General features: G+C 35.7%; 1 pseudogene across 1 annotated transcript; it reads left to right on the top strand.

Moving 5' to 3' along the window:
- Window positions 1-29,143: 29,143 nt before the first annotated feature.
- LOC143540987 (eukaryotic translation initiation factor 3 subunit I-like) lies at window positions 29,144-34,131 on the top strand (annotated as a pseudogene). Its single transcript, XR_013136681.1, has 8 exons — window positions 29,144-29,327; window positions 30,269-30,484; window positions 32,024-32,151; window positions 32,573-32,692; window positions 32,788-32,877; window positions 32,971-33,058; window positions 33,171-33,251; window positions 33,942-34,131. The product of XR_013136681.1 is annotated as a eukaryotic translation initiation factor 3 subunit I-like (transcript).
- The last annotated feature ends 37,958 nt before the right edge of the window (window positions 34,132-72,089 follow it).

Genomic DNA, 72,089 nt, shown 5'->3' with positions numbered 1-72,089 from the left:
GAAAGTTAAGTATTCCAAGAAGTTGGTCGAAAAACAAGAAAAAAAATGAGAAAAGTTATGTATCGAAAAATACCAAAGAAGCAATCTATAGAAAAAAAAAAAAAAAAAAAAATAGAGGACAAAGTGCACATACTAGACGAGACTGAGAGTCTATGTGTTACCAATGGGATGGTGACTCTGAGGATACACTATTGGGGCTCGAAAGTTTTTAGTCGATAAATATTTTATTTTTAGGGAATACATAGGAAAAAGTCCAATAATATTTAGGGCATGCTCGTACGACCTCACTTGACCTATCATTCATAATTCCATCTAAGTGTATTTTCTTCTTACCATTAAGGGGTTCTTATCTTATGGTGCTAGGTTGAACCAGTCTGTTTCACCTGATTTTTAATTGTTTTTATTATGCTTGAGATGGGGTAGGTGGATCTTAACTCTAAAGGTATGAGACCCATAGGTTTTTGATATCAAATGAACTTAAATGTTTAATGTGTGTGAGGACTTGATAAACTGGTGGCTGGGATTAAGTGGACAACAATATCGGCAATCGCGTTTTTACGTTTATTTGAGTTTTAAATTAACCTATATGATTTTAAGACCAGTCTTCCGATTATGATATCATTGTAAAATATCTTTTTCAGAGACGAAAAAAGGTTTAAGTGTGGGGATATTTGATATGGTCTAAATTATATATATAATAATCTACGTATTTTCCTACAACTTATTAGTTTTTGATAAGTATTTATTTAAAATTATATCTAATTAATAATTATAGTATAAATCTGCATATTAAGATTTTTTTTTAGTAATATATTTACGTATGAGAAATTCATAAAGTGAAAATTAAAATGACAATTTAAATGAGGCACTGATCGAATTATTTCTTTTCATATGTAGGCATTGAAGATGTGAAGTTTAAATTGCAAAATCAAGATAGTATGTACTCCAAGATATCAAATGGAATATAAAACATGTCAGATGGTTGAGCTAACTTTTTGATTAACATCATGAAGAATAATATATACCAAGAATTAATAGATGTGAATATATTGGAGATAATTCAGCTTAAACCCCACGTGGGCAGGAAAGTAACATCAGCTAAGGTTTATAATGTTTGGGCTATAACCATATTTAGTTAATGGGCTCATAATAAATTAAAAATGAAACTCAAAATATAAAATATAAAAGGGAATGGCAGGCGCCAAATTAGAGGGGTGGTGGCTTATGATGCAAGATTATAGCCACCAGTTATTTTGGAGAGGGTTTTGACAAATCACGAGACGGGGGATGGCTACTATAACAAAGAGAAGAGCAAAAAGAGAAGAACACTTTGGTTCGAGCAGAGAGTGTTTGGTATGGTTGTTGGCTAAACCCCTAGACCACCTAGGCTTATGATGAATTTTTGTTGACGTTGGATTTTGGTTTGGTCTTTGTTTTTGTTATGGTTTAAGACTAAGTAAGAGGTTTATTTTTATTCATTCGATGCATATGTGTGCTTAGGATTATTTGACGAGTTTTATTGTTTTAGTTTCCTTGGTGATTGTATGTCATATAATATGATTCTGTTAGGTCATCTACTGTGTGTTTTTGACTAGTTTATTGTTTATTTGCAATAATACCATGCGAACAATATTAATAAATCAAGTAGACTTAAGTGTGCTGCTAATCTAAATAGCTGTAAGGTGATAGATTATGTTATAGGTCTTGGTTGATGAATTGCTAGATTTAGTTCTCTGTAAGAACTCTGTCTAGGTTTGGTTTATTTGTTTTGTCTATCTAGTCGAGTGAATTCTTTAAACTACCTTTGATTTCCGCGATGTAAGGTAGGATTTCTTATAAAGGTACTTGTCATAAAATAAATTAGCGACCGTAAGCGAGTCTAATTAAACCGGTATTTTTAATAGCTTAATAGGATTCCATATGTGTCTTCTTGAGACAGGTCAAGGGTCCTGTTCAGTTTCCCGTTAAGTGAATAGCTTAAGATCCCGGTTCCATAACTTAACATTTTCCGACCATTTGATAAATGATGCATTAAGGATTCTAGCATAGGTGGTTGTTCGTCATCATCTTAAATAAGTTTAGATTTAAGTCGTCTTTAGCTTTATAAATTAGTTTAATTTATAATAATAAAGAAATAGTCGTGTCAATAGTTAAGTCTAATTTAGCTAGTTTACGTAATTTAAAGACTCTGTGGGTTCGATATTCGGACTTACTTAGTTGTACTAGAGTCGACCGGTTCACTTGCCGGTTAGTAGTTTTAGTTAAGTTAAGAGTCTAAAATTATTACTTAGTGTATAGATTAGCATAATTTTAGTTAATAATATTGTAACTACTTTTAGCACATCAACGTCTCTGAGCTGGTATCACGTGCTCATCGACAATTTGAGCCTTGACAGGGACTGGCTCAGTTTCAGCAAATCTACTGAATTTAACTAGGTAATGGAGACCCTGATAAACAACTTTTTCCCCCATCCTTGATTGTTTTATCAACCCAAAGGTGTTGGGTCCCATTGACTTCATATCCAGCGTCTCGACAGATTTTGGATAGTGTGAATCGAAAATCATCTACAGAAACCTGAGATACATAAGAAACATCTCCTTCTTCTTCCCCTTCAAGTTACTCATCATTTCATCGAACACAAATTTGGAATAGTTGAAGTTCCAGTCCATGATTAGAGAAACTACCGGTGACATTTGAGTGTGGCTAATCTCATCAGATCCTCCTTTACGTCCCGACACGCAAGTGAAAAACGTGTGGATTAAAAACCTCCAGTAAGGATGAAAAAGCTTCTTTATAGCAGGAGGATAGGATCCCTCGTAACCCATCCTGGTTAGCACTTCAGTGACAGCATCGGTCGAGTATTCTGTTGGGTAATCAGGTTGATCCCCAAATAACAGCACTTCACGTACAATGGCCTCTGAGATGATGACCGACTTATTTTGAACTTTGGAGTCTATAGTAACAGCTCCATCTATTCCTCGCTGGTAGATAGAAGCATTATTCCAGAAGTCCGTGATCATTTTCTTGCATATGTCAGGAGTTTTTCGTAAAGCGTGAAAAATCCTACAAGTATTGAGACCGACGATCATGGACTTAAACTCCGTGTGTGTCAAAGGTGGATCAAACAATTATCCAGCTATATTGTGAGTATCAACAAACTTTAGTAGTGCTTGATCAGCCATAACTGCAGCAAACGAGTTAAGTTAGCAATCATTAATTTAACCTGGTCAACAAACATAAATTTAAGGATATAAATTTAATTTTTCAAAGCATCAAGGACCAAATATGAAATAAAAAGATTATATGGACCATAAATGAAAGATAATAATGTTTTTATGATAGATTTCGGTCCACATAGGTGTTCTCTGTCCACTCAGGTGGATTTCGGTCTAAGATTTGAGTTCTCAGTCAAAATATAGGTTTTCTGTCCTAATCCACAAAGAACAAGATGTTCTCGGTCAATTATAAGAGATCTCGGTAAACAAAGTCAACCGAGTACTCTTGGGTTGACCAAGAGTTTTCGATCAAACTGATTCTAGAAAGAAAAATCCTTGAGTTCTGCCTCGTAGATAGTATCATCTTCTTCAGGTCAGCCGATATCACCATGGACAAGAGACCTTCAACTAACTCTTAAGACCTCAACAATGGTCTTAATCAAATCGAACGTCCAACGCAATACGAGTTCATTATATGAATCAACAAACAAAGATCCGGACAATCATTGACATCACATCTCAATCAAACCATAAAGTATCACAACACATTATCCATAGATCCCTTACCTATTATTGGATGTAAGAATACTAAGACACGATCAGATTTGATTAGAATAGCAAGAAGTTAGGGTTTTCGGCCAGGAGGTCTTTGAGAGAAGATGCTTTTAAGAATAATATCAATAATGGAGATTGAAAACCATTTATATCCCAAAGCTAGTGGTCCGAGAACCCAGATGATCCCAACCAACAAGACAAGCCCAAATTAAGATTTTGGCCCAAAATAGGATTATCATTCAAGCTGCAAACAAACTTTTAGGCCCAACACGTTTTAACCAAAAACAGTCCTTTTATAACACTTGTTTCGATGAGAGTAATTTTGAAATGAAAAAAAAAATAAAATAAAAAATAACACGAAACACCGGTCTTCTTGTAATTTAACGAAATTTTGGGATCAAATTTCAGTTTTTGATAAAAACGCCGCCTTTATGAAAAGACCCGAACATGGAATCTTATTTATTAAGGTGCTTTCACATGGATTCATGTTCAGCGTTATTATGACATAAAGAGACAGGTTAATAGCAGGTATAACATACTTAACATGATTTTCATTGCGTCAGTGATATGGATTAGGTTCAGTTAGGCATAAATCTTAGATGGACATCACTTATGGATCTGTGATGCCTCCTATCTCTTCTCAAAGCGTATTTGGCTTTCCCCATATCACCCCAATTTGACTCCAAACCCTAGTGCTCGATCAAAAATTTTATAGAAAGCATTTAAGCTTTAAGGTTGAACGTTGGACTTAAATACCTTTCAGTCAAAGTGTTTAGGACTTACTTGAATGCCCCACTCCTGTAGTTCTAGTTTGAGCCTTTAAGCTTTTAAAATGAGTTTATTAATTAATTTATATATACATAAACACAAGGAACTCAAAACAATTTTTATAAAGGAAACACACAATGTTTTAGGTGATCAAGACACTAACGGGCTCGTGTATGACTGGGTAATTGCTTTTCTGCCTATCCTTCGAAGAGGTGTATATGGTGACATACACATTTCTTCAAAATGACTCTCCACAGTAAGTTTAGCAAATTTAGTTTATATCACTTCAACTTTTACGCATCATGGAAAGCTACCATACAAATCAATGACTGTTCTAGAGCCTGTTAAGCTTAATAACTTCACCCGTTAGGCACACAAAAACAATTTATCTATCATTTTCCAAAGGTTGGATCGATTTTCATGTGAAAATAATTTAAAGCTTCAAAAAGCTGTTAACTGAATAATCATATCACTTCCCAAAGAATCACAGAAGACAGTTTAAAACTCAGTCGCCCCGGTCACTCTTAGTTCTCAGGTGAATGGCCATCCCGTATGTCCACAAGTGGTTAACAGGACCAAACACATATGTAAATACGTGTCCCTCAAGCTTAGAATAACCGACATAGTTTTAAGCGAAAGAATAAAAAACACAACGCATCACAATCACCCCGGATGCTTTTAGTCTTTAGGTAAATGGCTATCCTGTGATTCTACGAGTAGATGACAGGACCAAACATATACAAGCCGACATAATTTTAAGCGAAAGTGAAAAATAAATTTTTATTATTATATTTTTTTTTTAAATAAGAGAAGGAAAAAAACGCACACACACTCTTTTTGACTTTTTGATTTTTATTTTTCTCCCCCTATATATGTGCAAATTTAGAAATATGTACAAATTTATTCTCAAAAAGACTCAATCCTCGAAACGAAGCATTTTAAGGAAACCCACAAGCACATTAAATCTGGATGTTCTGACCGGTTTTGTAAATTAATCCGCCACATTATTATCAGTGTGAACTTGCTCAAGATGAAGCAGTTTTCGATCGTAACAGTCGCGAATAAAATGAACTTTGATATCGATGTGCTTGGTTTTTTAGTGTTGAACCGGTTTCTTAACAAATGCAATGGCAGCATCATTATCACAAAAGATAGGGGTGTCAAGAAATTCCAAACCATAATCCAGCAATTGATGTTGCATCCAGATAACTTGTGAGCAGCAAGCTGACGCAACAACATATTCAGCCTCGGCAGTTGATGTAGATACCATTTGTTGTTTCTTGCATTGCCATGAGATGAGACGATCGCCCAAGAACTGACAACCGATAGATGTGGATTTTCTGTCAATGTCATCTCCACCATAATTGCTATCAGCAAATGCATAAAGATCAAAGTCTGAGTTTTTGGGATACCAAAGACCTAACTTCGACTGTCCCTTAAGATATCTAAAAATACGTTTAACAACAATTAAATGAGATAGGTTAGGGTTATCCTGGAAACGGGTACATTGGCAGACAGCGAACATGATGTCAGGACGGCTGGCGGTGAGATACATCAGGACCCGATCGATTGATAGTACGTTTGATCTACGGGACTCCCTTCAGGATCAGTAGACAGGAGAGGCCTTTCCACCATAGGAGTGGTAGCGCCCTTGGAATCTTGAAATTCAAATTTGGCAAGCATATCTTCAACATACTTTTCTTGATGCATAAAAATTCCCGTCGAACTCTGATAAACCTGCAACCCCAGAAACGTTGTCATTTCTCCCAACGAGCTCATTTCAAACCTCTTCTTCATCACTTCTTCAAATTCAGAACACAACTCAGCACTAGTAGACCCAAAAATAATGTCATCCACATAAATCTGAACCAAAATCAAATCTTTCCCGACGGTTTTAAGGAACAGAGTTTGATCAATGGTCCCTCTTTTATAACCATGACCCAGAAGATGTGCCGTCAATGTAGCATACCACGCCCGATGGGCTTGATGAAGACCATACAATGCCTTATCTAACTTGTAGACATGAGTGGGATTCTTTGAGTCTACAAACCCCGGTAGCTGGTCCACGTAAATCTCTTCTTTAACTTTGCCATACAGAAATGCGGTTTTAACATCCATCTGATAAACCGTAAAACCCATGAACGACGCATAAGCCAGAAAAATTCGAATGGCTTCAAGTCTAGCTATGGGAGCATAAACTTCAGTGTAATCTAAACCTACAAACTGACGAAAACCACGAACGACTAATCGTGCCTTATTTCGAACAATACCCCCAGTGTCATCTTGCTTGTTTTGGAAAACCCATCTCGTATCCAGTGCTTTCTTTCCCACTGGCAACTCAACCAACCTCCATACCATCAGTTTATCAAACTGATTTAATTCTTCAAGCATGGCATCCACCCAGCTTGGTTCCTAAAGAGCCATTTCTACCGACTTTGGTTCAATCTGAGAGATAAAAACAAGAGAACAAGCAGTTGTTTATATGTCTTGTCTGACTTCTGGTGGACACGCTTGTTTCAAGAGGACCTATGACATTCTCAATTGGATAATTTCGCGGGATTATTGATGGAATAGATTGTTCGAGAACAACACTGGCCGAAGGTAAGTTTGACAGATTTTCATCAATCTCAGTGAGGGGATCCTTCCATCCAGAGGCTGATGTACTATGTGAGTACGAGGTGTTGGCAACATATTCATTCGGAATGACATCGGGAAACAAAGTCCTTCCGAAAATTTGACGAATAGGACTCTCCCCCTCAACTATTGGAGAATTTTCTAATGAAGTTGGTGAGAACACAGTTTCAGTAACTTCTTCTTGTTGACTGACGGAAAAAGGCGGAGAGACATCGGGTGATTCTGAGAGATTGCCATCCAGAACTAGAGATATATGAGAGACAACATGTAAATATTCTTTCTCAACATCTATGGTAGCGTCACCTGAAATTTCTGTGTCGATAACCGGAAGCACATTGAAAGGTTTGAAGAGTTCATTGTAATCGAACATCCAGTCGGGACCAACGCGGGCATTGGTCTCGTTTTCTTCCAACCAACGTATATCATATGATTCTAGATTTTGCTTGGTTGACTTATTGTAGACTCTATAGGCGGTATGACTAGCGTAACTAACAAAATACCAATCATCAGCTTTGGCCCCGAATTTTGGTGTTGACTCAAGATTCAGTTGAGTACATGGGCAGCCAAACGCTCTGAAATGAGAAACTGTAGACTTATGACCATAGACAATCTCATATGGAGTTTTCATGTGATATTTTTTAATTATCACCCGATTCTGAACATAGCATGTCGTATTAATAGCTTCTGCCCAGAAGAATAATGGCAGTTTTGAATCACACAACATGGTCCTTGCTGCCTCAATAAGAGTCATGTTTCTCCTTTCAGCCACACCAATCTGTTGCGGTGTCCGAGCAGAACTGTATTGTCGAAGCACCCCCTTTTCTGAACAAAAGTGATTCAATGAGCATTCTTGAATTCCATACATTGTCACAACGAATGCCCTTTAGCTTCAAATTGAGTTGATTCTCCATAAGCACCACGAACCTCTTAATCAATTCTGCAGTTTCACTGTTATTTGACAAGTAAAACACCCAAGTAAAACTTCAGTAGTCATCAGTAATAACGAGACAATAAGAGCTGCAAGAAAGACTCTAAACATGAACCGGACCGAAAATGTCCATATGCAATAATTGAAACACTGATGAAATGGTATTAATCAACTTTGATTTATTAGTTTTTCGATTGTGTTTACCCGAGGCACAAGCCACACACTTTTCAATAGTAACAAAATCTTTGACGGGTAAACCTTGCACCAACTCATTTTTAGCAAGACAATTTAAGTTTCTCAAATTTGCATGACCAAAACGACGATGCTAAAGCATAGCATTATGTTCCGAAACTTTTGAAAACAAACAGGTTATTTCATCAGGAACATTTTTGTTCATGTCTATCACGTAAGCATTATCTTTTCTTTGTGATCGAACAAGAATCCAGTCTTCTGGTATAATGATACCAGGCTTCAAAATCAAAAACTCTTTGTTAGTAAAATGAGTTGAAAAACCTTTATCACAGATCTGTGAAACACTCAATAGACTGTGCTTCAACTCTGGGATGAAATTCATATTTTCAAATTTCAAAACACCATTACTTATTGTACCCTTCCACGTGATCTTTCTCTTTTCACCTCCCGCAAAGGAAACATTCCACCGTTAAAGATTTGAATGTCGTGTAGCTGGGAAATGTCTCCTGTCATGTGCCTGGAACAGCCACTATCAACATACCAAGGTCTGATGATATTCCTCCATAGCTATTCCTGCACGATGTGCGAGATTAGTTAGACTTTGGTACCCATTCCATAGTTACACTGGGTGACCCTGACTCATCTAAAGTTGTCACAGGTTGCCATGACATATCCTTTTGATCATCTAACGTAGAGTTCTATGTCTCTTTTACTGGAGACTTAGGCAACCATTCATGTCTACCATTGTAAGATTTGGCATTATTTTTATGAATGGATGACTTGGTCTCTGGTATTTAAGTGGGAGACACAACTGATTTTGTCTTTTCCACTTGTTTTGTTTAGAAGCCGTGTTCGTTTTTGAAATCGAAGCACTATTTCCACCACCTCTACGAAACATGTTAGGCTTGGTCTGATGAGGACTAAACTACCAGATTTGTTTCTGTTCTAATCATTGTCAGAGGGATTTGCCTTATTATACCTTAAATTTCGCTTATAGGTATTACGAGGCATATTCCTCTGATAGAATCCATAGTAAGGAACGTATGGACGATGTGGAAAATTTCTAGGAATATGACCAGGAGTGCCACAGTTAAAACAAGTTTGACGTTTTATATAGAATTAATTTTGGTCAACTCCTTGTCTTGACCGGTTGTGTGGACTAGCCTTCCTCACATGATGTTTACTGCTTGACACATGATTTGACTTACCACCTTGTTTGTCATTAGAGCATCCCCCTTTAACAAACTTAGGCAGTGAGTATTTATTAGAATTTCTTGATCTATTAAACTTATTAGAAACCACATTGTCAGAATTTAAAGTTTTAACAGAATCAACCACACAAGTATCCTTGCTCTTAAAAACAGAGCCACACAAACAGTCAGAATAACATAATTCAAGACAGGTACTTTTAAAGGAAAATCATAAATAATGTCTTTATTAATAGAAACACGAGACTCATCATCCTCATCAGTCCAATCCTCAATGATTACTTTATCTACACATGAGGCAAACACATTAGAATCGTTAACTTTTGAAGTGGACGCAGTTTCCTTCGCTGAGTCAACTTTCAAAATTTTAACAGATTTGCCATACTTCATGTCTTTCACCTTTTCTTCCTACTCTTTGTTAAGAGGAAGACTAGTGTAGTTGTCATTATATGGTGGGGGTACTTGACTATATCCTATACCCTCACCTTCATTCTCTTTCCACCATAACTGATTTCCAATCATGGAATTGACTACCTTGCTGGAACCATCAAACTTTCTAAAATCAAGTTCAGCCATTTTAAATTTATCAGTTAGATTTGAAACTTCTAACTTGGAGGCTTCCAGTTCAGCAGTTAATTCAACATTTTTCTGTTTGGCATCTCGATGGTGGCAACATTGTAGACTAAAATCAGATTTTAGCTTGGAAAAATCCCTTTTCTGTGCCTCAATTTTATCTATATAATCCTTTTCATTTTTCTTAAGTCTATGGTTTTCGGATTTAACAGTTTCCATTTATCTAAGAAAGTTACTGTTATGATATTTATAGAGATCTATTTTATCAATACAAGCTTGAGAACGTACTTGAGAACTTACCTCAGACGAGCTGGAAGAAGTAAATGCCATAAAAGCAAATTGAAGTTCCTTGACTTGTTCCTCAGTAGCATTTTCTTCTTCAGCATCTTCAACATGAGCAAAGTTGGCAGTCTGATGATTTATGTTGAGAGCAACCATCTGATCATTCCAAGAAAACTGTTGAGCAACCATACCCCGTTCACCATCACCCGAACTACCCCCAACTTCTCCTATAGCATTACGCACAGGAAACAATGCCCTTTTCCATATTTCCTTCCTTGGCTGGATTGGTGCATTCACAAGCAAAGTGACCCAGCTTGTGACAGTTGTAACACCTCAGAGTATCCTTGTTAAAGCCTACCTTCTGATTATTTGTCACATTCCAATTATTTATCCCTGTTCTCTTAGTGAATTACTTATCCCGAAACACTGATATGGCAATTTTCCAGGAGATATCCATCTCTTTTATGTCATCAGGATGAATTTGGTCAAGCTCAGCAGCAACTAAGGGTTGAACCAGATCTCTAGCAAAGAATGTGTTGTAGCAATTCATGAATCCCGCCATTAAAGCAATGTTCTATTGAGTTTCCTTTTAGATAGAGGGAGTCTGAATGGAACTCTGACTGGGAGAAACACCAGATGATTGGGGTTTAACATTAGCAGTAGTGGATTGAGCAGGTTTAGCAAAGAAGACTAGAGCTGGTTGTGGTGAGGCTTGGGAGAATTGACCCTGAGCGGATTTGAACATCGAAAAGTTATTTTGAGGTTGAACCTGCTGTTGCCCTTGGGTAGCTTTGAACAAAGAGAAGTTATCTTGTGAGATAAGTGCATTGTTTGAGGCAACACTGTAACCAACTGTGTTGTAGGAGTTTGTTTGATTTATAGCACGTTGTTTTTCATTCATGTCACATGCCTTGATGATGGTCATAACCTCAGACAGTGTCAGCCTGTTTAGATCTTTCGTCTTTTTGATAATTGCAACGTTCATATCCCAACTTTGAGGCAATGAGTTCACCAACTTATTGTTTATTTCAGCAGCTAGAAGATTTATGCTTGCATATCTCATTGTCACAAGAGCAATGAATCTATAAAGCTGAGTTTCCAACGACTTTCCCAGAATGTGATTGAACATGTTAAATTTTTGCCTCAGAAGATCTTGACGACTCCTCCTCATGTCTTCATTTCCTTCATACATTTCAATCAATGCCTCCCATAATGCCTTACAAGATTGCAGATCTCTAAAACCCAATGCAATCTCTGGTGATAGTGCCATAGTCAAGGTTGAAAGTGCACTTTCATCTTCCTCTATTTTAGCAAAATCATTATCATCATACAATTCAGCTGGCTTCACAGCAATTTCTTGAGAGTTCTCACGTTGATAAGTGATGACTTGGGGACCTCTAACAATACTTCTCCAGACCTTAGCATCTTTCATTTTGATATATTTCTCGAATTTGAATTTCCACTCGCTAAACCCCTCATGAGACAGCAGACGGGTATGCGAGTAGTGGTTCCCATTATGGAGTCTAGTTCTTCGTAAAGTGAAGCAGTGGATGATCCATTTCCATTGGTTATTTGGTCCATTTTATTTATCCTAGTTTAAATATCTAAATGTCCAAGAAACAAAGTCCAAGCAAAGTTGTCGGGCCCAAGTGTGAAGTTAATTGAGAACAGATTATATCACAGTCATCGTTGACCGAGAACCCACGTTGACCGAGAACGAAGAGTGATCGAGAACTCAAAACTTGACCGAAAACCCTTGAATTTTACCGAGAACACTTGTACTAAGCCGAGAACGATCAATTTGCCAAACACTTGGGTTTGGCCAAAAACTTTGAAATACAGCCGAGAACACCCAAGAACATGTTTGACCAGTTGTTTTTGGTAATAACTAAATCCCTATTTTGGTGGGATTTAAATTGTTTCCAAAGTTAAGGCAATCTTTGACCAAAACAGTCCTTGTCCTTCTTCTCCGATCAGTACCTTGCCGGAAAAACACCTATACCACCAAACACACCGAGATCTTGAATCTGTTGATATCAAACCGAGCCTTGAATGGTTCAAAAGGCTTTGATACCAATTGTAAGTCCCGAGCTTGGATCTTTCAATATGATATCAACAAACCTAATGTTATTGCGGAATATAACATCAAGTGATTCAAGACAAAGAATTGTAATACGTAGAGAACACGAGATTAAGCTTCAAAACACACGTTAGATTAACGTCGGGTGCTTAAGCACTAGGTTACAAACGATACTCGTTCACCACAACAATATGAACGAACAACCAATAAACCCTATACATGATATCTATATATAGGGGAAACCAACAACCTAGCCCAACATGAAGCCCAAAGCCCACCGAGATCATGAAAGGATCTCGGCTTACATACATACACCCAAACACGATACACATTAATATAACACTAAGTACAAACCACTAAATGTAGACCCAACATCGGGTCCAGAAAACTGATTATCTTCGGTTTCAGACCAGCATACCGGTGTTCTACATTTTCGGCCGTATAACGCTTCGAACAGTGCGGCTTAAATACTCGTGTGATAACTATAGTTATACGAAAATTCCATTAGGGGAAGATGGTCATCCCAACTTCCACCTAAGTCAATCACATAAGCGCAGAGAATATACTCAAGCGTTTGAATTGTTCTTTCGCTTTGCTCATCGGTTTGAGGATGATAGGCAGTGCTAAGATTGAGTTGGGTTCCTAACTCTTGTTGGAAACTTTTTCAGAAATGAGACGTAAATCGGCTGTCTCGATCAGAAATGATAGACAGAGGCACTCCATGCAAAGCAACGATGTTGTTTACATAGATTCGTACTAATTTATGCATCGAATACGTGTCGTTGATGGGTATCAAGTGAGCGGATTTTGTTAACCTATCGACAATTACCCAAATTGCATTATGCTGATGAGTGGTTTTCGGAAGTTTCGTGATGAAATCCATTGTTATCATTTCCCATTTCCAAACGGGGAGTTCGGGTTGCTAAAGCAATCATGAGGGCTTTAGATGTTCAGCCTTGACTTTCAAACACGTCAAACATTTTGTCACATGCAAAGCAATGTCCTTTTTCATTCCATTCCACCAGTAGTTTGGCTTAAGGTTTTGATACATTTTGTCACTACTGGGGTGCATCATGTATTTGGACTTGTGAGCTTCGCTCAAGATCTTGTCACTCAAGTCTCCAATGATTGGTACCCAAATCCTGTTTCCAAGTCTAAGTATACCATCGCCACCCTTGACTAGCGAATCAATGGTGTCGTTAAATTTTTCGTCGGAGCTCTTGTTTTCATATATCGCTTGAAGTTGGGAGGATTTGATTTGCTCGACTAGATTTACTTGGAGTTCTAGTCGCAGAGATCGGACTCTTTTTGGTTTTTCATGTTCTTTTCGACTTAGGGCGTCAGCCACAACGTTGGCCTTACCTTCGTGATAAATGATTTCACAGTCGTAGTCATTCAAAGTTTTCATCCAGCGTGTTTGACGCATGTTAAGTTCTTTTTGTTTGAAGATGTGCTTTAGACTTTTGTGATCGGTATACACGATAAATTTGACTCCATAGAGATAGTGCCTCCATATATTTAAGGCAAAGATTATGGCACCTAACTCTATATCGTGAGTTGTGTAGTTCATTTGTGTACCTTGAGATGACGAGAGTCATAAGCGATTACTTTCTTTCGTTGCATTAGTAAGCATCCCAAACCGGAATGGGATGCATCACTAAAGACTACAAAATCCTCGGTAATGCCAGTATAGGTGCACTGGTGAGTTTTTGTTTGAGCATATTGAATGCCTCTTGTTGTTTCGTACCCCATTAATACTTCACATTTTTACGAGTTAACGAAGTTAGAGGAACAACAATTAAGGAGAAATTTTCATTGAATCTACGACAGTAGCCGGCCAAACCTAAAAAACTTTGGATCTCGGTTGGCGACTTTGGAATCTCCCACTTTGAGATAGCTTCAATCTTTGTGGGGTCTACTTGAATTCCATTCACGTTTATGATGTGACCAAGAAATTGTGCTTCGTGAAGCCAAAATTCGCATTTTGAGAACTTGGCGTACAACTTCTCGTTTCTAAGTAATTCAAGCAAGATTTAGTGATGCGAAACATGATCTTCCTTTGACTTAGAATAAATAAGTATGTCGGCGATAAATACGATAACAAATTTATCCAAGTAAGGTTTGCAAATACAATTCATCATGTTCGTGAACGCGGCTGGGGCATTAGTGAGACCAAACGGCATGACCATGAACTCATAATGTCCATACCTTGTTCGGAATGCAGTTTTAGGGATGTCTTCGGATTGGACTTTGAGTTGGTGATAACCGGAAAAGATCTATCTTAGAAAAATAACTTGCGCCTTGGAGTTGGTCAAACAGATCGTCAATTCGAGGGCATGGGTATCGGTTCTTGATGGTTACTTTGTTTAGAGCTCGGTAGTCGAGACATATTCGCATGGATCCATATTTCTTTTTGACGAAGAGAATTGACGCTCTCCACGGTGATGAACCTGGTCGGATGAAACCTTTCTCGAGTAGCTCATCTAATTGTTTCTTGAGTTCTTTCATTTTGGTTGGAGCTAGACGGTATGGGGCTTTGCCGATTGGAGCGGTTCCAGGCATGAGATCAATTCTAAACTTGACTTCTCGATCAGGAGGAATACCAGACAACTCCTCGGCAAAGACATCAGAGAATTCGGAGATAATAGGTATGACTTTTATCGCCTTCGGTGACGTAGGCCATGAATGTTAAGCATCCTTGATTCAAACATTTATTAGCCCTAATCATTGAGATTATGCTAACTTGGCCAACGTCATTATCCCCTTCGATTCGAATGGTTCATTTGTCAGGGGCTCGAAGTTCGATGGTTTTGCTATTGCAAATGATACAGGCATGATTGTTGGATAACCAGTCCATACCAAGTACTATATCAAAATCAGAAAGAGTCATGGGTAACAATTGAATAGACAGAAGGTCACCAGCTAATAAGATTTTTCCGTTTTCTAGAGCTTCGGAGATTTTAGCAATTTCGCCATTAGCGGTCTCGATGCTTAGAGTTTTATTTAATTTTGTTAAAGGTTTGTTTAATAGACTACAAAAGCTATAATCTACAAAACTTAAGTTGGCACCTGAATCGAATAGAACCCTAGCATACGTGTCATTAACTAAGAATGTACCGATGATGGTTTAAGGTATGTCGGCCGCTTTCCTGGCGTCTAGCATGAAGACTCTTGTGTTTCCCTTCTTTGCCTCGTGCTTTTGGCCACTTCCACCCGCACCACCACCAGCGGGTTTGTTTTTAGGGTACTCAAAGCTAAGATGGCCCATTTCTTTGCAATTGTAGCAAGTCATCATCTTCTTACAACAATCGGCCGTTGCGTGGCGGGATTTGTGACAAGAGTAAACAGTTGTTGCTGTAGACGGAGCAAAGTGGCATTTACCCTTGTGGTACTTTTTACAATTTTTGCATTGAGTGTAGTTGTAATTGAATTCGGATTTGCGTTGATCTACACCTTTGCCCTTGAATCGGGCCCGTCCACTCTTCTTGTGATCGCTCGACAGCACCACCTTCTTATCTTCTTCCTTGTTGCGAATCAGACCATTCATCAAATAACCAGCCAACTCCATGGCGGAATCAACGGTCTGAGGCAAGTGAGACCTCACCATGTCGCGAAAGTCCCCATATAAATCGTGTGACTTTGCTGGATTCAGGAGTTACCAGCTGTGGCACGAGTCGGTAGTACTCGTGAAACTTGGTGTTGTACTCACGGAGATTAGTCCCTATGACTTTATGACTAAGAAATTTGGTTTGGATTTGATCAGTCTCGAGCATCGAACAGAATTTAGCCAGCACCATCTCCTTAAATTCTTCCCACATCAAGTTGTACAGCATCCGTCTTCCTTTGCTCATTATCAACGTGTTCCACCATTCCAGAGCTTCACCCTTGAACATTTGTGCAGTGTATTTTATCTTTTCTTGCTCAGAGCACTTGCTAATAATCACGATCGACTCCATCTCCTCCAGCCATCTTAGTGTCGCAATGGCGCCCTTGTCGCCATAGAATTCCTTAGGACCAAAATTTTTGAAGTCCTTGAACGAGCAACTTTTGATTTTTAATTTCTTAAAATTTTGCTTAATGTCACCATCAATGTTTGACTCGTAAACACTTTCTTCGAGATGAGACGGGTTAGGATGAGATTTAACATATTCTTGAGAATGTTCGACAGAGTATGATTGCCAAGATTGGGTTCTAATATGTGATTCGGCTCTCACAGCTTTCCTTATCATGTATTGTATTTGATTCATGTAATTTTGGGTATTTGTTCTTGTTTGTTTTGAATATGGTTGCCTTCTTTTCGTTGAGAGGCTTCCGCGTCATTTCTTTCTTGGTTTGACATGCTGAGATATTTACATTCTTTTCTTAAAACATATTTTTATTTATTCATTTACATCATTACATTACATACAAACACACACACACACACACACACACACACACACACACACATATATATATATATCTTTACTCGATATATATATTTATTCTTATCCTTACTAGAACATTTTACCATTCTTTATTCAAAACATACATTCATGATTACATAATACAACCACTTTTGTCTACACCATCAGCTCTTAATTCTTCATATATTTCTTGACCAATTTTGTCATCTTGTTGCAATTGTGAAGAAGCTTGTCTCCTATCATCTTCTTCTTTCTTCCTTCTTCAGCCACCTTCTTCCTTAACTCATCAATCTCGTGTAGTGCTCGATCGAGATGTTCTTCTTGGGACTGTGGAATGACGTTTGGATATCCGTATTTTGGAGGCGAATCTTGGTATCCCATCATCACGATGTTATAATGAGTCTTTGGATATGGCGATGAGGTAACATCAGACATATAGTTGTAAAAAGCCTCAACTGCTTCATTTTGTTGACGAATCTCTTCCGCTTGTTCCGCAATAGAGGGGTTTTTGCCTTGAAGCTTGGTGGAAACCTGTCTTGAATCCCTTGACTCATTTGCACGTATGGATCTTCCGGATCATTGTTTAAGTTCATGTGGAAGAATGGTTTCATACACCTTTAGTTGGGTGGACAATCACATTTGAAGCTTGATGGTTCACTTCTTAGAGTGGTTACTGCTTCGGTGATTTCTTCATCTGGTACCTCTTCCTCTGGGTCTTCTTCAGGGTCTTCCTCCTCAGGGTCTTCTTCAGGATCTTCCTCCTAAGGTTCTTCTTCCTCATGGTCTTCTTCTTCCATCATCTTTGCCATTTCGGCCACTAAAGGATGTAGACGGTAGCTCTCATAGGGTTGAATGACTCTCATCTTTGGCTTCCGAGAGGGACCATTGAGGGTATTGGGGTGAGAATCAACGGAATCGTATGTAGAGGTTCCAGTGTGCCATCGTCTTTGATCGGAGTGGCATTGCATCAATTCAGAAGAATCGGGCTCGGGTTCCACCTTGATTGTTTGTTGGCTAGAAATGCATAAGACGGATGAGGGTTGAATGGGTGATACATTGGTATGTCAGACGGATGATACTCCGGAATGTTCGATGGGTGGTACGTCAGAATGTCGAACGGGTGATACATCGGTATGCTTGATGGATGATAACTTGAATGTCTTGGGGGATTGTACCTTTGCATTGGTGGTCGTTGGGTAAGTTGATTGGTAATTGTTCAGTGCCGGGAAAGTAAACCGGTGTAGGTCGTTCAATTGGGTGATCTTGGTTGAAGAAGTCTTCGTAATAGTCTTCACTCATGTTGTCCTTTGGAAGGTTTTCGGGTTTCCAGCTCTCCTTGCGTCTCTCATGAAACCTTCCATTATCTTTTGGAATGACATCTATGGATTGGGTGGTTTAGATTGAGGAGGATAGAAAATTTTTACTAGCATATCTTATCCTTAATTATATAAACACATAATAAAAATTCTTATACACTTGGATCGAAGCTTAGGTATTATTTATTTAATACCTAATTCGCTCTTATACCAACCTATCACACCCCCATCTGTACCTCTTTTGTAATTAAATCAGAGTTACGGGTTTAATGCGGAAAATATATTAGCGTGGAATAAAATATTGATATTTATATAACAAAACATGGGGTTATAAAATACCCTTTTAATGTTTACAAAAATTACTTGTTTATACAAAAACCACCATTTAAGTTTAATAATTAACAAAATGATCTGAGCCATCAGATCGCCTAGATGTCACTCTGATTCTTCAAGCGGCTATCCTCCGTTACCTGTAAAACATTTAGAAAATACGTCAGCAACACATGCTGGTGAATAAGCTGACACATAAAATATTTTATTTACTTAATTACCCCTCGAGACATAACTTAGGTACGGCCCATCGTGGCTTAGGAATAATCAAGGTAAAAACAAAACACAATTATAAACTTAAGCTCTACTCGAAACCACTCAGCAAACACCGCAACATTCGAGATTACTTAGCTACAATCAGTACACACATGATTACCTTCTCTCGAACATAACTTAGGTTCGGCCCATCGTGGCAGAGGCATATAACCAGGTGTGGCGCAATGTGCCCACCGTGTTCCACATATGTAAGGATCCAAACAAACGTACACGACAGCCTGAGGGCCAGCGATTACTTTTGTTTATACTGTTATAGAGATACGTAATCTCATGTAATCATTATCTGACTCGATTAATACAAGTTTATAAAGTTGGGCATATTCACCTTTCTTTGAAAAGATCAGCTTCAATACACTGATCAGTTCTTCCTTGTTATCTCGGACCTATAGTACGAGTATAACCTTTTGTTAATACCAGATCTTTAATCTGGCTTAAGACATCTAATCTCTTTTGTGTAATCTTTACCTCGATTATATTTTCTTTTTAAACCTTTAGTTTATAATATACTTCTTTATGAACCTTTAGTTCAAAATACATTTCTTTCTTTTACAAGTTCTAAAGCTTTAGTTTAACTTGTTTTACTTTTCTAAACACTACGTTTCTTCTTCTTGAAGAAACGTATACTTTACTTTCTTTCTTATTATTCAAGTAACAAATTAAATAATAATAACATTATTAATAAAGAATTATTAATATTCATATTTCTTATTTATACCTTTCTTTATATTTTTCTTTATTTATTTATTCGAGGTATCAAGTATATTCTCAACTTAGGGTTTTAAGCCTTTTAATATTATATTAATATTTTATTCGGGCATTACTCCTACCTTATTTGGCTTAACACTTCGACACCATCACGTTTTTCGAGAATCTTGGTCAACAACGCTTTGGCACGTGAATCGAGGCACACCAATCTTCAAAACTCGTCGGCACGCTTATCGAGAAGGGACGTCGGGTTGTCTTGGTTGGCTCGTACTTCAATGTAACATCGTCGGGTTATGGAACGGAAATCAAGGAAACGTCGATTTAGGGCACAGTCTACGAGGAGACTTGGCACGATTATCGAGGTAGAGTGAGAGATATTTTTAGAGAGAGAAGCAAGCTGTGTGTTTGGTGTGAGTGAGAATGAGGGCTAGGGCCCTCAATTTATAAGCTGATCAGCAAACCCATCGCGATACGTGATGGGCCAAGAGATAGCCGTCGCGTATCGCGACATAGATATAACTAGTCACCAATAGGCTTACCACGTGGCGGACGCGGTGCCACGTGGCGAATGATGAGCCATGTGTGGACACGTGTCCGGCTATCATACCACGTCATCGCGATACACGATGACGTTGGGGTCTTTAGGTATCGCGTATCGCCCACAGGCACCAAATTCCAAATTTTAGATTCAAATCCAATAACTATTGACGAATTCTCAGTCAACGAATATCCTGTTTGTCATAAATTTTGGTTTTCTTTTAGTGAAAATATAAATTTTATTTTTCAATAGAAAAGTGAGGGGAACTTTTTGACATTGTGTGTTTTGAGATACCATACAATCAATCGAAGGGACAATCAAAAGGGGAAAAGGGGTTTCTTTTCTAATTTTGATAGGTTTAGTTAGAAAAAGGATTCAAAAGGGGTTCTAAAAGCATGCCCTTCGCGATACGCGATGGGTTTTCTTCAAATTCATCGCGTATCGCGACAGGTCAGTGAAAACGAATTTTTCATATTTAGTCTTTTTCACTTTAAAACTTGGTATTTTTGATCCGATATTTTCATGATGTTACACCTAAGGTGTCGGTCGCATGGCAGTTGTGTTCCACTTTGGCCTAGAGGAACTTGTCATACTACCTAGCCTTAAGGTGAATGAGTAAAAACAAAACAAGGGAATTCTTAAGGAATTTCCCATAAATAAAAGACAATCTACTTTGATTTAAAATATTTAAGAAAAATTATCTTTGAAGGTTGAGGCATATCCTCGGAGTTGTGTGTGTGTGTGCACAACATTATAATAATAATTAATCAGTGAATAATTATCTAAAAAAGTTGTAAATAATTAATTTTGAAGACATAAGGCAAACAGATAAGTACGTATGGGGCTCCTAAGCATGTTACTAAGGCACCACTAACGATCTATCTTAAACCTTCGGCTCTGATACCAATCAACTCACGCCCCGACATTTTCGTCTTAGGTTGGGGTGTGACACAATCTCATATGGTGTTCAATCATTATTGTTCTTGATCTCAAAGTGGTCCAATCAAACACACCGTAAGTTTGGGTGAGGACTCACACTTCACCAGTTTGAATCAACGAGGGCACCAAGATGTCTAATTGTTACATATTATGTAAGAGTACAAAATCCCATCTTGATTACATACAACTCCCACTGAACTTCAGAATATTCTCAACCAATGCCTTTATAGCCGACAGTTACGCGAAAAAGGTTTACATTTATCAAAGAGTAGCCTTTAGTAAACGAAAGTTCTAATATGTATCTCAGGTATAAGGATACTAAATGAGCATACTTATATCAAGAAATCTTATGACTAAGATCCATGAAGATGATTTGATGCGAGTTACATCCAACGTCATTCATAATGAGGTCCATGAGTTTGGAGGTTAACTCCTTGAGTCCAAAGTCAGAATAGTCTTAGTTCAGAATCGTTCCCACGAGTCTGATCGAGTATGGATAATTTAGAATACAATATTCATGGATTAAACATATTAAAATGAACACAGTCATAATATTCAACATTTGCATTTAACCATTAAATTAAAAGTGAACTCAAAAGTATAACTGTTCAAATGCTCATACATCCAAATACTATATCAAAACAAATGACTAGCTAATCTAACTTCCTTAGGATATGCTTGGCTCTGTGATGAGATCTGAGCTCTTTAGTCTGGGCAATAGCACATGTGTTATCACAGAACACCTCGATTGGTTTATGAATACTCGGAACCACATCGAGGTTAGTGATGAACTTCTTCATATAAGCAGCCTACTTAGCAGCATCTGATGCAGCTATGAATTCAAATTCAGTGGTGGAATCCACCACCACACTCTGCTTGGAGCTTTTTCAGTAAATAGCTCCTCCATTAAGAGTGAATACAAATCCTGATTGTGAGCGAGAATCATCTAACCCTAACTTCTTTTGATTGTTTAAAACTATTACAATAAACACATGTAACCCTAACTTCTTCAAAAACCGTCATAATATGTGCTCATTATATTACTCTTATCGGTCAAGTATTCACCTTCGACAAATCATGGATTAAGTATTCCTTACAACATGCAAAGTTCCTCTCAAAACTTGAAATATAGTAGTTATCAGTATCAACAAAACTATGGTGATTATCTTTAAGAAAACTATAGACTCTATACGCATCATTTTCAAGATACATAAAACGTATATTTGCTTGACATCTAGTTCTAACGGATGGTCGTCTCTTACTTTGTTTTCCTCTTGGAAATGGAAAACAACATAGCGAGAGTAATGGAAAACACCAAAGAACATATGACATAAACCAATTAATTGTAAAGAAGATGCGGCTGACTGGGGAGTTGCGAGTACTCGACCTAGGCGGGGAGTACTCGGATATGGTGATTTATAGAGGAAATTAATTTTTAGGATATTATATACAATATACATGTGAAAAATCATAAATATACCAATATTTAACAAAATGAATTCTCAAATCAATAATTGCATTGCATCCAACCATAATGAAAATTCAAAATACATCAAAGGATAGATGTTTAAATATACATTAAAAGTTCAAACTACAAATACTAGCGTATTTCAAAAAGTATTGTCACACCCCGATCAAAGGCGGCGGAACATGCCGGGGTGCAACGATTGCTCATAAGCGCATGACACTATTTAAAGCGACAATATTTAACAAACTCATTTCATTTCACAACATCGAAAATGTCACATAACCAAATATTCATAACTCAAATACAACAAAATATAACAAAATATAGCAAATCAAATATTGTTCATTTTTGCTAATATCCTAACGATATTTGTGATGTTTTCTTCACCGAACTCCATAATCAACCTAGATTGAAACCTGTAACATTTCATAAAATAAAGTTTATCAACACAAAGGTTGGTGAGCAATTCATAAGTTTGAACAATAGATATATAGTATGAAAAGCCACAAAACTAGTATACAAAACCATAAATAATAGCTATAAACTTGGATAAATAGTTATCGCTAACAAGTTAGCGACACCCAACTATAAGGGGTTGCCAAATAGTTTAGGATTTTATAGTTATCGTTAATTGCATTACGTTAACGACACCTTGCCATGAGGGGTTGCCAAATGGTCTAGGATTTATAGTTCCACCATCCAAAAGCGATAAACACATAGTCAAATAAGCATAGAACACCAAATCGAGCAATTATTCAAGTAAAGTATACAACAACGTTTGTGGTTTAAGACCCAAGTATAAAACATTTAGTTTAGATAAGTTGAAATGTCACCCCCAAAATAAAAGATAGAAAACGAGGTATGAAGTTACTCACGTTCAAGTAATAAACTTGAAAGATTGATTATTTGGAGATTTTCTGGAACGACGAGTTTAACGTATGAAGCCTAAATAAAAGAAAGTCTTGGATTAGAAGGTTGTCTTGAAGATCTTTAAATTAAATAATTGTTGCAAAAACTAATCAATTAAAGTTCAAGGTTTAAAATGTAACTATTTAAGAATTTATAATAATAACCCTTTTAAAAAATGTAAGTTTGCTCAAAACCGGGTTAAAGTATCTAACCTTAATATTTACTTAACCAATGTTAAGTAATAAGGTGGGGAAAATGCTAAAATGCAAGTTCCATTAGGCTAAAGATACTAAAACGGGTTTTTAACGAGTGTTCGGGTTGTCGGTTCGGGTCTTGACAAATGGTCGAACCCAAAGTCAACTTTCCAAAATATTAATTGTTATGAGATAACTCATTAAAACATACTAACACTTAACCAAGTACGTAGATCTATTGTTTAGAACTAACAACGCACGTTAAGCGAGTGTTCGGTTTTGTCGGTCCAAACTATGTTATGAGATCAAGTTGGATCCAACTATTCCAAGTACTTAAGAAAAATAATTAAAATCAGTTTGTAAACTATTTTTTAAAGAAATATACAAGTCTTGATAACTAAAAACACACTTGTGTGTCTTAAGCGAGTAAAAGTCGGTATAGTTCGGTCTCCATCTCACAAATAGTTCATAGATGGTTTCTACATGCCCAAATATCATAGAACTTGTATATTGGTTTATAAATAAAGAAAACTTAAATTTTACAACAAAAAAAGTTAACTACAAGTCTTTTAAGCAAAAGTTTCGGTTTAGTTCGGTTTCCATCTCCCAACGAGTTCATAGATGGATTCCATATGCTTAATATCAAAGAAGTTGTAAAAATGATTTTGAAACTCAAATCTAGCAATAAACATGTTTAAACAACTATTTTAACAAAACTAGTAAACAAAAGTTCGGTTTCCAGTTTGGACTAGTTTCGGTTAAACCGAGGTTAGTCTTATACAAACCCACACCATGGAACTTGTAAATAAGATGAACAAACTAAAGGGTTAGAAGTTAGTCATAAGTGATATGTATAATAATTTATGTGTGTGTAAATATATATCAAGAACACGAAGTCCTCCATGAAGCCTTGCCTTATGACATTCGAAACTTAACCAACCAAAGTCGGTGAAGTAACAAATAAAGGAAACAAGGGGTGTGTATTATATATATGTTGTACCACCATATTCAAGAGTTAGTAATGTTAGATGAACAAGTTAGAATGAAAGACTATAGTTAGTTTGACTTGAGAAGTCAAAACTTCAAAAATACATAAGAAATAACAACCTTGAATCTATGGAGTTTGAGAGAGTTTTTTGGAGATGTAGCAAGAGTAAAATGAAGAAGATGGGTGTGTATATATAGGGAAAGAGTGAAGGGTTGGGTATAAAGATTCTTTTATGGTTTGCATAAAAATGGGTATGTTTAAATGGTCAAACAATGCATAATATAAAAAAACAATATTTTATATATTTTAAATGACAAGATCCAATATTTTATATATTTGAAATGTTCGGGTTACAAACGGGTCGAGTTTACATAACAAAAGTGACCCGAAATTGACGAATGTCACAAGTATCATCCATTCAAAAATATATTAGACAATTAGACATATCAAACATTTAATCATTGTGTTCCAAGGTGTCTCCGTGTTGCTCATTGATGTTAGCCCCATCCGATTCATCTTCTACCTCATCATTGAATTCCTCTTCACCCTCGGACACGAAATCTTTCTCGTCAAGTACCCTCAATCTAGCCCTTCTTCGGTTTTCTAAAGATTCATCATCACCGTCGACAATCCAATCTTGAGCCTCACTTGCATCCTTCTCTAACAGTACTTCCATTTTCCTAGTCTTCCTTTTTTTACATTAGTTTCCATCAAATTTGCATTAAATTGAACAAAAACAAGACTGCTCAATTTGTTTGCCTCTAGTCTATTTCTTTTCTTTGTATGCACTTACAAATGTTAAAAATAAACAACAAATGGTTAAATAAATAATAACTAAATAAGCATACTTTAACTAATATTCACCAAATTAAAGTTACTAACCCCTTCAAATGTGCTCCAATTTCGTTCACATCCCGACGAACTAGTTGTTAAAGAAAGCATCCTCATAGCAATCTTTCTTAATTCAGGAGCCGATGCACCATAAGCTGCCCACCATTTCGCTACAATGTGAAAAGTAAACAATCATGTTATTAAATCATTAAATTCACTAAACTGAATCAATAATCGCATATGACACATCAATATTATTTAGGATATTCGAATTGCTATAAAGATAAAATGGGTTTAGAAGATATGTCGTTAAATGTAGCTTCGTGTCAAGCCTATTTTTCATTTATTTGGGATGATACCCAAAACCGGTTGGTAATCGTTTTCATTATTTCCCAAAGCATTCTTGATATCTTCTTCCACACTTTTAATCTCACCATAGATAAACCCCATGGATGGCTTCCAATCCGCATGAACCATCCTTAAAACTTTAACAAGAGGGGAAAAAACTTTTAAACATAAAGCTATACCGGTCCAAAATGGGGTATTCAACACCGTATTATAAGCACTTTTCCCTTTTGGTGTGATGGAAACTTACACTTTTCCCACTCATCGCTAGTACATATGTGTGTTAGTTGGGACTTCTTATCGGCCAAACTTTGCAAAGTGAGAAATGCATAAGCAAATCTCGTGACTCCCGGGCTCACAATATCTCACTTTTTAGTGAAGTTCCTCATCATTGCCAAAGTTTTATAATGAGCGTAGACAAACACGGTTAGTGTTTTTGCTTTAGTGAGAATTTTTTTATACCTAGGTAGCACACCAATACCTTTTTGAAAAAAAAAATAAACATGTCAATAAAGAATAATATTAATAAAAAATAAAAATAAGAAAATAAAAAACAATAATGCTAAATCAAAGAAAGCACGATTAAAATTAAGACCTCCAAGCATAAGATTGATGGTATGCGTTTCACATGATGTCAAAAATATAGTTGGCCCTTTTCGTGTAACAACTTTGCCGCTCCCATATTATTTGAAGCATTGTCGGTCACAACTTGAACAACATTTTCGGGACCAACTTCCTTGATGCAAGCTTCTACGTACTCATATATGTGTTCACTCGTGTGACCTTCGTCGGAAGATTCTTTAGAGGATAAAAAATAGTTCCTAACTTCGAATTCACACACGAATTCATGATGCTCCTTCTCTTTCTATCAAACCAAGCGTCCGTCATGATCGAGCATCCATTAGTTTTCCATTCGTCTTTGTATGGTTTCAACAAATTTTTTGTTCTTTCAACTTCTTTCTTTATGTACGTTTCTCCTATCTCATATCTAGTTGGAGGTGGAAGCCCACGACCAAATCTGCCAGCCGCCTCCAACATCAATATGAAGCTATCATCTTCAAATGCATGAAAAGGAATTGCACATTTGCATGCCCATCTACATATATACTTTTTTGCGTGAATTATATGTTCCTTACGAATTTTATCTGATAAAATATCACATTTGCTTTTTCCCTTATTCAATACATCTTCTGGATTAATAATATTATCCACAAATCAATCCATTTGACCAAAAGATCGCGGAGGCTTAGCAGCGCCAAAGGCATCTACCATTTCATCATCTTCAATAATAATGGTTTCATCATGTCCATCGTTTCCAATATTCACCCCGCTCTTAAAGATTCATCATCATGTTCCTTTCGCCTCTTTTTCAATTTGTTATCGTTAAGAGCATCTCTACATTTTATTTGGTCTTCTTTTGTGGCTTTAGAACATGGGGCGACGTTCCCCTTTACTTGTGCAATGTGTTGTTTTAGTCTATTGACTCCTCCGGACATCCCTTTGTTGCACAAAATACATTTCACTTTATCTTTCCCAACCAGGATCATTAGATTTTCGTTTAAGGTTTTCTTAAGTTGCGTCTGACTGGGTATTTGATGACATTACACCAACCAAACTGTTTTGTGTTTAACTATACAAAGTAAAAGAACATCTATTAATAAATAACAAGTCAAGAATAGCCAACTGGTAAGGAAAATGAAAGGCACATAAGGGTCATACTGTAGGCTGTAGATACTTATTTATTAATTTTACACCAGAAAAGGCATAAATCCATATGTTAATTTTGTCACCAAAATAGACTTAGTATCTAACAGACTTGACACTATAAGTTAATTTTGCAAAAAAGGAATCTGAATGATAAGTTTAAGCAACATAATTAATTTAAACCACTAAATAATATCACTATCAATCATCATAGGCATCAGTTTGATGATTTAATTTTGCTGACTTGCTATTGCTAGTTGCCACTGACCCAAAACAGAACATGAACACAAACACAAATACAATGCAAATACAAATATACAATAGATCATAACTCATACCTCAAATGCTCAAACTAGTTAAGTGTGTGAAATGATCTTCAAAAACTTGGAGATTGAAATCCTTTGGTATTGAAAGAGTAATCGTCATTTGATAATTAGGTAATAAGAATGACGGTGAAGAAGGAAATTAGGTTTAATTTTAGTAAAAAGTCAAATCTTATCATTGACCGCCTAGATCGATTTGGACCGCCTAGGCCGATTCGAACCGCCTAGGCCCGAGTTGGACCGAGTTAGACCGATTCCGACAATACTAGAGACCGCCTAGGACCGAGTTGAACCGAGTTAGACCGGTTCCGACAATACTAGGGCGAGTAGGAGAAAGGCGCTTCAGTAAATAGCCCAGGTCCGCCTAGGCGCCGAGTACTCGGCCGCCTAGGCCGACGTATACAACAGTGGGTGAGATCGATAGAAGTTCCATTAAACCTAGCACACATCAACTCAGGATTGAGCAACTAAAAAACAATTTGAGCTAGCTTGACCCAATACTTTCAATCGAGCCAAGAATTGCACTCATACTTAGCTCGCCTACAACTCGGGTCAACTCATGCCTTGGGGAGTTGACTCGTATATCTCAACTTAGTTGACTTTGTATGTTATTTTTATCAAATCCTCAAATAAAATGTTAACAACAATATTAAGACATCCAAGTCTAAAATATTGTCATTTAAACTACCTACACACGAGTAAAGAAACAAATAACGCAAGTTGATTATTTAGCAAGCGGGCTAACACCACTCAAACTCCACTCAGACATATATATGAGCTAGCAAATTTGAGCCAAAAATATATTTCTCAAAGAAACACAAAAGTCAGTTGTTGGGTCCAAACTGATTCGGTATCATTCAAAATAATTTTTTGTCTAAATCGGTTCGGTTTGAAACCAACATATGAGGGAAAAATCATCTATCCAATTTAAAATCGAGTTTTATCTACCCGATATGATTGTTGCTAGTTTCAATAACACTTTCTCAAACCCGTTACAAACCTACAATTTGGTTCAGCTTCAAACACTTTCTACATCTGTTCGGTCTTAAACCGGTTCTCTCGAACCAAGTTGGTTTTTGGGTTCGGTTTGTGAACCAGTTTCTTTCCATCTCATTTAGAGGTGGACAAATCAGATATTTTAAAATGCTGGGACTGGTTTTAGGTTTGGTCAACAAAATTCAAAAACTGGGTCAAGTAGGAATCGATTACGGGATATTGGGATAGTCAGGGTGAAAATTTTATGCCCACCAGTAGTAATCTCATTAAGAAATTCAATCCAAACATAAGCCCTCAAATAAAGGCGGCCCAAAACTAGCCCAACCCATCTCTAATTTACAACCCCCCTTAGCAAACATCATCTTCTTGTTGTTCAGAATTAGGGTTTCAAATTACATCGATCTGAAGAATAGTGTTGGATCAACAAACAGAATCAAACATGAGACGGATACTGATGAAAGGCCACGAGAGGCCGCTGACATTCTTGAAGTATAACTGAGACGGAGACCTGTTGTTCTCGTGTGCTAAAGATCACACTCCCACTGTTTGGTTTGCCGATAACGGCGAACGATTGGGCACCTACCGTGGCCACAACGGTGCCGTTTGGTGCTGTGATGTTTCAAGTTCGTTTCTTTTGCTCTTTTTCCAGTTTAGATAATATTAATTGGATGTTTTAAGTGCTAATATTGATAATTGTTGGTTTAGGGGTGGTGTGCATGGTTCGGTTTGGGATATAACTGAGTTAAAGACTGAGACTTTAGTTTTTTAAAATTTGAGAGTTGTTTGGTTTCGGTTTTTTGGTTATAGATTTAATCATTTGACTATGAAAGTTTTTAGCTGAAAAAAGGGAAAAAAATGGCCCAAATAATGAGTTTGGGATTAGATTATGTTGTTACTGATTATGATGTAGTTTAGGGGTGTCCACGGTTTGGTTTGGATCAGTTTTGGGTCTGCGAAACTTCAGTTTGTGAAATTTTGAAACCAGTTCGGTTACGGTTTTCTTGGATTTTGGTTTTGTCATTTGATGATTATGGGTCGGAAGAAGAAAAAAATTGGCCCAGAATAATAAATTTGGGTCTAAATTATATGTTACTAATTATGATATGGTTTAGGGGTGTCCATGATTTGGTTTGGGTTGGTTTTGGGCTAAAACCGAACCACGAATTGAAACTTTGGTTTGTGAAATTTTTTAAAGGCGTTTGGCTTTGGATTTTTTGTTTCAGTTATATCATTTGATAGTCTTGGGCGCAAAAAAGAAAAAAAATGTTTGGCCCAAAATAATGAATTTGGGTCTAAATTATTTTGTTAATTACTAGCTACTTTATTATTATACATTTGGTCTAAAATATTTGAGTTACATATTTGATAAACGCTTATAAATGACTTAAAATAAAAATTGAAAAGAATGAAGATTTACAAATTAAGTTTGATTTTTCGGTTATTATTACACACAAAACCATAACAGAACCATATGTTCGGTTTTACAAAAACATCAAACCAAACCATCATGCCGAGTGAATTGTGGTGTTGGTTATAAATAATTGATTGGCAATTGGTTATGCAGGAGATTCAACTAGGCTGATTACTGGGAGTGCGGATCAAACAGCTAAGCTATGGGATGTTCAAAGTGGAACACAGCTTTTCACTTTCAATTTTGACTCTCCTGCTAGAGCTGTTGACTTTTCGGTTGGTGATAAGCTTACTGTAATCACTACTGATCCCTTTATGGGTCAGACTTCTGCAATTCATGTCAAACGCATTGCCGCTGATCCCGATGACCATGAGTTTGCTCTTTCACTAATTTGACATGAATTTTCTGTTATTTCATTTTTGATGTTAAATCTGCATCGTGTTAGCTTCCCATCGTGCAACTTACTTTTTCGATTTTGCTCCAAATCTACTTTAGTTTCGTCTTAAACTTTTCTTCCCAAGTTCAATGGTGTGCATATTGTTTTTATTTTAACCAATTTTCTGTTATTCAGTTGAAGGTTTTTAATTACAAATGTCAAGTCACTGTATGTACTCTACTTAAGCATTATAAGTTAATTTTTTTTTACCTGTGACATATTTTAGGTAACCTTAAAATTACGCAAGTTAGGAACAGAAAATCAAACCTATAGTGACTTGAAAGAGACAGAAAAAGTTGAAGGACTTTAACTTAATAAATTTAAACTTGGTTACTATTCCGGAAAGTTACTCCTTCATAAATTATCATAAAGTACAAGACCAAGTAATCGGTGTAGAAAATATGAGTTGATCGGGTATATTTGTAGGGTTAATATTAATAAAGTAAAAAATTAATTATCTTTAACCTAACAATCATTAACCTGATAGGATTTATAAAGTTTCTTTTGAACTGTCGTGTTAATGGCTCAGTTCAATCGGGATAGCCGGCAAAAGTCTGTTAATAATGGTAGAATTTACTCTGTACCGAGACTACAGACTGGGATGGGGCGGTGTTCAGTCTGTATTGACTAGCCATGTCGGCTCATTCTGTTTATACTACAATACAGTCAAACTTTAGGTTAGGCTCGTTTAGGCCTTATAACTAAAGTTGAATAGAGCCTAGGGCTGCGTGGTGTGGTGGCATTTTGAACGTGATGGGTCAACGTGGCTCGTTGGTACAATGCACCCCATCCCAGTCGGTACTGACTAAAATTTATCTTGATCGACATATGTTTGCCGACTATCCTGATGTGATCGAGACGCTAATATGACCGTCTAAAAGAAAATTGAATTAACAAAATAAATTTTAACAGACTGTTGACCATTAGGTTTAAATAATAATTCGTTTAATTTATTAAATTAAGTCTATAAATATACCCATTCAGTTTATATTTTTTTCATACAAATTTACTTGTTTTTATTTAGTCTTGTACATTGTGTTTAATTTATGGAATGTTATTTAATTTAGTTAAATCAGTTATATTTATTGATATATATTGTTATTATAATCAAATCTTATCATTACTATAGTAATTTATTTGCATAATGTTGTTGTTATTGTTATTGTTATTGTTATGTAATCTTAATAGTATATATTTTAAATTATGAAAAATGGTTCCTGGATGGATGGGGTGAAAAGGATAGGTGACGTGGCACTGAGTTGGAGAAGAGAGAGTTGCAGGATGTGATGGATGTACATTATTTGTTGACGGATGTTCTTCTTTTATTTTGTTAAAGTTATCTTCACTGTTATTTTTTTTAAGTAAATTAGAGAAATCATCTATAAACTCTTCTGTTCTAGACTGCGTATTGGTTTACACTATAAAATGATTAAAGTATCATGCATTATGCTCTAATTAACACAACTTTTCAGAGGTTGCGGATTCCGTACTTGTACTAAAGGGACCTCAAGGAAGGATCAACAGAGCGGTGTGGGGACCTTTAAACAAGACAATCATTAGTGCTGGTGAAGATGCTATTATTCGAATTTGGGATACAGAGGTTTGTTTTTTCACATTCAACTAAATTGATTGTATCGTATTGAAATCATTTTCTTATGTTACATTAAAACAGTTAATCTTAATATGTGGCTTTATATTGAAGTTGCTTGAAAATAGTTGCTATCTCGATAAATAGTTGCTTATTTGTGTAGAAAATGTAACTGAAATGTTACTTCTACTTCGGTTTTATAAATGTCATGTTGGTAAGCCTGTCAAATCAGAAGGTCAAGTCGGAGCGGGTCAAAACGGGTTCTGGTCAAACTGGGTTCTGGTCCAAACATTTCATTTTAAAATTTTATCAATTGGGTTTGGGTCAAAACAGGCTTTGACTAGAATGGGCTCGGCTCGGGTTGAAACTTGAAACGGGTTTTTATTGGAATATTACATCGTCTACTTTTAATTTCCTATTTTTATACAAACAGACTGGAAAATTGCTACAAGAAAATGACAAAGAAGTTGGTCACAAGAAGACGATCACGTCACTTGCAAAAGCAGCCGATTGTTCACATTTTCTCACAGGGTCATTAGATAAGTCCGCAAAGGTATATGACTATTTTCATTTTTTCTTATGGTTTTATAGTCAGTTTAAAGTAAAAAAAAAACATTCTTATTGTCTCATTTTTGTCCAATTTGTTAGCTATGGGACAGTAGAACATTGACATTGATCAAGACATATGTTACCGAACGTCCGGTCAATGCCGTTGCAATGTCTCCACTTCTTAATCATGTAAGTTTCATAATATGCTTTTACTAATTCTTGTTTTTATATATTATTTTCTATGATATTTGTACATATATTCATTGTATTTGAACATTTCAGGTGGTGCTTGGTGGGTGGTCAGGATGCCTCTGCTGTAACCACAACTGATCATCGTGCCGGGAAGTTTGAAGCCAAATTTTATGATAAGGTGAAACAATATATTTTATTTTGATTTTATATCCATTGTTGGTCTTTTATGATTTGATTTTGTTAAAACTGCTTATGTTAACTATCTATGTGAAATCATTATTGTGTACTAGGTTTTGCAAGAAGAGATCGGAGGCGTTAAAAGGGCATTTTGGTCCAATTAATGCTTTGGCATTCAACCCTGATGGGAAAAGGTACATTCTTCATCTCTATCTATATTGAAATCAATATACGATGATGGTCACATGGATGTAAATGAGCCGAGCCACTTGTCAGCTACTCTTGACTGGCTCGCTAAAAGTTGGAATTGAGCTGAGTTTAAATGAGCTTGACTCGAAAATTAAGTTGGTTAACGAGCTTGGGCCCGATTTTATTTATCAAGTTTGAGTGGCCCTTCGGTCTAAAAGAGTCGTATTATTTGTTTATATTTTCATTTAATAAGTTAAATGTATATTCTCGTATTTTTTTTAGGCATAAAGTTATGATAAAAGCAATTTGGTAATATATATTTTGCTATATATAAACATTATAATCATAAATGTATAAATGCATATTCATAAATTAATGAAACAATCAGTAAATAATAAACGAGTCAAGCTCAAGCTTGTAAAACTACTCATGAGCTGAGCTTGAGATTTATGAATAGAGCCGAAGTTAGATGATTTCGAGGCCTTGTAAGTTAAACGAGCCGGGCTCGAGCTCTCGCAAGTCAAACTAGTCGAGCTCGAGCTTTTGCAAGTAAAATTGGCCTAGCTTTGAGCTTAGTTAGGCTCAGCTCGGCTTGTTTGCGTCTTCATGTTTATTGATCAACTTCATTTAAGGTGTTATACTTATCATTTCTTTTTTAGCGGTTTAATCACTTGTTTGCGATATTTTTGTTATAGTTTTTCAAGTGGCGGTGAAGACGGTTATGTGAGACTACATCACTTTGATCCCGATTACTTCAAGATTCCGTCGATTTGATATATGCAAAACATAGTTTAAGACAGTCAACTTGGATCGTGAACTTTGTCACTGGGTTCTGTAGTAAGATTGAGATTTTGATGTTGCTGTTTAGATGTAATTTAAATATTGTTGGATGTTTATTCAAAAAGTTGTTTCAGTTTTGGGTATACAGAATATTCAGAAAGACAAAATCATTTCGAGCATGTGTGATGGGATGCAAAAAGATAGTTTGTTGAAGTTATCTTTATTTTTTGCGAACAATGATTATTTGAATATTCAGATAGTGCCAAAATAAATGACAATAATAAGAAAGTAGGGTAAAAGAATTTATAGAAATTAATTGCAGTTTTGGCCGCTATCGTTTTGTCATATAGTTACTAGCTTTTGAATCAAACAACCGAAACTTTGGCATTCTGTCATACGTAATATAGGATTTGTTTTGAATTTATAGAACAATTTTAATATTATCATACATATTTAAATTTTACATTTCCTAAAGATTTAGAATGATGACATAAAATCAAATATTGGTGATCACCTAAACATATTATTATGTTTTATATAATTAATAGTTTAGTATAAATGTAAGTTAAATTGTGTTTTACAAATTGTAATATTATAAATATTATCACACAATTAAATATCTATTATAAAAATAGGTCGCTAATTATTGTATGATAACGACGTAAATCATTATTTTAACTAATTTAATAAATCATGGCTTGAATTTAAATTTTAATAGAGTAAAGTGTCATTTTAGTTCTTGTGGTTTGACAAATAATGCGAATTTAGTCCAAAAAGTTTATTTTTTTGCATATGGACCCTCCACGTTTCCTAGTTCTTGCCATATACATCCAAATCACTAACCCCGTTAAATTTTATCGTTAAGCCAGGGGTACACATGTCTTTTCACTCTTTCTTTATTATAATATTTATTTAAGTAAACTGTGGTTTTCGTCCCTCTGGTTTGTCAAAATCTGCAGTTTTAGTCCAGTAGTTTCAAATTTGCAATTTTCTTCATTATGGTTTCATTTCACTAGCAATTAAACCCGAATTTATTAACCTTGTTAAGTCTTGTCGTTAACCCATTTGCGTGCCCCTCATGTGACGATCAATTTTGTCTTTTTTCTCTCCAAATAAACCTCAGCCCTAATTCGCAACCCTCTCACGTGAGGGGCTGAGATGTATTTGGGAAAAAAAGGAAAAAATAAGGAACAAAATTGCCCCTCACGTGAAGGGCACACTGATGGGTTTAACAACCAAACTTAACGAGATTAGGGAATTCGAGTTTGATTGCAAGTGAAATGAAACCATAGGGAAGAAAATTGCAAACTTAAAACTATTGGACTAAAACTGCAGATTTGAACAAACCACAAGGACGAAAACCGCAGTTCACTGAAATAAGTATTATAATAAAGAAATAGTGAAAAGACATGTCTACCCCTGACTTAACGATAAAATTTAACGGGGTTAGTGATTTGGATGTAATTGGCAAGAACTGGGAAACGTGGAGGGTCCATATGCAAAAAATAAACTTTTTGGACTAAATTCGCATTATTTGTCAAACCATAAGGACTAAAATGACACTTTACTCTTAAATTTATTATAGATATTCAATGGTTTATATGTTTTTAAAAAATCATGGTCAAACTTTCATATTTAATAGTAAAACTAGTATTCAAAACCCGCGCGTTGCGGCGGAGTTGCTGAGTATATAAAAAACATATACATGAAAACATTAAACCATGAATACGTGTTTTGTGCGTTAACTTGCGCGTTAAGGCACGTTAAAATGTGAAATAAAAAAAAACTTTGACTGATTTAAAATTTTAATATATAAAAAATAACAAAAGTTGTAGTACACATCATTATTAGAACAACCTAAAAGATATGATATGCTCAAAAAAAATTAAAAAAAAAAGTATATGATAGTCTCAGCAAAAATTGAACTTGTTAAAAAAACTATTATGTAATAGTATTTAATGGACACACCTTATTTTCTTACTTTGATTGATGAGTTCTACATGGGCTTCGTATGAGCCCACTACTATAATCTAAACGAATAGTTGGGTAATGCTACTAAGATATTAGATCAAATATTGTGAACCTCTAAAAAATACAACACCCCAAAGAAAATATTAAAAACGGATAGCATTTAGTATATCACTCTTAACATATGGAACAAACCAAACGATAGTTGTCAACAATAACATCCAAAATCATTGAATGATCAAGTATCCAAACACCTTTCATTAACCATTTATGAAAAATCAAGATGTGATGATTCACACACCGTGAATGAAGTACACTTCAACTGAAACCTGTGAACACTCGAGAACAAAAACCACAATTCAATCTAAATATCACATATTTCGTTCATGATTGGCGTTCTCGCTGCATAAGATAGCATGTTCCGTTTGCCATGTGGGATGTTCGATCCTTCAGAGTATATCCTTTTTTGTGAAGGAATGAATTCCATTCTATTTCTTTTTAATTGTATAATGATACATGTAGATCAAACAAAATTCCAAAAACAATCATGTTAACCTTAATTCAAATTCCAAGCCCAGAATCATCATATATCTCATACGGTTTCAACCCATTAACCATATTAACCGATAAAAATACCCAAATTCACAACCTGTTTATTACAATAGGTATATGTAGTGGCAACATTAACCAAGATTTATGGTCTCTGTTGTGCAGTATGAATTGAAGAAGAATAGTTATTCGAATTTGCGTTAGGAAAACAAATTAAACAACACAAAAAAATATTACTAATAATAAAAGAGCATAAATTTAAGTAAAAGAAATTATAGAGGTTCCTTGAGTTTGGGTTGTCATCCACCTCTTTTTGCTTCATTTTCTAAAATCTCAGTCAAGTCACTATTTGAAAATATGTGGCTATATCTGCTTACAAATAAAATGGTATATATCTCAAATTGTTAAGTGATTGCATATAAACATGATATTAATTGATGACAAAATCAAGCACAAAACATTGTTACCAATAAAATATAATGATGACAACTAAAATCAAACATGATGGCGAGCAGTGGATCAACTTAGGCTTCCATCAAACCAAAACCAGGTGTCTGAAATTCTTCTTATCTTCATCGTTGTTGACTGCTGACATAATTTCAGGCCGGTTGATTAGCATATATAGTTTGAATCACCAACGCTGCTGCCTTTTCTTATCTTCAATTGATGCGTACCTTTCACCGGAAGTAGTCTCAATCACCGTTTTTTAAGATCAGCACTCGGAAATCGAGCAAAAGCGGTACCGATAAACTAAATACTCATTAAGGTTTGAGGGAGAGAGAGAGAGAGAGTAAAAACAAAAGGCCACAGGCAAACGTGGAATTATGACAAAGAAGAAAATATGTATAACTAGTTTTTATCGCCCCGTATTACGTAGGGGTGTCAAACGTGTCGGGTTGGTGGGTTGACGGGTTGATGAGTTTCGGGTTGGCGGGTTAGCGTGTTGAAATTCTTCAACCCTAACCCAACCCATATATTTATTCGTGTCGGGTCGGGTCGACCCATTTAGATTCGTGTCGTGTTCGGGTTGTGTTTCGGGTCAACCCATTTTACTTTCATATACGTATACAGGTAATACTTATTAACTTAGTAATAAATTAAACAATTAATTTCTCTTAATTATATAAAACTTTAATTTGTGATAAATCTAATTGTTTTTGTGTATTATCTCTCATTCTCAATTAACAAACTTAAGTTCACATATTTAGCCTAAGATAAGAACAAACAACCAAAATAACCATAGAATAGATAGTTAGACTTAATAATGTAAATATGATTGAAGTAAAAAGTAGTGTAAAAAAAGTTTTACTTTTAAAAAATTGATATATGAAAAATTAGATATCTAAGTATTTAACTTTAAAATTTAACACTTATTATCTCTATAATCAAAATATTAACTTCTCTAAAGATGTTAAACGAGTTAACAGGTCAACCCACTTTTTAACGGGTCAGGTTCGGGTTAACTGTTTTTTAAGCGTGTCGGGTTCGGGTTGACCTGTTTAAGAAAGCGGGTCGTGTCGGCCGACCCAAAACCTATATGTTTTCGTGTTGGGTTTGTGTTGGGTTTCAGGTCGTGTCAGGATTTGACACGTCTAGACTATTACGGGGTTGTTTTATATTATTTTATTCAATATCTATTTATTTTTGAATTTTTACATTTTTTATTGTTTGAAAGTTAATAATATACTTATAGTTTGATGATAAATTGTTTCACAAATAAATGAGATATTATAACCCGGTTTAAAAGCTATATGAGTTTGATGAGACCCAAGACCCGTTTATTTTTTTTACTATAAAATCAGTTTTTTAATTATAAATTATATATATCTTTTTTTAAATAAGTCATATAATATATTAATTTTTAGTATATTCCTACTTTATAGGATTTTTATATCAAATATTTGGTGGGATTAGTTTTTAATTTAATGAGATGTTATAACCTGTTTAAGAAATATTTGGGTTTGATAAGACCCATACCCGTGAATTCGGGTCAAATGCATGAGAAGCCTCAATTTAAAAATTAAGCAAATCTGGTGACTCCTAAAAAAAGGGGAGCGACCACATCGCGACACATAAGATTTTTATGCTTTCGTTTATATATATTATAGATATGCTAGCAACCATAGTAACTAAAGCTAAGTGAGTTGTACAATGCTACAGCAAATTCTATAGTAATTCTGTGAGGGAAGAAGAATCCTCCTTTTAATATATATAATAATTAGATGTAACGGGCTAGTAAAAGTTTGTGTGATTTAAATTAGATTTAATACATTTTTTTTTCATGGGTTACAATTAATGGTTCATACCAATTAAGACACAACACCCTCATATTTGTTTTTTAGTATAGGTAGATAGATTCTGCTTAAATACAAACTTATGACGAATTAGCCTTTGATGTTTAATTTCGGTTATGGTTTTGGCCACTGAGGTTATGGTTGATAAGGTTCGTTACCTTTTCTTTTCTTTCATTTTTTTAAATTATTTTTTGTACACTTTTATGAGAAAATTACTGTATGTATCCATGTGGTTTCAAGGCGGAGGCACAATGAGTCCTTAAATTTTTTTTGAACCGGTTAAGTCTTTAGAAACGAACAATTTGAGTCCCTGTTACTAAATGAACCGAACTAATTTTTTTAACAAATATCAACGAACCAAACTATTTTTTTAACAAAAATGAATGAATAAAACTTTTTTTTAACAAAAAAATTGAACTGAACTATTTTTTTAACAAAAACAAATGAACCGAACTACTTTTTAATAAAAATAAACAAACCATACTACTTTTTTAACAAAAATAAACGAATCGACTACCTTTTTAACAAAAATTAATGAACCGAACTATTTTTTTACTAAACTAAACGAATGCGACTACTTTTGAAATAAGTAATCGAATCGAACTCCATATTTGCGCAAGCAATGGTGATATTTTTGTTAAAAATAAATTCGGTTAGCTTATTTTTGTTTAAAAAAAGTTTGGTTCATTTATTTTTGTTAAAAAAAGTCACTTGATTCATTTTTTTTTTGTTAAAAATAAGTTTAGTTCGTTTAGTCTTTTTTTTAAAGTAGTTCGATACCTTTATTTTTGTTAAAGCGAATTCTTCAGTCATTTAGTTTAGTAAAAAAATTAGTTCGTTTTGTTTATTTGTATTGAAAAAAAAAGATATTTCGGTATTTTATCTTTGTCAAAAAAGTTGTTCGATTTGTTTATTTTTGTTAAAGAAAAAGTTTGATTCACTTTTTTATTTGTTAAAATGTAGTTGGATTCGTTTATTTCTGTTAAACGAAATGAACTAAACTGCTTGTTAAAAAAAGTGGTTTCGGTTGTTTAGTTTAGTAAAAAAAAGTAGTTTGTAAGGCCTCGTTACTGGTGCCTCACTTTGAACGTTGGATTTACTCATAAACGCAGTTCTAAATATCAGAGTTAATTAAAACTTTGGGTGAAAACGTTAACTTCAACGATTCGTTACAAAACATTTAATCTATTCTTTAAAACCATAACATGAAACATCATATTTAAAACATCATTTCTTCCATTTTCAAATGTCAGCCGTTCAATCCATGACATGTGTCATCCTCATTCTAGCTCTTTAGCTTGTTCACCTACGTGCATACTAAAAGTCAGCTACGCTGAGTGAGTTCTAGTTAATCAAGCAACTTACCATACAACCATTACATGCAATTATATACATGTCCAAAGACACGTGGTCCTCTGTCTAACCTGTTTACCTTATTGCTTAACCTCTTCAATGCCCCTTATGTCTTAGCCACTTGTTTACGGAAGCACATAGAGGCATGCTCGCCCACACACTCACGTTATGCCACTTAATAACGAAGGCACGCATAGGCTTACCCTACCACACACTCACGTTATGCCACTTTAATAACGAATGCACGTATAGGCTTACCCTACCACGTACTATCGTCATGCCACTAACACCCTTACTAGACCATTGCCACTTCTATCACACTCTACCTCTACTTGTCTACAACACCCTTTCTATCATTACATCATTTACATAGTACCCAAGTTACATCATAACATTTGCACACACTAATAACCACTTGGGGATCATTCCCATTGGCGGTACGCGCAATATCCGAAGATCGTTCACGCACCGACAAATATTCATTCATAACATTCATACTTACTATCACATCAATCATTATAGCATACACTTACCATTTAAGGTAAATGTATTAACGTTCACATCGAGTATGCACACAACCCCGAAAACATAACAAGGAAGTGGGGCTAGAAACTCACCTGAACTCGGTTACGTTCACCATTAATGGTTATTTCTTTCTTTAGCTGTGCGCGACTAACTGTATAACAATTACACGTATCAATTAACTATCACTACCCATATCGCGTTTCTAGTCTAATTATAACCCTCAACGAACAGAGATCCGGGGGAAGCGCCCCTGGAAGCGAAATTCTAGGGGCGGCAGCCCCTAGCAGGGTCCAAGGGGCAGAGCCCCTGGCTGGGGTCGAGCTGCCATGTCAGCTTGGAAAAATTTTATTTCCATTAACTGTCTTAACACATTTTCATTAGAAATTCAAATTAATTATTTTATTTGCTAACTCAAAAGTTCGAGGGCTTCTTTGTAATTAATCCATTTTATTATAAGTCCAGTGACCTTTCTGTCATTATTTCAAAGTCTACTTCGTTATCCAGTTCGTTAACGAAGGAGGCTCCTTCGTTATTTCTTAACGAATTGACTTCTATAACGAATTAAACCATATAACGAATTGGTCTTATTAACGAACTAGCCTCATAACGAATTGGTCTTAACGAATTGCTACTAATTCGTTATTTCCCCCTTAACGAATTACTGCTAATTCGTCATCCCCCCCTTAACGAATTACTGCTCGTTCGTCATTTTCTCGCTAACGAATTAGGGTTAGGTCGGAGAATGTCATAAACATTCTCTAACACTTAACCTTGTACCTGACTTTTCCGGCGCTACCTTTCCGGCGCCGTCATCGCCGGAAAATCGGGATCTCGCCGGAAAAGCTAGATCTCAGTTATTTTTTACTGTTTTTCACCGTTTTTCATCCCGTTCGATCCAGATCTGAGCTAGGGTGACCCCTAAGCTCATCTTTTGATCAGTTTATACCCGATTCCACTCGGATCTCTTGACTTTAACTGTATAAGGTTTTCGGCTCGTCGTTTCGCGACGTAATCTAGCGGGTTTGGGTCCATACCATATCATACTATCATTACCTCAGGTCGGGATCGATTCTTCTTCTTGGTTTTGGTTTAGAGAAAGAAGGAGAAATATGAGAGAGCTTAAGTGTGTTTTTTGGATGGTGTATGGAATGGGTGAGAATGAGGGATTAAAGGATAATTATGGTTTATATACTATGGATCATGGGTCATGGGTCTAAGCCCATACTATTTCTTACTAATCCAAGTCCATAACACACTTTTATTATTATATTATTATTTCACTAACTCAATTAATTAACCCAACGTAAATAAAACATTAAATATTATTCTAGAAATTTCGGGATGTTACATAGTTCGATTAGTTTAATTATGTTAAAAGATAAGTCTGGTTTGTTTATTTTTGTTAAAAAAATAAGTTCGGTTCGTTTATTTTCGTTAGAAATGTAGTTAGATTTGTTTATATTTGTTAAAAAATAAGTGTGGCTCGCTTATTTTTGTTAAAAAAGTAGTTCGATTCGTTTATTTTTGTTAAAATAAATGAACTACTTGTTAAAAAAAGTGATTTGGTTCGTTTAGTTTGATAAAAAAGTTAGTTTGGTCAGTTTATTTTTGTTAAAAAGTAGTTCGGTTCGTTAATTTTTGTTGAAAATGTGGTTCGGTCGGTTTATTTTTGTTAAAAGAATTAGTCTAGTTTATTTATTTTTGTTTAAAGGGAAAGGTACTTAAGGTGACCAATTATGAAAGTTCAAGGACTCAGTGGGACAATGTATATATATAGCAGTGAAATGTCGAATCTACCCCTGAAGCTAACACTGTTAAGTAACGGCAGAGACTCAAGTGGTTCATATTTGAAACAACAGGGACTCAACTACTTCAAATTTTCTCCACTTTTATTTACCCTTCGCCCACTACAGGGACGCATACAGTAATTTTCTCCACTTTAAACAGAGCATGTAAGTTAACAACCTTTATTAGCTTGCACTAATTCACACATTTTATTTAGGGGGGTAAATGCTAAATTTCATAGATGATCTTGGGGGATACATCAACACTGACAGAAGTCGTGGTTGGATCATTTGGGATCACAACATATTGGTGAGAGAACACCCGAGAACTACAAATATACAACACAACATTGAATATTGATAAAGAAAAATCTGGATTTACAGCAATAAGATAATAAACTGTATGGTGAATTATGATTATTTAAAACTATGAAAATGAAAAGGAAAAAAAAGATTTACTTGTTAAAAAAAGGCTGGTAAAACGATATTATGTTGCTATATTAGGTTAGTAGAAAGACTATATGTGTGCTTTATTTTAGTTTAATCAGATAATAGTATAATGTGAATAATTAATTTAAAAATATACATGTGAACTCCCCAAATAACTAAATACAACTACCATTTCTTATTTGAACTAGTTGGATGACCCGCTGCGATGAAGCGGGGTTCGGCTGTAGAGGACATTGACAACTTCGACAAATTCCATTTATGGTTGGGTTTTTATGACGGCTGTAGAGGACATCGACAAATTCCATTTATGGTTGGGTATTTATGACGTACTTGTATTTAATATAGGCTACATATAAAACAGTTTGGATGATGCCCACAGCCCATATTAGTTGTCTATGTCCATTTACAATATACAAAAGATAGCCTAAGTTCAAGCATTGCTACTTGCAGGTGGTGTTGGTGTTGCTTTGTAGTATCAAAGTATGCTGTGCTGTATTCCTTCACAAAAGCTTACCCCTATAGAAAGATATCCATCAAAAACCATTCACATGAATTTCAAATAGGGCTGGCAATTTATACACGAGACACGAATACACGATACGTACCTACACGACTTTAACAGGTAACAGGTAAGGCCTTAACATGTTTCGTGTACTAAACAGGTAGACACGAAATTACCAGTTAATTTTCGTGTCTAAATAGGTAGAATACCTGTTTACCTGTTAGATACCTGTTAATATCTGGTTATTTTTAAAAATATATATATATATATATATATATATATATATATATATATATATATATATATAATATAGTTATATTATATCCCAAACTCTAAATTCATCCAAATCATTCTTACAAGTTACAAACCACAACCGTCGCCTATCAATCTCTCATCATCCATCCACCGTCGCCGGCCATCCTCCCGTCACCGACCTTCCTCCAGTCGCCGACCTTCCTTCTATCGCCGGCCATATCTCTCTCCGACCATTCTTACGTGGGCCATTCTTACAAACCACAGCCGCCGCCTCTCATCATCCATCCCACCGTCGCCGGCCGTCTTCCTTTCGTCGTTGGCCACAATTATCGTGTATTATCGTGTATACCAGGTAATAACAGGTTCGTGTTCGTGTTTGGGTTACAGGTACACGATAAGTTTTCGTGTCGTGTACAGGTATACACATTTCATGTTCGTGTCTTATCGTGTACGGGTATACACGATATGCCAGCCCTAATTTCAAACATCAATCAATCATGGCAGACAATACTGTGTTCCAATGTTTATGATGATATTTAGTGGAAATCATGTATGATCTTTAGCCTAAAATTAAGACTTTACTCGATAAAGCAAACTTAATTAGAAATTATTATTGTTAAGAGATAAAATCACAAATAGGTTCAAATAAGACCGCCATAGACGGCCGAAAACCTGCTGCAAGAGCATCACAAAATCTCTCATTCAGATTTTAATTAATACATCATCATAGCCCCTACAAAGCAAATCAACCCAAAACCAACCGTAAAGCTGCGACCCAAAACCGACCGTAAAGCTGCGCAACTACAACTGCCACCACCACTCCATCACCACCAAGGGTTCCGAATTGGACCCTTCACAAAATCTCTCATTCAGATTTTAATTAATACATCATCATAGCCCCTACAAAGCAAATCAACCCAAAACCAACTGTAAAGCTGCGACCCAAAACCGACCGTAAAGCTGCGCAACTACAACTGCCACCACCACCAAGGGTTCCGAATCGGACCCTTCGTTTAGTCAACTATCGTACACTATAATACATAAAAAGTTGGTAAACATACACAAAAGCTAACATGATGCAAACAGTAAGCAACACTCACATGAGCCCAAGTTCCCCTCATCACCAACATACAAAATTAAAAACTCCAAAAGTCAAAATCTAAGATGATGGAAGGGGAAGCAGAAACAAAAATCTTGTATATAATAATCAAATTTTGAAAAAAATTATTTTATAAATTAATAATCCTAAATTTAATGATCATAGTCACGAAGATTGGCCCGCTTAAGGAAAAATAACATGCTTGGTTGTAACAAAAGAGAAGCAACGGTGTGATTATGTACAATAGGTTACATTTAAGAGTTTATCATCCATAATAGTCATATAGTAAGCTATGTTGGTAATATACTTTTATTCTAGTAGTTATGAAATACATTGATATCTTTGATAAAAACATGAAAGTTCAAATCTATATTTACAAAAGATATAAAGGATCATATTCCAAGTAAATAGTAGTGTGGTTTAACATGTAGTGCAGATACATGAATTAATGATCATGATGCCAGCCAAGTTATTTTTTAATAAATAATAATTGCATTTTGTTTGGTCAATGGCAATCTATCATATGCTTAATGTTTGCATAACACAAATATATGTGTTGTAATTTGAAGTGTAGCCATTGCTTCATAATCTATAGTAATTTAGATGTTTTAAAAAATCCCAATAAGAGACCGGGATAACAGGACATTTTTGGAAAATTAGGTGTGAATTCGGGATTGTGTTAACTCGAGACAAACCTGAGTCATTGTCATTGCTATATAACACAAACAATAATTGAACACCTCACATGCAACAAATAAGCAATGAACATGTATAAATGGGACATTTTTGGGTAATCCGTTTTGTGGCCTGGACTGACTAAAACCAACCCGAACCCGAGTAATTGTCATCCCTCTCTAACACAAACAATCAATAGAACACGTAACATGCAACAAATAAGCAATGAACATGTAAAATGGCAACAGACATTTCATCATACACCTGGCGTGCAACAAAAATAAAATAAAATAAAAACCAAAAGCATACAACCAATACAAACAACTACATAAATTGGCCAGAGATTAAAACAAAGGTCATCGACAACATGCATTTGGTCCAATAGAAAAGAATACTATGAAGAAAAATTAAGCAAACTGAAATTACCTTTAGGTGTTCAACTGGTCCGATGAAGAAAACATTATGTTGCTGTTGGCTGATCGTCAGGCGAAGAATACGGTTGCTGGTTGTTTCAATTATGCTGACAATAATGCAACTGATTATAGAAGGGAAGAAGAAGAAGAAGAATACAGAAGTGAAGGAGAACTGGACACGTGCGATGGTAAATACACGTATTTGATAAGAAAGAGTAAATATATAGTGTACAACAACCAAAGCATGAAAAACAATATTTGGAAGCCCATTGCTCCCACTTTTATAATTATATAAATAAATTATTTGAGTAAATATATAAGGGTGTACTTTGCTTCCAGATTTTAAGTCAAATGATAGTAGATCACTTGATTTTTTTTAAGTAAAGTATATGTACTCCTATGCTTATTATATAATACAATTAAGAATTAGTGACACAAAGTCTCGATTGGATCACTTTACAGCACATTATTGGTACTTTTTAGTTTGTTTTAGTTTCGATCCGTAACAAACATCACGAAAACCGATCATATGACAATTTTGTTTTTTGTTTTAGTTCCGGTAACGTAACGAACGTGACGGAAATCGATCGAATTCAAGTAGAATAACAAACGTAACGAAAACCGACTGAATGCCAATTTTGTTTTGTTTTTTATTCGGTTTAGTTTCGGTAGCGCAACGAACGTGACATAAATCAACTGAATTTGTGTAGACTCGCCGTCTCAACACCAGGTATTGACAACGGTTGGGTTTTACCAAAGCCTGAGGTTTTACCGGCCAACGCCCGTCGCCACCCTAGTGGTCCACCTCAAAATTTATTATTTTTTGTTTTTATTTTAGTTTTAGTTCCGATACAATAACACATATAACCGAAACCGAAACCGACCGAATTTATGATCGATAACTCTTGGGTTTTACCATTGTCCAGATTTTACCGCCGAGTAAATTACTAGTTGACAACAGTTATAAGTTAACTGTATCATAAATGTGCATTTAGTTGAATGAACATTGTCATCATAAAATATTGTTTTTAAGTCAAACCACAAACTAAAATAAAAACAAAAAATAATAAAATTTTAGTCGATGAATCTCTATTAATGCCCTTAAAAGATGTTGAAATAAATAAAAACTTAAAATTTATTGAAAGACCAATTCAAATAGAAGATTCGAAAATAAAGAAATTGAAAATACGAACATTGAAAATTGTCAAAGTAAAATGGGACTCGCGAAGAGGGCCCGAGTATACATGGGAACTCGAATTCGAAATGAAAAAGAAATACCTCCACTTATTCTCGTAAAGCAATCTCGAGGACGAGATTTATTTCAAGGTGAGGAGGATGTAACATAACGGAAATTTTGAGCCAAAAATGTCGAACTTCCAAAGTCAAGGGACCAATTTTGCCAAATTCCAAACTCTAAGGTTTAAAAATAAAAATTCTGTTTTCTTGTCCTATCGCGATACGCGACGGGAAAAAGGACAAGCCCATCGCGTATCGCGAAGGGCTTGTTCAAAAGGTTCTAGAAAAAGTCAACAGCGATACGCGCTCGCTGTTGAACCAACGTCATCGCGTATCGCGATGACGTGGCCTGACACAGTGTGACACGTGGCAGACGGTGGCACAGTGTGTCGCCACGTGGCAACACGTCCGCCACGTGTCAACACATAGCACAACGCCTGCCACGTGTCGCCACGTGGCAGGTCTACGTGGTGACTCAACTAGCCTACGTCGCGATACGCGACGAGCTAGCCAAGGAAGCCGTCGCGTATCGCGACGGGCTCCAAAGTTTGCCTATAAATAGAAGGCCACGGGTTCAAACCCAACTCACACCAAAACCTGCTCTCTCTCATCTCTCTAGCATCTCTCTAAACCCCGAGAACCCGACCCTCGATCCACCTCGAAAACCGTGCCATTATTCCTCGATTTCTGTGTTCGTTTCCTCGAAGTTCGTGCAACGTTCCACCGACGTATCAACCAATAAGGTGTTTTTTACTTCCTCTACATCATGATGGTTAGTCTCGTAAGGTGTGTCGACAAGTGGTGAAGGATTGGTGTTTGTTCGTGCCAAGGAAGAACAACGAAAGGAAGGGTTGATCGAGAAGGAAAAGAAAGTGAAGCGGCGTTGGAGTGCTGCTCGAGTAATTAGGGTTTCCACAAGCCAACAAAGGTAGGCGTAACGCCAATGTATTAATAATAAAATATTATAAAAGGTTTAAACCTTAAGTCGAGGTTATACTCGATACCTCGATATAAGAAAAGAAAATATAACAAAGAAATAATAAAAGATATATAGATTATGAGCATTTAGAAATATGTATATATATGTGTGTAAGTATATATATATATATATATATATATATATATATATATATTCTTTGTTATAAATCTTATTTAAGGAATAAATAACTATTCTTAAATAATAAAAGAAAAGAATACGTTTCTTAGAAAAGAAGAAACGTAGGGTTTTATAAATAAACTAAAGGTTTATAAATTACTTTTAAAACAAAAGGTTTTAAAGTAAAAGAGATTTTGAACTAAAGGTTCATCGAGGTAAAGTTTATAAAATAAGACTAAAGGTCTTAAGCCGGATTGTATATTCGACTAACAATTGGTTATACTCGTACTATAGGTGCGAGATAGCAACGGGAAAGACCCTCGGGCGGTGTTTGAAGCCGATCCAAATCAAAAGGTGAATACGCCCCAACTTTTACAAACTTGTTTTCAAACGAGTCAAAAGTGTTACACGAAAAACTTTACATGAGACTAAGTGTCTCTAAAACATTTATAAACAAGAGTATAAATACTGGCCTCAGGCTATCGTGTACCTTTGCTTGGATCCTTACATATGTGGTGGGCACATCACACCTGGTCACAATTACGCTCGCCTGCGGGGAGTATGACCTTGTGTATACGTATAGGCACTCAACTAGTCGAACGCTGCGGTGTTTGCTGGGGGAACTGAGTATAGAGACTTGAGTTTATGAATTGTGTTGTTTTAACTTGATTATTCCTAAGCCACGTTGGGCTGAGACCTACGTAGTCTCGAGGGGCGATTAAGTAAAGAAAATATTTTTAGCGTCAGCATATTCACCAGCATTCGTTGCTGACGTATTTTCTTACATTTTGCAGGTGATCAAGGTTAGCACTTGTAATGACGAAGTGCAAGAATCCGATGGCTCAGATATTTTTGTTAAATATAATATAATGTAAATGGTGGTTTGTTTTGTAAAACTTAACAAGTAATCTTTCAAACTATATACGAGAACTTTTAAATCCCGTCTTTTGTATGTAAATATTACATTTTAAATCCACAAGTTTTAAAGACTTCCGTTATTAAAATGTAACTCTGATTTAATTAAAATTGTGGTACCAACATATGTGTCATACACCTAGGCCGTGGTTTGGGGTGTGACAAGTGTTGATATCATAGCCATCGATCTTAGCGAATTGGGTATTAAAAGATAATACCCAAGCTTCGATCCAAGCATAGGAAAATATTTTACCTGGTTATTTGAATAGGGATAAGATTGGCCGGTAACCCTTTCTTGCCCTCTCCTCATTCTAAACCACCTAATTTAGATGTCTTTCGAGAAATTAATGGAGTATTATGATCATGAAGCAAAAAGAGCAGGAAAATACTACAAATTTCCAAAAGATATCATGAGTAAAGATTGTTACGAAGCATTCTTCAATTCCGATGTGGAACATGATCAATACCCGGGTACTAAACAAAGTCCAATCTACCATCTAAATAACACTGCAAATCAAGTATACCAAGCACCAAGGCACTCGAGCTACCACCCGTCAAGTTTACCCATGTACCAACCATCCGAAGTACCAACATATCATTTTTCCGAGGTTCCTACCTACCAGCCCTCCGAAGTCCCGCCATATTATCCATCTGGTGTTCCGACATACCTACCATAGAATCCTCACCCTTCATACGCTTTCCTGTCCAACCGGCCGATCAAAGAGGAACCAAGATCTCCATTATCAGATTGGATGAAATGCCACTCAGATCAGCGAAGATGGCATACCGGAACATCTACCATGGACTCTGCCGACTCACATCTCAACAAAGAGGGACCATCCCGCAAGCCCAAAATGAGGGTGAAGATGCCGTACGAGAATTTTCACATGCCTGCAATATCAAAGGAGACTGCCCAAATAATGGAAGAAGAGGACCCGGAAGAAGAAGATCCGGAAGAATAGGAGGAGACAGAAGAAGACCCAGAGGAGGAATACCCCGACAATTCGAATGAGGTAACAACAACGATGGAAGAACCATACTCTCAAACAAACCCAAGTTATGGTTCTGTTGATCCCTACATGCAATTTCTTAAAGAGCTCAAAGGCAAAGCATCATCAAGCTTCCCATCGTATCAAGGTAAGATCCCATCGATTGAAGATCAAGCGAATGAAATTCGGGAGCAGAACGAGGCTGCCGAAGCTTTCTTCAATTATCAATCCGACGTGACTGCATTACCATATCCGGACCCAAAGAACCATTTCGACGTTGTCATGATGGGGTACCGTGATCCACCACCCTGCTACGGATATCCCAATGACATTCCCCAGTCACAGGAAAAGCATCTAGATCGAGCCTTACATGAAATGGATGACCTTCGAAAGAAGATAGCCGTTGATGGGAAGAAAAAGAAGAAGATAGGAGAGACTCTTCTTCGAAAATGCAACAAGTTAACCAAGGTTGTGAAGAAATTTATGAAAGATTGAAGAATGGGTGATAAAGAGATGGAGTGTGAAGAGCTTGTGTGTAATATAGCTTGTATGTTATGTGTAATAAGTGTTGTAATAAGGATAGGTGTATATATATATCAAGTGAATGATATATATATGAATAAGTGTTGTATGATAATTATATATATATATCATGTTATGATATATATATAATGTGAAATAAATAAATATGTGTGTTTTAAGAAAAGAATTTGTTTAATTTCAGATTTAAAGAAAAGATAGAAAATAAAAAGATAATGTCTCAATCAAGCAATAATCATGAGGCTTCTCGAAAAGAAGCCGATAAAAGAAAAGAGAATGAAAAAGGGAAAGATCCTGAAAATAAACAAGATGAAATAATTCTCGAAAAATACATGAATCAAATCCAAAAGATGATAAAGATGCGGTTAGGGAAGAATCCGAGGCTAGATCACAATCTAGGCAAACGAAACATTCACAATCTGTAAACCCTTCTCGAAAATCCGTTAAGTCCCGATCAAAACCATCCCATGTTGAGGAAAGTGTGCATGAATCAAACGCCGATGGAGGAATTCGTCACGAGTTTTAGAAATTAAAGATAGGTGGGTGTTCATTTAAAGATTTCAAGTACTATGGTCCGAAGAATTCCATGGTGACAAAGGAGCCATCACAACCGTGAGATGGCTTGAAGAAATGGAGACAATTTTCATAACAAGTCAATAAACTGATAAAATCACAAAACATTCAATTACGAAAAACTGTTGAATGCATAAACAAACATAAAAGGTTAATCAACCAAATTATTGATCAAGTCTAGCTCAAATGTAAAGATTCAAATACTAAAAAGTCTTGCTTACAAACACAACCCTGCTCCCGGAGATGGTCACGAATGGTTTAGCCTTGCATCTTGATCTTGAATAGCTTCACTGATTGTTGCAAGGATGCTAACATGGATGATTATGATGATTGGAGGGTGTTATGATAGTGGAGAATGGCCCCAGAATCGTCCTTGGTGGCTAGGGTAAGAAGAATCATCGATTTAGGGTTTATACCAACTTAAATATGAAAGAAAACAGGCCCAAAACGCAATTCCCGTCAGACCTGGCCGTAGCCTACACCCAGGCCACCGTAGCCTACGCCAGGGCCGTAGGCTACGACCCTTAGGCTCTGCCTTACGGCTCCCATTATATCATTTTCATACTCTTCTTGCCGAGAAACCCATAATTCCTATATTATGGATTCCGTAACTCATTTTCAAGCACCGGATATGCCTGTTTTACTTTAGATGCGCACGAATCACTTAAGAACATCATTTTCTTTATAAAATCTTCATTCCAACTCCGTTTTCCTCCCTGTTTGCGGCCACGTTCTCGTATTTCAATTCTCTATCATATAATATATCATTAATTTCATTTCCACCGCATCATATATGCTCCAAATTAGTTCCGTTAAGCTCCGCACACCTATAAACATTAAACCACTCAAAGTATTCGCGTTCGAAACATATAAACAAATAAAACACACGAGATTACATCCTATAAACGCATACTTTCACCCATACATCACCTCTGCAGGTGAAGCATCGAAATTTGCTATTTTAAATGCCTTTGTACTCCTATCTGGTGTAGTTCACTTTAATGCACTCCATTTTCATTATTATGCCTATAAATGAATGGAACATTAAGTGACCTGTTCGACGGAAAGCTCGTCTATGTTCGTTTATTTAAATAAACTAACGAACAAGAACAATATTTTTTTGTTACATCTAATTAAATGAATGAATATAAACACCATGTTATTAATTGTATGATCGAAAACAATTTTAGTTAACTTTGCATTCTTATAACGGTTCAAAGTAGTTTGTTTGGGTCAGAAATAGAACTTAAACCAGATCGGGTGTTTTCGTTTTTAAAACATAACCCGCACCGACCAGAACATGTACATAGGCATAAACATACATAGCTCAGTTCGTGTTCGGGTTGGTTTCAGATTGTCAAGTATATGTCGGGTCGGACCCGCATACATTCGTCCATATCTATCACTCGATAGACAAAACAGAAGCTATGAACAAACTACAAAAACTTACTCGCTTCAAACAAAAACACTAACAAAACAAAAGGAATTCAGTCATTTCCTTAAAGCCAATAGCTTGGAATTGCACAATCACAACTGAAACACCCAAACACAACTCAAGTAATAAGAAATACATTCACACCGAAGGTTTAAAAATAGGTAATTAATAATGCATTACCAAAGTATGAAGAATCTTCGAGTATGTGAAAGACAATGGACACCAAATAGGGTGAGCAAAAAAGAAAACCTAATTCAAAATAGGAAAAAAAACTGGGCGTGGTTTACTCGAATTGTCTAAACTGTCTGAACCAAAAACGATGAAAGTCATACGCAGAATATTCACTGCACTGTTTAACAGGCTAATATTTGTCCTATTTCACATAATCACGTTTGAAGTTAGCTAAATTGATTTATTGCCTACTCGAGCAAGAGGTGCGTTATCCCCTGTTTAAAAGAAGTAAACTGATAAACTCTAAGGTCTTAAAGTCTGTGTGATCCTAAACTAATTATTGTTTAACCTGCACCTTTAAAACTAAAAAATTAAGTCCAAACAATCCAGCATTACTATCACATCATCTACATCAAATTCAAGGTTGAATATTTAAAGTGCATTAACATATTCAATTATTCATATAATGCAATTGATTGATCTTTCTTAACATAATTTATAAGGCCAGTAAAATATGAATACATTATTATTTGTTTGTTGGTCCATATTGAGAATTTGTATATAAAAAAGATAAACTGATCATGTAATTTTCTTTTTAACTTTTCTTAACAAAAAGTAAGAAACCTATAAACACTTATATGTTTGCTTTCACAAATGTTGATTGAAAAAAAAGTAAGGGCATTTTTGGTTTTACTAAGAAAAAAATAGGACTTAAAATATTTCATGCAATGCTGTGGCCAAAATTTTGTTATTGGAAACATAGCAATATATATCTTAGATTAAATACTATACGTAAACAACAACAAAAAAATCCAGTAACAATTAAGTTAAAATTTATGACAATTAATCATGTGAGTTAGTAAAATTTATATCGCTGGGGGCAAATGGATGAATAAAAAATTATATAAAAAAATTACTACAGATTTTGATCATGAGCAATCTACTTACCTAAAGTAAATATATAAGCAGGCAAGAATAGGATTTTAGCATCTTACCATGTTTTGAGAGACTAATGCTTTCAGCCCGACATGCTCATGCGAATTCGCACATAGTACGAATGTGAACGTAGTTTGTGGACCTAATCTAGTAGAAACAACAAAGCCCGTGCAACATTTGAATAGTATTGAAATATAAAATATTGTAAGATATCTATATGCGTCAAAATGGGTTGGAAGCCATGTTGGAAAACTTGTCAAAAGGGTAATTTTATGCGGGTTAAAAAGTTCGCTTTATGTTAGTACCAAACAAAATTGTAATCTCAACTGACCATTTCTGTATTATACACATCAAAAGTCAAACCATTCAATATTACTTCAAAAGAGAAGGATATGGCACGGTAATTTTCATTGCAAATACATCTAAGTGGGATTAAAGATACATATATCCCGTTCTTGAGCTATATATAAATTATGAGTGTTTCTAAATTGTTTGCATATATATACAATTATATTTTAAGTAAAATTATTTATGTCTAGGCCTCCGATTATTGCAACCATTAGTATGAAACTTCACAGATTCAGATCACCAACTTTTATGTCACTATGTCGGTAAAGTAATGAATTTGAGAGAAGCCAATAACAAAAAAAAACCAATAATTAGAATAGTTTCTAAGTGAAATTATATATAAATATACAATCGGTTTCACCAAGTCGGTCCGAATAACCCGCCATCACAACACCATCTTCTTTCCCATCTGTTCGGATCCTCAATCAGGAATAGTTTAAATAAAATTAACATTAAATTTAAACCAATTAACATACGGAAATACCTTGACAATCAGGAATCAAACCTTTGAATTAAGAAACGATTTTACTAAGCATAAAAGACGATGGTGAAATCATTTAACCTAGATGCAAGAAATGATCGTGTAAAATAGGAATCATAGAGTAAATGCTTACCTTTAGAGATTGATGAAGATGTACTGAACCAGATGAGATGTGGTGCCAAAGATGTGCGATTGATGAAGACACTGTTAGGATTTCACCACATGCGGCGATGGTGTAAGCTGATTACTTGCCCGTAAAACACAAAAATCGGTGGCATGTATTGAACAAAGATTGATGAAGATCAATCTACAGAGAGTAAGGAGATTATTAAGGTTTTTGAGTGTGTGAAGAGGATGGAGAACAAAGCGGGATATAAACCGTTTTGAGATATTCGGATTCACAATCTTATGGATATCCACGAAATCAAAGGAGTGAATGAGAAGGCTCCATTAAGATTTAAAGCAATTTGGTGGCTTTAGAGGAGGTGGGAAGCAACGTAAGAGCGACACGTAGTGCCTACCATAAAATCACATGTGTCGCTCTCACGTCGCTCCTCATTCCTTCCAGAGCTACCGGATTGCTTGATTTATAAATGGAATACTCTCCGTAGTGCTTACCATAAAATCCTATGTATCGCTCTCACGTCGCTCCCTACTCCTTCTCCTTCTAGAGCTACCAGATTGCTTGATTTGTAAATGGAACACTGTCATTGATTTAGCCCAGTTTTAACCCATTTCTTTACACGGGTCATAACATCTCAACTACCCAAATAACCCTTTTATCTTTCTTTTTAATTGTGAAACCCGATAGCAGCAAACATCGTTGTTCGCTTTCAACACATCTCCCCTTCTTTATTCTCAACCTCTAGATCAATAATCATGCTCCTGCGTTCTCTTCTTGGTATAACTAAAATTTTCACCTCTTTCTAAACCCTAACTTACACTGCCTTCATGCTCTAAATACTTAAAAAATCTGATTTTTGGTCGTCATGATGTTTTTCACCTTTGTCCACATGATGTCTCTAAATCCACGCATGTTGTGGAATTAAACCCAATTTTGGAGTGTGTTGAGCCCAATTTCGGTGGTATCATCTGCTCATGGTTGTTCACACAAGGTTTGATGTTTACCCGAACCCGATTTGATGTTTTATCATACATAATCTGAATCTGAAACGTGTTTCTCAGTTAGAGCCAAAAACCATAATCAATATGCTTCTCAACATTTGTAAAAACTAAAGGTGGCTCAAACAAGTCAAAAGACGACAAATGTGTTTGATTAGACGGATCATATTTTTTTGTGAAAACACGAGCATAATTAAGGTTTTCTGTTTTTTAAGACCTGCACGACATGTTCACAAATGTAAACGAACATAAATATACAAACCTAAATGAACATAATTGAAAAAACATAAACGAACACAATTGATCGAACATAAATGAAACAAACGAACATAAGTTAGCATTAATGAACACAAACGAAAAGCATTACAATTTAAAAGAGCTCCTTATGTTTATATTTTAATAAATATAATTGCATAGGCATTTATTCACGTTTATACAAACATAAACGAAAAATATAAAATAACCCCTTTAATATGGGGGCCAAAAAAATACCATTTTAGCAAATTCATCATATGCATCTCAACATTTGTAAAAACTAGCAAAAGTGCCTGCGTGCTGCTGCGGGTTCGTGCAGGTTATCTCCTTGTATAGGTTTGCAGTGTTTAGCGTGGTGTGTAATGGGTATGAGATAACAAAATGTCTCTTTTATAGAAAGGGAGTTCCACTGAAGGAAAAAACTTTGGATTTTTATTTAAAAGAAATTCAAAAGAACCCTACTCGCAGCAAGCCACATTGCAAAATACTTAGAAAAATAAAAGCTTTAAAGATTGATTTACTCTTCTAAATAGCTAACAATAGACAAAATTTCTCATTATGAGAGAGCCATTTTAAAGAGTATAAAAACAGAATTACTACAATCCCTTTTAGGAAAAGGTGGCTTAACTAACGAAAGAAAAATGGAACCAGATACATTCTTAAAGGAAAGCGCTTTGCCTTAATCAATATATAATAAAAGAGAAGAAAAATAGAAAGATGAAGGAACAAAGTTGACACAATCCCTTTCTTTCCGCTAGTCAACAACCAACAAAACAAAATCGTTTTGTTCTTCACTACTCGTACAAGAAGGCCTCTCTTTCTGTATGGGGGGAATCCTTTATTCTCAATCAAGATGCCTCAACTGGATAAGTTCACTTATTTCACACAATTCTTCTGGTAATGCCTTTTCCTCTTTACTTTCTATATTGCCATATGCAATGATGGAGATGGACTACTTGGGATCAACAGAATTCTAAAACTACGTAACCAACTGCTTTCACACCATACGAACAACATCCGGAGCAAGGACCCCAACAGTTTGGAAGATATCTTGAGAAAAGGTTTTAGCACCGGTCTCTCCTATATGCACTCCAGTTTATTCGAAGTCTCCCAATGGTGTAAGGCCATCGACTTATTGGGAAAAAGGAGGAGATCACTTTGATCTATTGTTTCGGAGAAATCAGTGGCTCATGAGGAATGGAAAGGAACATATTCTATTTGTCTCGAAGTCCTCATATAGCGCTTCTTCCAATCCTGATGGGGGATCACTTGTAGGAATGACATAATGCTAATCCATGTTCCACACGACCATGGAAGCATCGGTTTTTAATCTCATTATGACTTGGTCGTTCATAAGAGATTCTTTCTCAATCAGAATAGTGGAATGGAAGGCGCTACAAGAAAGATATACTCCTTTTCAAATCGCCCCCCGAAGATAGACGTTCAAAAGGTTCTCGAGATTCTCAATCGCTCTTTTTTTAATGGGGAGGAGTAGTACGGAAAGAAAGTGAGACCAAGCCGAGCCACTAGTAGAGTAAGCCCTTCCCACGTGTCAAAATGAATTGCAGCCTCAACCAGAGAGATCAACCTGCGCCTTTGATGTTAGGCCCGGACGGAAAGTTTTCCGAAACCGAACTGAATGGAATTGTTACATTCAAAAATGCTTTCTGATTAGAAAGAAGGTCCATTTTCCCATAGTTCGTCGGTCAAACCAAAAATCCTCTTCTCAAAGTAATAGGGAGATCCTTTTCTAGTTAGACTTCTTGCAATGAAAGAACCATCCCTTCTTTTTTGTTTGTCCTGTCAGATAGAAAGAAGGACCCCAAAGAGCTTTCTTTACCACTTTAGGAGGCAGGAGTGAAGAGGGGGGGGGGGGGGGTGGGGTTACTTGCAACCGAGGCAAAGTTGTTTATGATTGAATCTCAGAGGCACTCTTATATTTTGGTAGATCCAAGTCCATGGCCTATTTTGGGTTCACTCGGAGCTTTGGCAACCGCTGTAGGAGGTGTGATATACATGCACTCATTTAAATGAGGTGCAACACTTCTCGGTTTGGGATTAATCTTTATCCTATATACCATGTACGTATGGTTGCGAGATGTTCTACATGAATCCACGTTGGAAGGACATCATACCAAAGTCGTACAATTAGGACCTAATATGGGTTTATCTGTTTGTCGTTTCGGAGGTTATGTTCCTTTTTGCTCTTTTTCAAGCTTCTTCTCATTCTTATTTGGCACCTACGGTAGAGATCAGAGGTATTGGTCCTCCAAAAGGGATTGCGGTTTTAGATCCTCGGGAAATCCCTTTTCTTAATACTGTTATTCCCCTTTCATCTGGAGCTGCCGTAACTTGGGCTCATCATGCTATACTCGCAGGGAAGGAAAAACGAGCTGTTTACGCTTTAGTAGCTACTATTTCACTGGCTCTAGTATTCACCGCCTTTCAAGGAATGGAATATTATCAAGCACCCTCCAAATAGTATTTATGGTTCTACCTTTTTCTTAGCAACTGGCTTTCATGGTTTTCATGTGATTATAGGTACTCTTTTCTTGATCATATGTGGTATTCGCCAATATCTTGGTCATCTGACCAAAGAGCATCACGTTGGCTTTGAAGCAGTTGCATGGTAATGGCATTTTTTAGACGTGGTTGGGTTATTCCCATTTGTCTTTATCTATTGGTGGGGAGGTATATGAAGGAACAAATAAGTGGACTGAAGAATTAAAGCTCGAAGACAAAGAGAAGCGGGATTTTCCAAAGAATTACTGCAGCTTTCCCACTTCCTTTGATTATCATATACAAAAAAGTCTCTTCCACTTTCCTACCAAATCTCTCTTTATTCTGGCACATAAATGAAGGGATCGAAGAGATTATGGCAGATCATATTCACCAAGAAATGACCCGAAATCGGATCTTTGTCTTTTTGAGATTGGTCCTTTTAATCGTAATAAAAGATGTTTTCTTGTCTCTCTTTTATTTGCTGAACAAATCGAATAACCTAATGGATCGAATTCTTTATGAGATTCATAGTTGCATTACTTATAACTTCCTTGTCCGTAGACAAAGTGGACTCTACTTGACTTTCTTTCCTATCTTTTTAGAAATAAGTAAATAGTGGATTTTTGACTAGCATATCATGGAAATCATAGTTGGTATTGGACAAGAAGGAAATTGCTTCTCTTCTGTTGTCACAAGAAGGGACTAGGTTCTTAGCCAAGATAGGGAATCTACGACCGATTGTCAAAAAATCTCCCACTATGGGGTAAGAATCAAGGAAGGAGTGCCGCTTTCAAAAATGATTTTTTAGTTCAATCACCCGCCAAAGCGAATCCTTTGAAATAGCCCAGCCAGTAAGTAGAAGGGCGAGGTGACCGCAAGGAAAGGCATTACCGGAAGGAAAGTAGCCCAACTTGATGTCTTACGCATCAGTGGACTTTGAGTGAAAGCAGTAAGTCAGTGGCCAAGAATCATCGATTTTGGAGTTACCAGCTCAAGGCAGCTCATGGGAATTTCTTTAAGTAAGAATGATCCCCAGTGTCATCCTCTTCGTCTTCTCTTTAGGAAAGCAAGTCCCATCGAGTTAGCTCTTGGAGTCAAGGCATGCCTTAAGGTAGCGACTGACTTTCAGGTGAGATGGTTCAGTAGTAGATTAGATAAAGGCTCTTACTACTTCCCACGAGGAGAGGAAAGTAAATAGCGTAGAAAAGGAAGTGACTATTCTTGTTTGTTCATGATTCCACTACACTCCTATTTCAAGGAATAAGCGCCTTTTCTCTTACAGACAAAAGAAATGGTTTGATTCCGGCTAGCTCGAAGGGAAGGAAAGAGCGCTATAAGAGAAAGAGTGCCTCGATCATACTTGGGATTTTTACTGAAAGCAGAGAAGCATTCAATGCATCATATTAAAAAAGTGTAGCTGCCAGAGCCCTGTATTTACCAGCGAGGGTCCCAAGATATTCTATGATCAAAGGCTTTATGGTTGTCACGAACTGGATTCGAACCAACGCCTCCGGGAGCAGTAGGCCCAGCAAACTACCGTTCATTCTGATCGTGACTTTGTTTACCTGGTTCCCCTCGCGGCTAAAAGGTACATCCGGGCCGCTCACAAGGGCCTACTTACCTTGCTTGTAGGCCAGCTGCGGAGCTAACCCTTGCTATATTGGTTTGATGCTACCAAGACGATTGGTAGAGTTTTCACCGAGCTCGTCGCTTGAGTCTATAGGCTACCTCTTCTCTCTGCTTCTATACAAGGTTTACTTTCTTCTTCCTTCAGGACGGGCCAAGCCTTTAGGTTGTTTAAAGAGGTTTGGGCTAGGTCGTTGTGCTCCTTCCACCTCTGGGCAAAGTAGGCTACTGGGAAAGCCCCCTCCTGTTGCAATGGTTTGGGGTGTCAGAGGCTGTTGCCTCGTGGCCAACTCGAAGGGCTGAAGTTCGACGCAGAGCTTTTGGGCTGTTAAGTTATAGCAACACTCAGCAACATCCAACAGCTCCAATCCTTCTAGTTTGCACTAAAGTGACTTAAGTAGCCCTTGAGGAGTCCGTTTATTCTTTCCGTTTGAGCTTTCAAAGATATACCGACTTAGGTATCTGACAAAAAATAACGACCTTCTAACATTACCGACTTTGAAATCTTGGGGTTTCAAAATGATTCAGAGAAAAAAAGCTCTTTTCATCGTCAGAATCAACCCGCTTTCCGACCTCTTGCATTGCATTACCATAACGAAAAGAAAATAATTCAAAAATGGTTCTTGTGACTCAGAATGAACCTTTCTAGGTGGAGGAAAGAAATTGAGATGGATTCCTATGGAGCATCCAGGAACAAGCAGATTCAATCAGACGACGAATTCTTATGTCGGAAAAGGAAAGAAAAGGTCTGCTTCCACGATTTCATCTATATTGAATCTCTTAAGAAAGAGCGACACGTAGGATTTTATGGTAGACAAATATATAAATAGATAGATATATATATGGATGAGTTAACGTACAATAATCTCTTAACGTACTTTATGTACGCGAAATAAGTTCAAGCCAAATTTCCAACCCTAAAACGTTCAAGGTTAAACATTTAAACATTCAGGTTTATAATCTAAAACGTTCAGGTAAAAAAACTTAAACGTTGAGGCTTTAATCCTGATATATTCAAGGTTAAAACCATCACTCATAACTCAAAATTGATTGATTGAAGCTTCAAATTGATGATTAATTGAATCAATTTCAAGGTTAATTAATTAATTAGGTTCAACAATTTTAATTGAAAATTAATCAACTAACTTGTGAACAACGATCGATGGTCGTGAAGGAAGAGGATGGTGCTCATGACGACAGACAATGATCGCGACGATGGACGGTGGACTTTGACTGGATGGCAGAGGCGGTGGACGACTTAGTTGTGATTTTAGGGTTAGCGTGTTTATGAAATCAAGGGGTAAGGGTGTCGCGTACGTAATGTACAGTAACGGATTATTGTATTGGATCCTTTATAAATATATATATATATATATATATATATATAATATATATATAAACGAAACCTTTAAAAGCTCTCTGGTTACTCCATACATTCTCTCAAGCCACCAAATTGCTTTTTGTAAATGGAAGTTTCTCATGCATTTGGTCTGAATTCACAGGTATGGGTCTCACCAAACCCAGATAGCCCTTAAACGGGTTATAACATATCATTTAAGTAAAAATTAATCTCACCAAATATTTGATATGAAAATCTTACAAAATAATGATATACTAAAAATTAATATCCGATTAATGAAAAATATTATTTATAACTAAAAACAATTTTATAGCAAAAAAAAAATAAACGGGTCATGTGTCTCACCAAACCCTGATACGGGTTATAACATCTTGTTTATTTTTGAAAAACCCTTTCATTATCAAATCCTAAGTATATTATAACTTTCTTACAATACCTTACAATAATTGAAATTAAAAACAAAAAAATATATAAATATTAAAAACGAATAATGTAAAACAACCTCGTAATACAAGGGATAAAAATTAGTATATATATAAAAGGTCGGGCCACTGATAATGCCTCATTTGTAGTTGTTACATAATATGATGATGCCTCTTACCTAGGAAGCGGATGTTACCCCTAACTTAAATTCCTAACTTGCGCTTGCGATATATGTCTCTATCAAGCCCCAAGAGAATGTTTGGAAAATGGACTTAGATATGAGTGTTTCGTATGCCGATCAAATGAAATCATGCCTAGTTAATAATGTTCGGAATACATCCCGTCTACTATCACTTTAGATGGAAAATGCTGGGTTTATGCCTACGAACAAATTTTAATTAATTAACCAACTTATTTATTTTATAAAAATTCATATATCTATATTCATATCCATATATCTATTTATATATTATATTATTTAGTTATAAAGGATGTGTGATGGACAATGAAGTATATTGCACAATTACATGACAAGGACAAAAGAGACATTTCATAATTTGGCATGAAAAGTAATTTGTCAACACTTTGATCCGTTCTTAAAGCGTTATGTGCAACTTGATGAAACTTCACTCATTTATAAAATTACTCTTCTATCCTTTGGGATGCAAAAATGTTTCATGTTATTGTCATTATTCATTATTATGGAATTAAAATACTTCTTCATGGATAGTTATGGTCATTGAATAATTCAATTTATTTAGTTTATTAATATTGTCATGAACAATCCAACTTATCAACTTTATCTATATACTATATCTATACTATATATAATACATGAGACATGGACAAATTAAGACCCCCCATTCTTTAGTAATTTACAACTTTTAATGCATAAGGTACACTTTATATAACATGTAAGATAGGGACAAACTTGTCAATTAGAAATTATGTCTTGAAATAATTACAACATTGCCCCCTCAACTTAACTCAACTTTTGTATATTTAATAAATGGTTACTACTTTAAACCTTTATCTTTACCCATATATTCCTTTTAATTTTAATTGTAAATAACTTTTCACCAAAGATTTTCCAATAGACATAACTTTTCACACATTAATATTTTTCATAAAAAATTACACCATAAAATTTAGCATTTTACTGTCTTTAATTTGGGTATGGTATTTCTATAACTTTTCAAATAAAAAAAAGTAACATATTACTAGCAATGAGAACGGGATCATACCCGCATCTATACCCATACCTGAAAGTACACGTACCTAAAATCGGTAAATCTTGGTATCCATACCCGTACCCGAATTATATGGTACGGGTACAGGTACGAGCATGGATACATGCACTTTGGGTACAATACTCGCTTTCAAGGTTGCAAAAGTCGCTAGGCGGACCCTAGGCGGCCGACATGGTAAATATAAAGAAAATTAGTTTTTGGAAATTATATATATGTCGAATATCATAAATTTACTAATATTTGTAACAAAATAGGTAAAGATCAATACAAAAAAGAGAAATACATTTTTAAATAATAAATTATTCTAAAAATTGTTAGTCATTAAGTAAAAAATGATATTTATTCTTTAATATTAAAGAAATACGAGCTATGTTTATTTTCTTAAGCCAAAATCGGCCCAAATTTACCGACTAAATGCGATTCTGACTAAGGTTGACCACCTTTAATCAATTCTTAGTAATTAGACGGAATTAAAGCAACTCGCCACGGTGACATACCTTGTAGCGAGTACTCGGGGTGTACTCGGCCTTGGAAACCTACTTTTACAACATTGCTCGCTTTGGTACCTTTTTGTTCCTTTTTAAATAAATCTCCACTAAACTAGGTATCGGTAACAGTACGACACCGACAATCGATTATCTATAATACCAAAACCGTAATACCACAACCATAACCATAATACCACAACCAAAACATAATACCAAAACTAAAAATGAAACAAATCAACCGTAATATAAAATCGACTCAAAATCAATTAGTGAATGCCAAAACATGCAAAGTATCAAATCAAAGTGTTTAAACAAAATTAACTTATACAAAAAAGTCAACATTCATTTAATCTTCCCTAGTCATATTTTAATTTCCCCCTTTTCTTTTCTTTGTTAATTGCTTTCTCAATTTCTATAGAAAAATAAGAGAGCAAATTAATACATGTTATTCAATGATATACACAATTACACATACATGAAATAAAAATGATGCACAATTATGAATATACACATATAGATTGAGAATGAACTTATTCAACTAATATATATTATGTTTTGGAAATCCCACTTGAAAGTTAAGTTATGAGTGTTGGAAACCTAATAAAACCCCCTACATATTCTAAACGGGTACAGTACCCATGATACCCGTACTTGTGTCGTACCTGTAATCAGTAAATTTGGGTACCCATACCCGTACCCAATAGACACGTACGGGTAATGAACATGTATAGGTAGGGTATGTAGGAAAAAAACTCATCCCTACATATTACGCATGGATGTTCACAACTCGATTTTAACGGTTTCTAAGTTATACCGTGACCCAAACCGTTGGTTCGATTTTTTTGATCTTGAGAACCGAGACTAAACCGTTGATACTTTAAACTGAATCGTTACCAATGGTTTGGTTTCACGCATTGAGCTTCAGTAATAAGTTTACCGTTCGGTTTGGTTTAATATAGCCAATTTTCTATATAAACCAAAAGACCGTTTGTTATGATTTGAACATTCGGAAACCGGCTGACCAAAAGTGATGATTGGTTCAAATATTTTAAAGGTTTCAAACGAATTTTGAACATCCACAATTGTTACATGATTACTATGATTTTTGTTCCCCGCTGCATCGCGCGGAGCACCCGTCTAGTACTTATATATATATATATATGGGTGGGATATAGAGAGAACTCCTCTTAAAAATAGAACTAAAGAGCTAATAAAAATATATTTTTTATACTATTTAAAAGTATTATGTAATTGTTTTATTTCATCCTTCTAATTATAAGTTGATGGTGTTCCCAAAAATAATAAAAAAATAAAAATAAAAGAAATGTTGATGTAGTGCATATGTGCAACGGTGTATATTTCTTATATACAATAATGTGAAAACCCATTACGTAGCATGACGGGTGGGGGAATCCAAAATTTGATTTTCTTACAATATTATCCCATGCTACGATATTTGGCACAAAGTGCATGAAATTGCGTTTGTAAAATATCCCAAAAATATAGATAAACATAATTTGGTAAAATTTAACGCGAACGAACATAAATGGAAATCCAAAAATTTAAACGGGTAGGGATTTTGGAATTAAAAATATGGCGAATGTTACACTTCACGCAATCTAATTTTTAAATTTGTGCAATCGATAACTACACTTAACACAACATCGGCAAGTGTACCGGTTGTGTAATAGCAAAGTGTAGTAAATACGAATATCGAACTTAGACACGCGTTAATAGTCTAAGAAAACAAACACTAGATGAGATTATAACTTGTAGTATATATTTTGTTGTTTTAAAAATGATTATAATAAAAATGATAACGAAAAAGAAAACCAAATTGTAACTTAGACAATATCGGGAATGAAGTTTACCTAGGATGGGTAAGCTTAATGAAAACTAATGGAGTAACGGGTTCTTAGTCTCTTACGAGTGACAAACCAGTTTCTAGTAATTCACAATGTAAGTAGCAAACACAAATTCACACATCAATAAATTATAAGCACACTACAGATATTCTACGGTCCCCTTTAAGACAAGTCACACGGTTAGTCTTCCTATCTAGATACTTTAAGGTCATGGTTCGAACACTTTAGACAATGGGGTAACAATTTAACTAGGGCTTAAAAGAATGATTCACTAGACAACCTATATGGTAGTAAAGATCCAAATACCCATAAGATCAGCCGCGGGTCATCCAAGGCTTCCTCAGAACATTCCCATCACCCGCATAACTTAAGTCAGAGGAAGACTAAGGAATAACTCCAGAGACTATCCGTGGGTCGCATAGGACTCCCTCAGAGATCATCCGCAGTATGTTCCCCTCACGCGTGAGATGGCAGAAGAGTGACATCAGCAAATCAGTTGTAACCAGGGCCGACCCGTGGGCCATTTAAAACAAGGAAGGGCTTTAGGCCCCCAATTCGTTAGGGCCTCCAGCAAAAACTGGTTTAATTAAATATGGGCTTTGAAAGTTGGCAAATAGGCTTGTATTGGTTTTATGAAGTTGGGCCACTAATTGAAAAAAAAGAAAAGAAAATGGTTTTGTGAAGTTGGGCCCCCAATCTTGTCCCGTCCCAAATATGTAAACATTAAAAAAAAAAAGGAGAAACATGATTATTATTATACAGATCACATAATATGGACATATTGTTATTTCTATTTTCCAGGTCAACAGAACAGGCGCTGCTTTGCAAGGACCGAAGGGTCGATGGATGATCTTCAGCATCGCAGATTCCAAGTTTGCAGGTTACAACGGCTCTCTCTTTTGATGTATCAACTATTAAAGATGAAGATTTCAGCTGATTTCACCCACCCCCAAATCGATTGTAAGATTTAATTTGAGAAACTTGATTGTGAAATTTGAAATTCATTGATTCAAAGGCTTATAGTTCAATATTTGAAATTCATTCATGCTTATTTGAAGGCTCCGTCCTGTATTTTTGTCAATCTGAGAACGGAGAACCGAAGGGAAAAATTGACTCACCGAACAGCCGGCTATTCGGAATTTCTTAGCAGCCGGGACTTGAATTCTTCTGAAGTCTGAACCTATTTTGCAGCCTTCAAGGTACACTATTACACTAATTCTTTTTATTTTAAATTTGTTTGCAGTTTGTGAATTTTGACTATGATTTCTAAGTTTTTATACATAGATTTTATGTGGATTGTTAGAATTTTGTTACTTTGTTGATACCTAATAAGATTATTTATACTTAGGCAATTAGCTTTTTGTAGCCAGGTTAGATTATTTGTGAACTTGTTTGCAACTTTTGAATTTATAATGTCAAATAGAAATAGGAAGTATGAGTCGGGTCATGCTAAAAGGTTAAAGAAACAAAAACGAGAAGCTGAAGCGCAGTCACTAAAAGGGTCTTTACTAAAATATGTAACAAACTTAAAAGATAACAATAATGAACATATGAATAGCGATGGACCATTGAATGTAGAAGAATCTAATAGTGATGCACCTATAAATGTAGAAGATTATGAACTTAATAACGAAGAAGAACCCGTAAATGTTAATGAAAATAATTGCGATGAATTTGTGTTTGTTGATGAAAACAATAGTGATGAACCCGTAAATGCTAATGAAAATAATAGCAATAAACCTATAAATGTAGACGAAAATAATAGCAATGAACCTATAAATGTAGACGAAAATAATAGCAATGAACCTATAAATGTAGACGAAACGATAAATTTAGATGATCCAAGTCAATGGACTAGTATTGATACTAAGGTAAGAGATTTACTTGTAGAAAAAGGACCAATAAAGATTTATGATTATAATTTTTCAAAAGATGAATATTCTAGAAACTTTATTCCTTCTTTATATATGCAAAGGATGGCAAATGGGGAAAAATATGAAAGAAAATGGTTGGTTTACTCAAAAAAGTTAGAGTGTTTTGTTTTTGTTGTAAGCTATTTAATGTGTATTCATGTAAAAGTAAGTTAGCCGATGAAGGTAGTAACGATTGGAGAAATATGCATGCTAAACTAAAACAACATGAAGCAAGTAAAGAACATATTATTAATAATGGGTACATGGTTTGAGTTAGAAACAAGATTGGCAAAAAATAAAACAATTGATAAACAAACTCAAGATCGAATAAATAAAGATAAGGAACATTGGAGAAATGTGTTAATAAGAATTTTCGCCGTTGTAAAAACTTTTGGCAAAAATAATATACCATTTCGTGGGACACATGAAAAACTTTATGAAGAAAACAACGGTAACTTCTTAAGTATTATGGAGATGATTGCGGAATTTGATTTAATAATGCAAGAACATTTACAACGGATAACTAATAGTGAAATTCATAGTCATTACCTTGGACACAATATGCAAAACGAACTAATTGATTTATTAGCAAGTGAAATTAAAACTAAAATTGTTAAAAAAGTTAAAGAAGCTAAATATATTTCAATTACTCTTGATTGTACTCCCGACATAAGTCATAGAGAACAAATATCCGTTATTTTACGATGTTTAGATATTTCGGCTACTCCTATACAAGTTAAAGAATACTTTCTAGGGTTTTTAGTAGTAGTTGATACAACCGGTAAAGGTCTTTTTGATGCTATTGTTGAATTAATTAATAAAGTAGGACTTGATGTGAATGACATTAGAGGACAAGGTTATGATAATGGATCAAATATGAAAGGTAAACATCAAGGAGTGCAAAAACGTTTCTTAGATATTAGTCCTAGAGCATTTTATACACCATGTGGTTCTCATAGTTTGAATTTAGTAATTTCTGATATGGCTTGCTCATGTACTAAAGCTGAAGATTTTTTTGGTTCAATACAACGTGTTTATTGTTTGTTTGCATCATCCCCTAAAAGATGGAAAATTTTATTAGATACTATACCAAATTTAACTCTTAAACCATTATCACAAACACGTTGGGAAAGTCGACTAGAAAGTGTTAAAGCAATTAGGTTTCAAGCTCCAAAATTAAGAGAAGCCATATTTGATGTATATGATGGTGGCGATCCTAAATCTATAGGTGATGCTAAAACGTTAGTTGAAAATGAGTTTGAAAGTTTTGAGTTTTTTTTAGCGTTAGTTATATGGTATGACGTTTTGCATGCTACAAATATAGTTAGTAAAAGCTTACAAGCAAAAGATATGTGTGTTGATGATGCTATAAAACAACTAGATACACTTATTTGTTATTTTGTAAATTATAGAGATGAAAGGTTTGAAAAGGCTGTGACTGAAGCTGAGAAAATTGCTATAGAGATAGGCATTGAACCTATTTTTCGTGAGAAACGTATTATTCGTAGAAATAAAAAATTTGATGAAAATGTTGATAATGAAACTTTGAAAACTCCTATTGAATGTTTTAGAACTGATTACTTTTTGTGTTTAGTTGATAAAGCTATTTCATCTCTTAAAAATAGATTTGATCAATTTAAAGAGTATGAAAATAGTTTCGGTTTTATGTTTAGTATAAAAAAAATTAAAATCCTTAAATGAAGAAAGTTTAAAAACTAAGTGTATGTTTCTTGAAAATTTATTGAAGCATGATGAAAAATCAGATATTGATGGTTTAGATTTATTTCAAGAACTAAAAATATTAAGAGAGATTATACATTTAGAATTAGACACACCTATTTATATACTAAGCTATATTAAAACATTTAATTCTTTTTCGAATGCATATATTGCCTATAGAGTTATGTTAACTATTCCTGTAACTGTAGCTTCTGCAGAACGTAGCTTTTCAAAATTAAAACTAATTAAGAATTACTTAAGATCTACAATGTCGCAAGAAAGATTAAATGGTTTAGCTATGTTGTCGATTGAAAATGATTTTTATGAGGAACTTGATTATGAATATTTAATTAAACAGTTTGCATCACTTAAAGCAAGAAGAGTAAATTTCATTTAAAAAATATTAAACAGTTTACAGTTACGGGAATAGTTAACACACAAATTTTTTTTTTAACTCCGCCAACTATAAACTTATTAGTTTATTATTGCCGGTCCCAAGCCCGGGTAAAGGAGGAGGGTTTATATTTGGTTTTTGACAAAGGCCCTAATATTTTAGTTTGCTTTAGGCCTCCAAGAACGTAGAGACGGCCCTGGTTGTAACCAACTTTCTTCTTGAAGATTTACGCGAAGATTCTTTCTTGGAAAGCACGTGATGTAACAACCAAATAGGGAAAGACAGATCACAAGGTTGTTATAACCGTGCACATGGCTATTTGTCTCGTCCAATCATGTGCTGACACGTGTCCAGTTTGTTACAAAGAACATATTCTAGAAGAGGACAACAGTACCAATAATATTCTCCCAAACCATCGGCTATAAATACCCTCTCCATCATCACGAACTATTCATTCAAACTTCACATTGTACATCTATCACACCCCAAAACACGGCCTAGGAGTGCGACGCATATGTTGGTACCACAAGTGTAAATAAATCAGAGTTACGTTAATTAAGCGGAAGTCTTATAAAACTTATGGATTAAATATGTAAATACTTACATATATACAAAAGTCGGGATTATAAAAGGTTCCCGATTAAGTTTACGTGTTTTGCAAAACCACCATTATATTTTTCTTGAGTTTATACAAAACAAAAATCCGAGCCATCAGATATAAAAGTAGCAATTCGACATTCCAAGCGCTAATCTTGTTCACCTGCAAAATGTACATAAAATACGTCAGCAACGAATGCTGGTGAACACGCTGACGCAAAAATAATTTCTTTTACTCTATTACCCCTCGAGACTACGCCTGCCTCAGCCCAACGTGGCTTAGGAATAACAAAGTTCAAACAACACATTATAAACTCGAGTCTCTACTCCAGGTCACCTCAGCAAACACCGCAACATTCGACTTAGTTAAGTACCCGTAAATATACACAAAGGTCGTACTCCCTGCAAAAGAGCGTCCTACGACCAAGGGTGGTGCGATGTGCCCACCGCGTAGTACCACCTATGTAAGGATCCAGACACACGTATACCACAGCCTGAGGGCTAGGTTTATACTCTTATTTATAACGGTTTTAGGAACACATAGTTCCTTTTAAACAATTTTCATATAACATGTTTGACTCATTGAAAACAAATTTATAAAAGTTTGGGGGCGTATTCACCTTTTCTCTTTGGGATCGGCTTCACTCATCGTCCGAGGGTCTTTCCCTTTTTATCTCGCACCTATAGTACGAGTATAAATATTTGTTAGTCGGTTATACAATCCGGCTTAAGACATTTAGTCTTGTTTTATACCTCGATGAACCTTTAGTTCATATATCTCATTTACTTGAAAACCTTTAGTTTAAAAGTAATTATAAACCTTTAGTTTATATAAAAACCCGACGTTTCTTCTTCTCTAAGAAACATATTCTTTTTCTTTTATTATTTAAGAATACTCATTATTGCTTAAATAATAATTCCATAACAAAGAATATATATATATACTTACACATATATATACATATTTATCATTCGATCATTTATTCTTTTCTTTGTTATGTTTATATCTCTTTTATCGAGGTATCGAGTATAACCTCGACTTAAGGCTTAAGCCTTTTAATATAATATTATATTATATTCATTTGTCATTACGCCTAACCTTGTTGGCGTATAGAAACTCTAAGAACTCGAGCAACACTCCAACGCCGCTTCACTTTCTTGATCACTTCGATGCACATTCCTTGGCACGCTATTCGAGAACAAACACCTTCTTGGTCGAATGTGGGTGGAGGGTGGCACGCACTTTGAGGAAAAGTCGACACGGAAATCGAGGAATTATGGCACGTTTATCGAGGTGGATCGAGTATGAGATTTTCGGGATTTAGAGAGAGGCTAGAGAGAGATAGATGTGTGTGTTTTGGGTGTGAGTTATGAAGACCCCGGACCTGCTATTTATAGACAAAATTCTGGATCCCATCGCGGTATGCGACCGCCTTCAAGGCACCCGTCGCGTACCGCGACGTAGCCTTGGTGACGCACACAGTAGGCCTGCCACGTGTCGCCATGTGGCAGACGGTGTGCCACATGTTGACACTTGGCGGACGAGGTGCCACGTGTCGGGACACGTGGCGACCGGTCTGCCACGTGTGGACACGTGGCGTGCCACGCGTCTAGCTGTCAGACACCCCATCGCGGTACGTGATGGGTCTCTCTTCTGATCCATCGCGTAGCGCAATGGGTCAGGAAATCAGAATTTTCATTTTTATCCCTCAACTTTGGAATTTGGCAATTTTAGTCTCTAGACTTTGGAAAGTTTACATTTTGAACTTGAAATTTTCACGATTTTACATCCTCCCTACCTTGAAACAAATCTCGTCCTCGAGATTGCTTTATAAGAACAAGTGGGGGTATTTCTTTCTCATTTCCGATTCAAGTTCCCAAGTATATTCAGGCCCTCTACGCGAGTCCCATTTAACTTTCACAATTTTCAACGTTCTTCTTTTTAATTTCTTTTTTTTCGAA

The sequence above is a fragment of the Bidens hawaiensis genome, unplaced genomic scaffold (assembly GCF_021521415.1).
Source record: "Bidens hawaiensis isolate Kalapana, Puna unplaced genomic scaffold, B.hawaiensis_p1.1 tig00012420_1, whole genome shotgun sequence".
NCBI lineage: Eukaryota > Viridiplantae > Streptophyta > Magnoliopsida > Asterales > Asteraceae > Bidens > Bidens hawaiensis.
Note: the sequence above shows the minus strand (reverse complement) of the source record. Positions and strands in the feature narration are given on the sequence as shown.